This window comes from Genypterus blacodes, unplaced genomic scaffold (assembly GCF_046128005.1).
Source record: "Genypterus blacodes isolate CSIRO-AG114 ecotype Tasmania unplaced genomic scaffold, CSIRO-AGI_Gbla_v1 ptg000438l_1, whole genome shotgun sequence".
NCBI lineage: Eukaryota > Metazoa > Chordata > Actinopteri > Ophidiiformes > Ophidiidae > Genypterus > Genypterus blacodes.
In genome coordinates this window covers 5,956,604-6,027,719 of record NW_027467208.1, presented here as the reverse complement: position 1 = coordinate 6,027,719, position 71,116 = coordinate 5,956,604, and the positions used below count along the sequence as shown (strand labels likewise).

Sequence of the window (71,116 nt, the reverse complement as noted above, 5' to 3'; positions counted from 1 at the left end):
GTGTCAAACACACACCGCCAGGACCCATAGTGTGCGAACAAAAATACACCGGCGGCGGCACGTGACTTATCAGAAAACAAGTGAAAAGTGAAAGTGGAGGTGCGTCAGGCTGCAGTAAGAAGAAGACAGGGAAAACACTTGTGACTTGGGAGCAACCCTTCACTCACACATGTGACACTGATGACTAATGCTTTCATACTGCGTGGGTGTTAGAGAGCAAGACAGGAATTCCTATTTCCTGCACGACTTGCATAGAAAAAAAAAACTAAAAAGAAACACCCCGGTCTGTTTGGTTTAGATTAGACAAGAAAAATGAGATAGAAATGTTCGCTATACAGGGAAACAAAGGGTTAAAACACAGGCATGTACAGGAAACGTTAAGATGAAACGGTTAAGATGTACAAAGGACTTAGGTTTGTACATCTTAACCGTGTGCTCACATGAGAGGGAGAGAGACGTGAGAGGAGAGGAGGAGGATATGTAGAATACAAGTATCAGGAGGATGAAGAGAGGTAACTTGTCGCATGAATCCAAATAGCTACAACGCCAATTAGCTGAGCCAACAGTGGAAGTAAGGCCAGCCCCGACGCTTCACAGCCCATTGTTGCCATGGTGTCTGATGCTAAAACCAGGATTGTAATGTTGTTGGAGTGGAACAGTGAGGAGCGGCGAGCAGGCAGACTCCAGGATTCCATCCACCTTTTTCTTGCTTTTTATATGTTTGCCAGTCCCACTGAGCCTAGACAGGCTGGATCTCTCGGTGTGTGTGTGTGTGTGTGTGTGTGTGTGTGTGTGTGGCCAAGTGTGTTTGCTCCACACTAACTAAAAGGCCGGAACATTGCCATTATGTAAGATGAATTGTAAAAAAAAACAGGATTTGAAGTGTCGCGTTTTCAACATCCATCCGTTCGTCGGTCCATCCGTCCGTCTATCCATCCATCCGTCCAACCATCCATCTGTCCAACCATCCATCCAACCTCTAATGCAGCCTTTCCTTCATCCTCACCCCTCCCCTGCTCGTCCCATTGCTCGGGCGCAGCGCTGATGAACTTTTGCCCTCTGCCTCTGTGGTGACCTCCTTTGTAGAGTGCTGTGAGTCCTTCGCTGCCCCCTCCCCTCATCCTCATCCCTCGTCTCTCGGCGCGGCAGACTGCCGATGCCGCCCGGCTGCCCTCTTGCCGTCTCGTCAGAAGTGCGAAAATAAGAAGGCATTGGATCTATTAACACGTTGGGCTTGAGTGTTGCTGCTGGGGGGCCCCTAGTCGCTCGCTCTCTCTCTCTCCTAAGGTCCGCCGACCGCTACGCCGGCCTGCTCTGGCCTGGGGGCAAGGTGGAAGGGTGGGGGGGTTGGATTTGTAGGCAATTAGTGAGACGGGAGGGCCATAGGAGGGGGGCAACATAAAGGCAGCAGCAGCGGTGGAGCTCGTGTGCACTTGTGCGGGGCAAGTTGGTGCTTGTCCGCTGGTGTGAGAGCAGCAACCTGAAAATGTGAAGGCTGGAGTGCATCTGATGCAGTCCACTGGTGTGACATTATTTCATATTAAACTGGAAAAAAAACAAGCCGTGCAGCGTGTGTGTATGCGTGTGTGTATGCGCGCGTGTGTGTGTGTGTGTGTGTGTGTGTGTGTGTGTGTGTGTGTGTGTGTGTGTGTGTGTGTGTGTGTGTGTGTGTGTGTGTGTGTGTGTGTGTGTGTGTGCAGACATCTTTTACATGTGCATTTACACGCGTGTACGTACGTGCAGCACCGCAGGCGCATGTGCACAATTACCAAAAACCAGTGGGCATATTTTCTATTCATGAAGGTAAAACGTAAACTGCCGCACAAACTGCCACTTTCTCAGATAACCTTGTTCCAATGTTATGATGACTTTACATGTGCTCGCATCCGCAGGATTTCACTCCTGAACTTGTTGGCATGTGGAGATGTAATGTGTGTCTCTACCTCGGTGCGATTACACGCCCACAGATCCACCAGCTCCGTCACAACAGCAAGACGGGAAAAAAAAAAACAGAAAGAGGAAGAAGAAGAAAAAAAAAAGGAGGAAAAAAAAAACTCACAACTTTTTGTCACACTTCAATCACATAACATTAACTAACCACATGTTAGTAATTATTGGACAGTGTTTGCTGTTATTTATTAGACTTTTTCCTCTAAGCAAAATGATGAATGAGTAATCAGGCGCTACAAATGAAATTACTGATGACATCTTCCTCAAACACACTGTTTCAGCACATGTCCTCACGCTTTCTGTCTTTCACGCTGTGTGCAGGAAGACGAAGACACCAACAGAGTCGGTCTCATATATGTTCGTCTCCGTGTCACGTCTCTCCTGGGTAATTATCCGCATCTCTGTTCTGTTTCTCGTTCTGGCAGTGGAAAGGAAATTTCACCATAGTCCCTCTGCTGTACAGCATGTGGCCCTCCCTCAGAGGGGCTGGTTACCAAGCAGATTAAACAAGATATTTACAGGTGTGAAAAGATGCATTTTTCTAATACAGTGTGAAATTCTTCTGTTAAGTGTGCTCTTTCCAATAAGCCTGTTCACAATGGGATGAGAGAGAGAGAGAGAGAGAGAGAGAGAGAGAGAGAGAGAGAGAGAGAGAGAGAGAGAGAGAGAGAGAGAGAGAGAGAGAATCCAAGAAGCGAGTTGTGTTGTTTTTTGGCTCTGTATTTTAAAAGGAGCTGAGGCGTAGCTGAGCGCAAGTCTTAAGAAAAAGTGATAAAATATACAGTGAGAAAAGCTTTCAAAGTGTCGGGAAATTAAAGCGGAGTGCAGCAGCAGGGAGGGGGAGTGGGGGAGTTGCGGGGGGAGAGTTGGGGGGGGGGGGGGGGGGCGGGTGCGGCGGGTGAGGGTTGGGATTGGGGGGGAGGTTGTGTTGGTGAGGGGTGGGGGGGGGGTGGGGGGGTGAGCCAGCGTTCAAAAAGACGACTGCAATCTGCTTATCTGACTCCGGAGAGAGAGTTTGTCCTCAGGGGCCTCCGACTTGTTCCTGTTTTGGAGGCGGCGGTGACATCACACTGGCACCGCGTTAACTTTGCAGGGTTAACATAGCTGTTTGAGGACGGGTAAACACCGTGAGGGGGTGGGCTTGGGTAGGGGGGCGGGGGGGTGACGGCACTCTACGGCACCCTGCAAACCACGCGCCATCTTCTCGTCAAGAGCTGCTTCCCCCTTTTTTGTCACTTTCGTAGGTCTGACGTAAACGAGGTACACAAAATATGATTATGAAGAATGGAGGAAGAACAAGTTCAGATAAGGTGACATAAGACAGGAGATGCTGCTGCTGAACATCTGTAATAATTTCTTCGTAGATATCTATAAATCTGCACAACGCCGCCAAATTAATTAATTATTAGTTACTATTTTTGAGTCTTGCATCACACTGAGTCATTTTTACTGGGGCTCCATCCATTAATTCATGATTACCTCACCAGTATTCACCATGTTTGTGTACTTTCAAGTTGGATGATGCATTTGGTTATTATGATGATCCGCAAGTAATGTTGTGGCAAACCTGAATTAATAATGATGTAATAGTCGTAGTTTGATGCTTTGATTACTTGATGAGTAAAATAATAGACATGCACACAACACAAAATTGTACTCATAGACTGAAGTACAGAGAAAGAAATCACTATAATAATCATTTAATTTAACTTAATTGCCTTCTTTGTCATTAGCAACTTTTTTTAAACTATTCCTATATTCCTATATTGTGTTATTTTATACAATGATGTTAGGGTGGAAATTGACAGAAATATGAAAAGGCACAAGAAAAACATATCCTGTGCATACATTGTGGTGAAACATCAGGTAATAAGGATTTCGCGTCCTTTACTGTAAAGTGTTACAAAAGTGCGAGAAAAAAAAAACGTGAATTAAAAAAAGGAGGAGCTGATGTTCAGTCAGCAGAAAACAGCGGAAGAAGAAGAAGAATGGGCGGTTGGGAACGGTTTGGGGTCCCGGGTGAGGGTGGGCGGGTGGGTGGGTGGGTGAGGTGAGGTGAGGTGGGGGGTTAGGGGATGTGGGGTGTGAGCGTGGAGCACAGGAGTTGTTGTGACCACACGCCCTCACCCGTCGAGTGTGGCTCCGAGCCCAGAGCCTGACTACGCCGGGCCCTCCCTACACTCCCTGCCCACCCGCCCGCCCGCCGACCGCGGCAACGTGCACCGCCTGCACACGGGAGTCAGGAACAGCGATGCGAGGAGCAAAACGCTCCACCCTGTGACAAACAAACACCTTCACCTCACACTCCTCGCATTCGCATGAATGAGTCTGAAATCATGTTAATTTTAAGGCAAATTTACCTGACAGTCGCTATGATACAAGCATAAACTAAATAATAAATGTCTAAATTCTGTGTTTCAAGAAACCTACAGCTCAGATTTAATCATCTTTTATCTGGTCTAAAGAACATTTATCCGCATCTTCATCTTCATCTTCACCGCCACCAACATGTGTGAGATTGAGGTTTCTTTTGATGCCTGGCTAAATAAAACTCTGGCTCCTCTTTTATCCTTCTCTGCCAGTTGTATTAGCAGTTTGCCCGGCCGGCGGCCTCCCTTTTCTGCAGTCTTCTCCCACCATTTAAAGCGTTGACAAACGGCTGGGCCCGGCAGCGCAATGGGGCAAAGACACCCCCTAATTAATGGAGGCAATCTTGCAGCCCTCGACCAGCCTTACATTTCTTTTAATGAAAGGATTATCGCAGTGCATTAAGATGTATTTAACCTCCAGCACTAGCTCTGTTTCAATAAGTATTAAACAGGCCATTAAATGGAGCGGGGGGCTCAATTAAATCAGACAAAGGCCAATGTGCTGAATGTGGGCTGAGCGGAGGGGGGGGGGGGGGGATGGTGGTCCAGGGAGCCGGGATGGGTGGGGGGCGAGGGGTGGGGGTGGGGGGTTGAGGGAGGGGGGAGATGCTGCACACATTTAGCATCTGCCCAAATAGTTCACAGTGAGCTGGAAAAGAAAGGGAGCTGACTGGATGTAGCCTGCAGATGTACAGACAGACAGACACTCTGTTGACGGCTCATCCTGGACAATGAAGAGCAAAGAGATGTGATATAATAGTTACAATAAAAACAATCAACCTTTTCTAGAATTTTCCTCTTTGTTTTTTTAATATATTTTTTTGAGTTTTCACCATAGTTTGTTTCCAGAGTTCAACTTGCGTGGTAAGGTGACGCTGCTTTTAAAAAAGATGTATATAGTCTACCCACATTGCAAAACTGGGGCCAGAAATCTCAGAAATCTATTTTCTAGGTTGTTGATTTTACAAAACAATCAACCGCCACCATGCAGGCCGTGCCAGAGCCCCTGCTGAACACTGATGGTATTGTTCACTTGGAAAACAAAACTGGCGTGGGCTGCTGCATTTATCAATTTTCTCTTTTCTCTTTTCGCCCACCACTTGTTTGTCATGGCATGGCGAAGGCCCATTTTGGGCCCAGCAGGTTGTCCTGTGCGCATGGCATCGCCTAAAATTAGTTCAAGTCAGCGGTGGCCTTTTTGCAGCTTTACCACAGCGGATGTTTGCAGATCCAAAAAACGCTTTGTATCGCTCGCTTTCCATGTTTGAGATATTATTCCTCCAACTTGCTTTATTCTATCAGGAGAAAATTAAGTAAGACTTGCACAAATAATAACATAAATGCATAATTTATTTATGTAATGAACTACAAAACTTATATTTGAAATACATAAAACATTAAAGCCGTCAACATCTATATATATAGATGTATCAAATGCAAATTAAGTAATCTAAACATAACAGACATGACAGCCTTGTCATGCACTTAAGTGTTAATTAGTTTTCAGATTCACTGCTCGCTCCCCATCTATCCTTCCATCATGAGTGTATTGAGAATGACGTGGCTCGGCGGTTAAATACATTCCCCATCGTATGTCATTAGCCCCCTCCCTGTGCAGGATGTGGAGGAACAGCTTTTCTCGGGTTGTCTCCCATTCAGATGATTAGCCTGAAACTACATTTCCAAAGTGTTTGTCAGGGCGCGGAACATGCTACAGCGAATCAGGAACAGATGGATTTGCTCTTAGAGGGACAGAGTGAACACGGCGTGCCTGAAACCAGCACCACGAAGCCCTGGCACAAACCTTCAGCCCGTATTACCGTATCCCCTTTACAGCCTTCAGCGCTCACGTCAGCCTGCAGGCACATTATGGCCGTCTGTCCTCTTTTATCCAATCTGCTTTGACTTTCGTTAGTTTGGAAACCTAAAGTGATACTCCGCTGATTTTACAAAATGTAATGATTAATGGGGGTGTAAAATCTTTGGGTAAATTAGAGCATTTTTGGCAATGTTTGCCATTTAACTTCACTTTACGAAGGCCTTGTGGCTTTGAATTGACCTGGAAATGACTTTAGATTGCTAAAATTCATATGAGGGGAGGTTTTACCTAAATGATAAAAAGTCTGATTTCTTAAATTATTAGATCGCCCTAATAAGCACAAACTCCAACCCAAATAAAAACTATTATCTATTATCTTTAGTTGAATAACAATAAATATTTCCATCAATCAGCTAATGTCACATGTGAGTGATAGCTAAGAACTATGTAGCTTGCTGCCTTTGTTAATGTAGTTCATGCGACTGTCCACTGGGGGAGCCCTAGCACACACAAAGGCTGAATTGGTGTTAGCCGGTGACTCAGCATTGTGATCTTAGGTTACTTAGGTGATGTGGAATCGATAGTGTTGACGTCAGTCAAGTGTGTATATTGGATCGATGGGACTTTCTTGAACTGAAAAACGTTTTACAAACTTGGGCTGGTGTTGAACTGAGAGCTTTGTTTGTTGAATCAGTAGCCTGGGCTAGCATAAAAGACAAAAAAGTTTAGCTTAAAATAGCCAAATTAAGAGCTTTGGCTGCTGAATGTCGGAAAGGTCAGACAAGAAGCTAAGATGTGTGTGTGTGGTGTGTGTGAGAAGTCAATCCCTGAATCAGAACTGTCCAAGCTATTCCCCAATGCAACTCTGCAGGAATTGGGAGGAAAATATCTAACCCAAGCATCTTTTCACAACAACGCAAACTTTCCAGCAAACGGCTAAGTTGACGTCACGTTGGAAAGAACACAGGGACATGGTGTTCTTTAATATTTCAAATTGTCTGCCTGGACCTTAATGAGGTGTGTGTGGCCTTGAAGTCAGTGGAATCCTTGCAAGCAGCTAGTGTCGATGCTAAAAAAACATTACTGATCACCCATTAACATTAAATACCGTTGCTGCGTTTAAAACCTTTATAGGAGCCAGTAAGACGTGAGGACTTCAGAGGGAGGTTTTTCAAACGTGGCACATTCAGCCTTTGAGGAAAGCGGCTGGGGAAGTGCCAAGGCTGGTAAATACTCTCCTGCTGTGTTCTTTGCACCGCGGTCGCAGCTCTCAGAGGTATCCCCAGCCTGTTGAGCCTGCGAGGGAACCAGAGAGGACAGAGAGAGAGAGCAAGAGAGAGATAGAGAGAGAGAGAGAGAGCAAGAGAGAGCAAGAGAGAGAGAGAGAGAGAGAGAGGAGTGAGCATATGAGACGAGAGAGAGAGTGGGCGAGGGAGAAAAGTGCGTTGTGTGGGAGTAAAACAGAGATGAGTAGCAAGGGGAGACGCACCTCATGCCAAACTGTCACCAAGTCATATGATGAAGTGTAACAACCAAGAGACCTGGTGACCAGAGTGCCGACTGTGCACATGTGCAGAAGGCTCTTCTAGAGTCTGTTAGAGCTTCAGTCTTACCCAATCCGGTGTCTGAGTCGACCCAACACACACACCATAATGTTTGGAATCCAGACTCAATCATAGCCCAATGAATTTGTGTCTGCCTCGTCATTGTTCACCCTAGCAAATGATTTCCATACACTCTACTTCACTATTTGACTTTATGTATTGATCACTCATCATTTTGATCAGTTACTGTCACCTTCAGCCAGACAAGTTTAAAGTTACATGATGGCACCTGACTTTTTTAACTCTGTTTCCTGGTATATTACCCATTATGTGTCATCCTCAGTCTGAATGACCCTGTAATCACCACAGCTGCCCTCAATTCCCCTGATTATCCACTCAGCTGCATCCTCATCAAGCACATTACACGCCAATTATTGGTCTGTACAGTGATGAAGGCTTATAAATGGACAGAATTAATAAGCCCCAAATATACATTAAGCATTGCGTAATTGGAGTACGCATGCGGAGGTGTCTTACTTACGCATACGTGCCTGAATACATCCATTTATAATGACATCATCTAGGTCTGTTGTGTTATGTTTGCACTCTTGCCTTCATGCCTTTTGCAGTTTAAAACAAATCTATTTATTGCTGTAAACATACTCTCACATCCTTGGTGCTGCTAACTTCCCCGTCAGACATTTTTACCCGATGAGTTTTTTTGTCTCACCAGCCGGTTAACCTGTTAACCATTCGTTACTCATCAGCTTGCAGTCTGCTTTCTCCTTCTCTTCGCCATCTTCACCATGTGATCCTCCAGCTCGTATTCCCTTCATCCTGTGCCATCTGAACAGCTTCAACCAGCTCCTCTCAGCTGGATATGCTCTGTTAAATCTAATTCTTTAATCTGTGTCTTCTGTCTGCATTTATGGACTGATATGAAACAGTAAAATGAAAGAAAAGAGAAGAAAGATATAAATAGTTTACTGTTATTGTTTGGCACTTGCACCAAAGTAAATACACATTACATTTATTGTGCCAGTGAACTAATATGCTCTATTATTATATGTATTTATTTACTGTTTGATTGATTGTGGTCTCTCAAGATTTGTAGCTTTAAAACGCGACATTAGCATAACAAACGCGACATTAGCACATAAAACACAGTTGTTCTACTCTCACCCTTCAAGTTCATTATGATATATCTTGTGTATGTTTTTGTGTACATTCTCTGCCAATTCACCACTACTCAATGTGTTTTAACCAAGAATCAAAGCGCTCATTGTTAAAGAGGCCTTTGTGTCTTTTACAAGAAAGTCTCATGAACTCTGACAAAGCCGAGTGACTTCCTATTGTGTCACTGTGCTGAACTGTAACAAAGTTGAAACGGGCCGAGCCAAGAGTGGAGGCCTCAGCTGTGGCAGAGTGGAGCCAACGCGTGGTGAAGGCCTTTACTGGGGTGACGAGAGCAGGGAGCGCCGAGCCAGTGCATGTTAGCTAGCTAGAGCGTTTGGTAAAAGTGCAGACAGCTTGGGAGGTGCTAATGAATGCCGGGCATTGCTAACCGTACTGTACCCAGGCTCCGGGCGCAGCCTGGCAGCCTCCTGTCCCTCCTGCCCGTGCGAAATGTGAAAGATCAACCGGTTGGAGGGAGCAGAAGGGAGCAAACACACACACACTCGAGTGCACATACACTTGTTCTCGTGCGCACACAAAAGCGTGCGCATGTACAGAAGTACACACATTGCTACACGCACACATGTACATGTACACACACACACACACACACACACACACACACACACACACACACACACACACACACACACACACACACACACACACACACACACACACACACACACACAGACACACACAGACACTCGGGCCTGGCTCACTGTGGTATCACATCATGAGGGCTCCAGCCAGGCCAAGCCATGAGGCCTCAGCTGAGATGATTCAAGGCTCCCTGCTGGGTCCTCAGTCAATCAGCCAGGTGGAGCTCTGCACCAGAATGACAGCACAACTTCAACACGCCACACTCAAGCCCTAATGTGGAAGGGAAATAAAGTCTGGAGCAAATTACTTATTTATTTTTTCGAACTTGTTAGAATTACAAGACGGGTTAAAGTTTTAATTTATTTCGGTAAGAACTGACTTGCGAAATACAATCTACCAACAAATTCATTGTGCAGGGATAAAAAAATTGGGAAATTAAGGCAGGCTTGAGACATTTGCTACCTCAAATTATAATAATTGATGTATATTCTCTAACATATTGCAAAAATTCTAATTCTCCGATGAGTAGCAGGGACTAACTTTGTAAGGTTTCAATTTCTGATCTAATGTATCTAATATATATTGCAGTGTTTTAACAAACCCTCAGTTAATTTGACACACAGCTATCAGACTGCCAAAGAAGATTTCAAGAAATGTGTTTTAATTCCAGCAGGTTTACAGGCAGGACTCACATGGACGTCAGCGCCCTGTGCGGAGGAGATGGTGAACACCTCCAAATGCATCCTGAGATATGAGAATTGTTCTGAGGGGAATAGCCAAATGTGCTCGCAGCAGATGAAAAAGCCGAAAATAAAAATGGCTGGAAAGCTCTGCTGGCTGTATCACAGAGGAAACGGGCCTCCTGCGGTGACCCAGCTGTAAAGGGATCACTGTGAAAACTGTGAACTCCTATCAGGAATAGATTCTGATAATGGAGAGATCAGCGGCTCAAAATCTTGGTGAGTCTTTTCTTCTGTTGACAACCTGGCAGGAAGGCTCTGTGAATAATACCCAGCTGTATAAGATGAATCATATTTACCGTTTTTACTCATGAATATTCATCGTTTGGGTGTTTTGCATAAAGCTTATCAGAGATGGAAATGGATCGTGGAGGATTTCAGAATCAGCTATGATCCATGTCTAACCATCTGTAGTGTCCTTTCTTATTAATACCAGACATTGGGTTTACATAACATTTTTAAACTTTTGAACAGGAAATGGAGTGGCGATGAAAGGACGGAAGGGACGTTTTTGAACTGCAACACTGAAGATAACAACTAAAAATCACTGCATTGTCATAGTTCAAAGTCTAAACCTGTCTCACCTAATTTTTAAGAAAGCAAGAAGTAATGGCTCAGATTTTATCGCTCAGCTTTGTTCTCCTCAGAAACAGGCATTCTTGAGTAAGTTGAGTCTCATTAAACGCTCTTTGCGAGTTGTCTGGAGATGTATCTATTCATTAGCTTCAAAAGGGTGTCATGTGTATGAATTATGCTAACAGGATCTAATTAGCAGATGCAAATGAGGTTAGTCAAAATTGTACTGAAAAGATAGAAGAAAAGCTCCATGGGATAGTTGGAGCATGACAGCTCACCAACCGCCCCCACGCTGGGCACCAAATGTGATGGTTCGCCCCTGCTGCTGCTCTATACAGGAGGCAGGACTGAACCATAAACACAGACGTGGGGAGGACAGCTGTTCAGAGGAGTTCTTATCCTCATCGCTATTGCGTTTTACTTCGAAAACGCCTCTCAGAAGGTGAACCCACCTCAGAAATCGGCAAACATTAAATGCGCATTCGCCTAAAACCTCCACAACTGAGTGTCAAGGTCTGCCGACACCGTTTCAACTCTGGACCCAAACAACTTTTCTGCCCTCAACTCCTGACACCTTCTCCCCTCTGAACACACACATGGACATAGTCATGGACACACACACAGAAGCAGCAAACACAGGCATGCATCCCCCCCTTTTTCCCTGTCGCACAGAAAGAAGTTACACAACCAGCTGATGGAACTCCAGAATCCGGCGTGAAGAGGACTCACCAATAGCAGCCGCCTACAAGCTCCTGCCATTCTGACATCAGTGGCCCCAGACTGTGGCGAAGCTGGCAGGACTTAGGGAGCATGCCTTCTGGCCTCGGCAGGGCGGAAGGCCAGCTCGCTCTCTCTTTCTCTCTCTTTCCTTTACAGACACACGCACACATCGTACTACAGCAAGAGTTAAGGCTCACATGCATGTAGGGGTAGGAGAGGGTGGGGGCAGCAACCGGCGACCCTGTTTACGCACGGAGTCGGAGCAGTGAACGGAGCAGAATGTTGTTATTTGGCAGGCGCTGGATGATGCTTGTCTACCCTTGTGCTGACCCTCAAACCATGCACACGCTGGCAATTCCCTTTTCTCCGTCCTAACGTTCTGCCAAACCTGACAGAATGTAGGAGGGAGGAGAAGGGACCTGGGATGTGTTTCAAGTCAAGTTTACTAAACGACAATATGCCAAGTTCAGTGATATCACGTATCTGATTGCATCGAGTGGTAGGACAGACTTTCGACTAGGCGACAAATAAAACCCTCCGATTTTAGGCAGTCATATCTATATTTCTAAAATCAAATGTCTTTCTTTAGCTTTGCACTGAACTGAACTGAAGTAAACTGAGAACTAAAAATCAGGAGCCCGTAATCTCATTTCTTATCAAAATAGATCAAAATGTTCCTTAGATCACACATTTTAGGTGAATTTTAGAGTAATTTCTTTCAAATGCAGGATTGTGTTAGATTATTAAAGCCTTTTTGTTCCACTTTAAGGCAATGAAACGCTCTTTTGTGGCTCTGACAGTACTCAGGACAGTTCAGTACAGAACTTGGTGGGTTATCAGGACCCTGTCCCTGTATCATAATAACCAGTTTACCATCTTGCCAGCACAGAAACATGACTGCTGTAGCTATAATGGCAATAGAAGCTGGTATGTTGAACTGTCACCTCTGAAACACCCTCACAAGTGATTTGAAATTAGGCTCAGAAGGTAAGTGAAAGCATGATTAAAGACCACCCACTCACTTCCTTTGTAGCTCTTGGTGACTCACTGCCAACCACTGCTAACCACTCAGGTGAAGTAAACCACCGTCACGTGCCCAACGCCTACATGCACAATGAAACTCACACATGTTAAAATTCTCACAGACATCTACATTGATTTGTTGCCCTTCTTCTCAAAAATATGATAACATTTCACCCTTAAAATGCTTGTTGCTTTGCTTATTGATTTTTTTTTACCATAGTTGTGCATGTCAGGCCTCGATGCAAGTGACAAGCAATATTTCTTACATCAGACAATAACAAAAGTCAAATGTCAAAACCCCAAAAGGCAGAATTCAACATAATTAATTACATTGTCACCAGATAGAATAAGAAAGCAAAAGCAGTTTTCTTCTTTGTTCATTTTGACTGCAGCAGATCCCCTGTTTTCACACCTCCCACATGGATTTAACGTGTTGCATTGTCCCCCACACAGCTATACACATACACACACACACACACACACACACACACACACACACACACACACAGACACGCGGCGGCAGAAACACAGGCACACAAACACTCACACCCGCAGCATATATGGAGACCACATCAGCCTGGGGCTCCCCTTTTGTGTGCCTCTGCACCAAACGTGTGATCGCTGCATGTGCCGGTGAGGAGGTGGGGGACGTTCTCTAACCAGGGGTGGGAAGGTACTAGGCTGGTGAGTCCTCCTCACATTTTTAACAGAAGTTTGGCATCTTAGGGGATCCCCTCGACGCGTCCATCAGAGCTGTGAAGGACAGTTACCGTTTGCTCAAGTGGGTTCTACGAAGCACGCAGGTGGTTGAGGCGGCGGGGACACTTTCCACGTCCCCTCACTGTCACACATTTATCATCCTCGTATTTTTCTCTCTAGCGTCTTGACTTTGCTTAGTTTCTCAACTCCCTCAGATAATTGAGCTTGTATACAATGTGACCGCTCAGGAAAGAGAGAATGGCTAAAAGCGAAACATTTTGTAGTTGCTTGTGTTGCTTGTCATAAACCAGATTTTCTGAAATGGAGTCTGGACCCATTAGCACCACGTTTAAGTCCAGCCCGTCTCGGCTGTTCCATCAAGGTCTAAAACCATCAGATGAACCTCGAAACAAGTGCTCTCCCGTCAGACAGAATGTTTGGTCCATGTGTGTAGACCTCCACCATATCTGACCCGCCAGCACAGAAGGACACGCAAACACTCGACAGACGATCATAAGGAACAAATACAGGCAGGCTCCTTCCCTTCACCACGTGACTTGGATATGCATACTCACTGCTGTTCGTAATTTCTTATCATTGACACCCACCCCTCCACATCCACATATACACTTGTCAAATATGACACCTCTACCCACAAGAAGAGACCAGGTTCTCAACCCTGTTTCTGAGAAGCCTGAATAAACTGCCCCCCACTTCTTTACCATCATACATGTGCAGGCCTTCGCTCAGTGTAAACACAAAGTGCTTGGTTTGCTTTCAGCACTCAGACAAGGAGGTCTTTATCTGAGCCCTTTACATCCCTCGCCTGCTCTCCAGTCAGAGAAGACGACCAAACCATGGATCACTTCCATGCTATGTGGGAGTCCCTGCTGTTTCAATGGCTGCCAGGCAGGCAGCCTCTTCCCTCTCCCTTTGGAGCGTTTGGCTTCATAACCATGGGAGCCCATCTGATGTAGTCCCCCCATCTGACGAGCAGCTCTCTTCCCCAGGCCCAGACGGCTGGAGGGACAGAGCAGACGAAAGAGGCCGCAGATTGTTGTAGACCATTTACATGTAAATACAGAGCCCGGGCCTGGGTCTGGGTTCAATATTGAAGGGTCCGCTGCACTGAGGTCCCTGTGTGTGTGCATATATGAGGGTGTGTACATACATGCATGTGTGTGTGTGTGTTGGTGTGCATGTGAGTCTGTATGCGTGGGTGCAGTGGAGTGTATATGACCATGTGTAAGCACGCACGTGTGAGCACACGCATGTGTGCATGTGCACGTGTGTGTGTTTTCATGTATGTGCATGGCATGATCCAGTCCATCTAAATTATACAGCTGCCAAATTGCTGCAAATGTTTAATTACAAAAGCATTCTGTGGTCTGTAATTATATCTAATGGCTGCTGGATGCATTTCTCCAGGGAAGAAATAGGAGCGTTTTCAGTGAAGGGTTTAACAAGCAAAGGAAAAGAAAGAGTGATATTAATTTCACTTACCAACGATTATTATAATTAAGCTCTTAATGTGGGCAACAGTTTTGCACAATATGGCTTCTGAGGTCTTGGTGGCAGTGTGAATATGGTCCCCACTCCTCAGCGTGGAGTGGAGACGCCTGAGCAACATCCCTGTCTCACCGGGGGGTCGACCTGAAACCATTAATCATGTCCACATAACCTCCCTCCATCGAGCATATGCCTCTGGTTGGTAGACAGTAAGTCAGTCAGGGCTTTCCTCTGTGTCGCTCTGGAAGCTTTCATACCAGGAGAGAGAAGTGTTAAAATTCTACATTCTCACTTCTGACTCACTGATTTAACCACATTGAGGCAGGAGCAGCAGCAGAATACTCCTGTGGTGTAAATCTGTTGTGTTCCCTGTCCAAAAAAAAGCAAGAGAGAGAGAGAGAGAGAGAGAAAAAGAGAGAGAGGGAGAGAGAGAGAGAGAGAGAGAGAGAGAGAGAGAGAGAGAAAAAATAAAGGGTCCGACTGAAATGCAGTTTCTGAGTCAGGGTTAGCGATGTGATAAAAGCCCAGCTTGTTTGGCAGTAATAGTGCTCTGGGAAAGGACAGGGAAGCAGGGGCGAGCCGGGCTGGGCTGCTGTGTCTCCACGGTCTCGGCTGGTTGGTTGACGTGCTGCATCGCGGGGGCCGTCTCCCCCTTCCCCTCCTCTCCCCACCCCAAGCCCACCCGAGCTCGCTTCGGCCAAAGACAGCACGCTTGTAAGAGAGGAGGGTGTGTTATCTTCCAGGCTTAATGTCGAGTCGATACAACTCCCGCCACCTTCCCTTACACCTCACGTTCCAGGGAGCACATATATCCAGTCCATGCTGTCAAACTTTTAGCACCTGCTATTTTGCTTTGGGTCCCTCATGTCAAATCCTCTGGTGTTTCAGAAGGATGGGCCTGGAGAAGTGGGTCAACAAAGGTTGATGCTAAAATGGGGACGAAGGGTTGAGACCGGGGCCAAAGGACTGCCGGGCCACTTGCGGTGTCGTCAGCTTCATGATGACACTGTGAGTGAAAGCCAAAGCGTAGTTAGACTGCCGGATGTGTCAAAATCACTGACCTGCTCGCTTAGGCAAACAAACCGGAAAACCCTGACGCAAGTGCTTTCATGTTTTTAGAGAATAAGAAAACATCAAAAGCAGGTATTTCCGTTTTTTTAAAGATATGATTCAAGCCTTCATTTACTTGTATGAGGGGATTCAAAGTTAGAAAGAAGGAACACATCCACTCAGAGAGATCCTCCGCTCCATACCGTGTCCCTGCTCCTTCCCTCATGGGCCCTGGGTGACACTTCCTATAATGCAGTAATCCAAAAATCATGTTATCATGCCGTGGGGGATTCAAATACAGAGTGTGTATCTTCAATCCTATTTCACTGAATGCAGTCCGGACACCTTATTTTTCTGAGACTTATTTTAACACAGTGGATTATCGTTGCCCCTGAAAACCTCTGCATCGCAAAAGTATTGGGCTTACATATCCCAAGATACATCCCTGCAATAATCCATTCCTCCCTCCACGGGCTACAAAACAAGCAGACAAACCCACACACACACACGTATACGTATATATACTGTATGTACTTATATACACACACTGACATTGAGATTATCTGTTGATATGATGCAAAGTAACAACCCATCCTGCGTATTTTAATGTAGTTTGAGAGGGAGAAGATGCTGCATATATAGAGATAGAGAATTCCCGTGGGTCTCACTCTCTGACTGGTTACAGATGGGGGCAATATTCCCATTTCATGATAATTTGCTCCGCTGAAATGACATCTGAAAGAACCCACATCACATCAGACGCCAATGTGTTTTACATATTCTAATGTTCTTTGAGAGAAGAAATCTAAGGGGCGATTCTGTTTTATACCAAGACTTTTTCGTCAAAAGTTATTGGAATTCTTGCGGATAACCCGGCTCATCTCCTCTCATCTATGTCGGAATCACAGGGGAAAATAGCGGGAACAACTGTAGCAGGAAAGCAGGAAAAGAGAAAGCCATGAAAGTGATGAAAGCAATATGGACCCAAATGGAAATTCATGAAAGCTGTCACCTTGCTATCTTTGAAGACAGCAGCATGTCTGTAACATAAGCTTTACCTACATAAAGACTCCCGCTTTGATTACCCGTTCTCAATCCCCGCTCACTGGAAAATATACTGGGAGACATCTTTGATAAACTCCTGAAATAAATTCTTCCCAATAAAAATGTTCCCGAGGATGATGATTTGCGGAGGAACGCGGCGCTGGCATGGCGAGCGTTGCACTCCCTCCTTTTCCCAGCACCCCTCCCTCCAGGGGTCTCGGTGGCAAGGATCTCTAATGAGACTTGCGTTATTAATCCTTGCAATGGGGTTCATGAATTCACTCCTGAGCAAAGGCTTCAGCAGCCACCTAACACCATAAAACCTGGAATGTATTCCTTTCATGTGCTGTGTTGATGATCTACTCTGACAACAATATGGTAAGACTTCCCTTCCCCTGTCGTGCCGGTCCTGGCCCGGGGCCAAAGAGGGTCATCTCAGACACACTTGGACTTTTATAGGCGGTCAAGAAGCCTGCTGACAGGTCACAAGTGGGAGCTTCTTTATGAGTACGACCTAAACAGCCACCTCATTTGGAATAAGATTATTTATAGGTGCTCTGTAAATCAAATTTATTCTGTTTTCTGCTTTTTCAAATGGCAACCGAGGCTTTGGAGTCATTTTAGTAAACGCAATGTACTTCACACCGTAGCCTTTAAGGTGATACCCAGCGTTTTTATGATTTGTTTTATCAGGATCTTGAACTCATCTGTGAAACAAAAGCTGTAAAACTCCTCTGTGAAAGAAGGAAATTTACCCTCACTTATATTTCCACGCCATGCTGTAGGGTCACAGAGGCCGAACGCCGATCTTTCTTTATACCAACAGTTCCTCCCTGAGCGGTGAAGCAGTCAGCCAGGGGCTCACGGTGATTTGCTGATCATGCAACGGGGGCCGTTTGAATAAGCAAAGCAACATGGCGGGATTACACTAACGAGGTGCTGACGGCTGAGGCGTGAAATACTTGACTTTGGCTTTAATACGGAGACAGGGTCCTTTAAAGTATCAGGATTTACCTTCTATCTACAAAGGACACGAGGATCTGATCAGACTGAGAGCGAGAGAGAGAGCGAGAGAGAGAGCGAGAGAGAGAGAGAGACATTTGCATCCATATCACCACATTAAACTGAACATAGAGCTCAGAGCTGGAAAAGGAATTATCGACTTAACACACCCTGTATCAAGCCGGATCCTCTGGTTTGGTGCCATCGGGAAACTTCAGGAGACAAATGATTGAAATTATATTTAATTTTCTTTAAATAGATTGAGAATCAGTTGCGTTTGCGCTCAGGATTTGTTTCTTTCTGTTAAAGGAGATAGTTTATAATGTAAAACCTGGAGGTGAACTCATCCTCATTGTCAGGCGTTCCTCTGTTTACCATCTTTGTGCTTTCAGGGAAGTGTTTGGTCTTTGATTGACAGCTTGTGTTCTGTGCATGTAGCTCCCGGTCCCCCGATGGCCCAATAGCCGCAGCTTTACTGTTCCATTTATGACACGAGCCAATCTGCCTCCAGCCGAGATCCTCCCTCAGCTTTTCACAGATTTGTATCCCCATTTTCCCCAAATTCATCTCACCCCGACTCCCCCCCGCCCCCTCCAGCTTACTTTAAGACTCACACATGCAGAGACACACACAAACTGCCCACACACAGCCAGGCAGGACACACACACACACACACACACACGCGCGCGCGCGCGCAAGCTGAGTTTACTGCACTTGAGGATGATGTAAAGTGAGACACAAGTGGAAAGGGTGACTCTATACGTCGGTGAGGTTAATGGCTTGGCGTTGGAAATGTAACCAACCAATGTGAACCCGCTCAGGCGCTCACCGATGAGTTCGCCCAGCGGTCGCTAGAGGACGCTGTTCCCCGTCACCACTGAGAAACATGAATCCCAGTATTATTAGGCCGAGATGAATGAAAGCAAATGCAATTTTATTTCATCTCTCTCCCCCTCTCACTCTCTCTGTCTCTCTCTGTGTGTGTGTCTCTCTCTCTCTATGCATGTCTCTCTCTCTCTATGTGTGTGTCTCTCTCTCTGTCTCGCTTCACTTTTTCCTACTTTACGTTCCATTTTCTATCACGTAAACACAGTCTGATTTGGTTTATTTATCATCATAATAATTTTTAACACTTTTTCCCTCTCATCCACCATCATGTCTGTTTTGGTATCATATAATGTAGCCTATGTGTGAGTGTGTGTGTGTGTGTTTGAGTATGTGTGTGCAGTCCTTCCTCGCCGTTTTGGAACACCTGCCTGTAATTTTATTTTGAAATCTGCGCTATTTCCACCTCTTCTCACAAGCTGTCCTGTCATACTCATCACCACTTTTCTTCAACGTGGAAAAAAAAAAGAAACAAACATCGAACGCCACCTTTCCCTCTGCGTGGAGGGAGACAGTCAGATGGCAACCCTGGTGCTCCTTTCACACAGATGTAAAAACCGACCAAACATCGCAGAACAGCTGGTGAAAAGATGCATTTTTACATTTGTTTGTGTTTAATTCAACTAAAAAAAAGAGAGAGATCGATCTAATTTACTCAGAAGTGAAAATGTGTATCGATTTGTACAAAGGCGTAAGAAAGTTTTTATTTGACTATTTTATTGATTTTGTTTTTATTTATGAGAGGAAACAAAGGCCTTGATACAAACACTCACACACCAAAGCAATTGTGTGACGTCAAAAAATCCCGTAGATTTTAAAAACAAAATTAAAAGAGTGTGTGTGTGTGCGTGTGTGTTTACATTTAGGTAAAGAATATTTTCATCGTTTTGCGCGCGTGTGTGTGTGTGTGTTCAGTGCCAAGACTGAGTGACCGGTTGGAAAAGAAAGAGGCACAAACGGAAGCTAATTAGGACGTAAGACGCACGTGTTTGTGTGTGTGTGTGTCTGTTTGGCGTGCCTGCGATCGGTGTGTGCGAGAAAAAATATTATTAGTGTTTTGCACTTCCAGGATAGAATCTCCTGAGTGGGTGAGAGGAAGTAAATCAGACTGTCTGAGTGTGTTTGGAGGTGTTTTCGCTGCTGTTCTTTACTTGGGGGCGCAGAGGAGACACGACTGAGAGGGAAACTACATTTATTTATTTTTTAAATCAACCGTGGGGGGCAAATCGTTGTCAATAGAAACAACTTCTTTTTTTAAAAATTCCTCAACCAGACTTGTTTGCATAATGGGTTGTTTGGGGTTTTGATCGGGGTCTTTGATGTGAGAGCAAAATGACGCGATATTGAAACACATCCACATCTCTCTCTCCTCTTCTTGCTATCATCTCGACCGGACTTGTTGTAATTGAATTAAAGAGTTGTGCGGCCATTGGCTGCATGCGGCAGGAGGACCGGAGCCCCCGCACGGATCCACCACAAGGCTCCTCCCCACAACGCTTACAGCCGCTTGGGTGTGTGAAGGAGCGCGTCTTATAAGAGCTGGTTCACAACCATGTCCGGCCCATAGTCTGAGAGTCTGTGAAGCTGTAGGTGAGGTGAAGCTTGAACCTCCTTCCTTCCATCAGCCGTCAGGGAGGGAGGCGCACTGATAAGCAGAGAGAGAACCAGGGCGCCACTGCTGCTGCTGCTCCTCCTGCTCCTGCTCCTCCTGTTGCTGCTGCTGCTGCTGTGTCACCTCCTTTGGACTCTTGAAACTCTCTTTTATCCGTTGCAAGATCTAAACAATGCAGTTAGAGAACATCCTTCCCAGCGCCAGCATCAGTTTACCCAAGACCTTCTACAACCTCTCCACTTCGGACAGCGCCAACAACAGCCCGAGGCCGGCGTCGCAGATTGAGTATCAAGAAGTCGAGCGGTCGGAATCCGAGTCTAGCAGCGGCCCTAAGAAGTACCTGAGCGGGGTGGGCACCGGGATGCTGGGTGAGGGCGAAGGGGACACGTTCACGAAACCCGGGCCCGACGGGAGGAAGGGTTCCCCGGTGCTGGGCGAGGATGAGTTGTCGAGCGGGCGGCGGTACAACATAGACGATCTGGGCTCGGACAGATACTTCATCTCGTCCTCCCAGACGAGTACCGACATGGCGAGTCCGTGCTCCCTCTTTCCCTACGCGGGGCAGACCGGCTCGGTCTACACCGGGTCCAGCACCTCCAGGTACCCGGCGTCGCTTCATTACGGATCTGTCCTGCCGCCCACGGGCTTCTCCTCCACGTCCGTGTGCACCGGCCGGAGCCAGTTTAGCAGCGGAGGGTACCAGTTCAGCCAGGGTCCCGGGTGTTTGTACCCGTCCTATCCCGGGACGGGGACGGGCATCGGGTCCATGTCGCTGCCGGGGTCCGCGCCCGGCGCCAGAGCGCAGGTCTACCTGTGCAACCGGCCTCTGTGGCTGAAGTTCCACCGGCACCAGACCGAGATGATCATCACCAAGCAGGGCAGGTAAGCAGAGGCGCCGCGGTGGGTCTGAAGGCCCGAACGGAACATCTGACAAGCGCATGATAGAGATTCGATCCGTTTGACTATTTTTCGTTAACGATTTAAATTTTGTTATCCATTTTTTTCATACAACTTGATACATTCGTTTCACTCTTTTACGCATGAGACCTATTTTACGCACAGGGTTGTCGCTGTCATTTAGACAATTAAACGCGATGAAGTGCAAGTTTTCGTTTCCGGGAAAATAATGAATATTTTAAAAAAAAGATTCTCACATGAAATAATTAATTATGAATTAAAATAAATACTGGCAACGTGGAGACATTTTTTCTGTTTGACTTCTATAAGGTAAAAAATTAATTGTTACCTTTTATTTATTTTTTCTCCTTTTCCCAGGCGGATGTTCCCATTCCTCAGTTTCAACATCACCGGACTGAACCTCACGGCCCATTACAACGTGTTTGTAGAAGTCATTCTGGCTGACCCGAACCACTGGCGCTTCCAAGGGGGGAAGTGGGTGACCTGCGGGAAAGCAGACAACAATATGCAGGGTGAGTCTCACTGTTAGGGCAACTTGGTTTGGCTCAGTGAGAGTGTGTTTATTTTGAAATTGCATGTTAGAAAAATATAAATTGAGATTGGAGATGGGGCTAAATTAAGCATGACAGTTTGGATAACAAATTTATATTTAAAGGAAAAATATCTGTTGCTGCTTTGTTGGAGATTGAGTCCAAATTTTTCAAAAATGTTTTGCAAAAAAGTCTTTAATTTTTGACACGTTGCGAGTTGACCGTGTAATTTAACCTCTTCAGCATAATCATCAGGCTCAACTGCCAATGTATGAAAACATGACATGCACACAAGCACTCAAATTATTATTTTTGATTCATATTCCATAAAAATTACTATTATTGACATTTTAAAGGAAAGGATTTTATTAATATAAGAAGATAAATTAGAAGTTCCATCCAAAGCATAATTGAATTCAAATGTTTTTAGTCATCAGTTTAAAAAGAAATGTATTATATATTTATTTAATTTCACCCATATTTTAGTGGTTATTCTTAGTAAAACACCAGATGTGTACAATATCAAAAAGCAGGGTGTGGTTTTTTTGTGCAAGCTTAGAATGAAAAAACGTCTAGTAGAGATAAATGTGTGTGTATGTGTGTCATATTATTGACCACGTTATATATATCTTATTCAATTTTCAGGGAACAAAATGTATGTCCATCCTGAATCCCCAAACACCGGTGCTCACTGGATGAGGCAAGAAATCTCTTTTGGCAAACTGAAGCTGACCAACAATAAAGGAGCCAACAACAACAACACACAGGTTGGACACTGATCTTCTCTCATGAGTGTGTGTGAACATTATCCCCAGTTATTTTTGATGAATCTGTAAAGGATTTGGGTGGAAAAGCACAGTCAAGCTTGACTTTGAATCATTTATTCATCATCATAGCAATGGTTTTAATACAATAAAGCCCGTAGATTTGATCAGCTTGCGTTTCAGTAAGGGATTTGGGTTTAAGGCTGCGTGGTGCTTCCTCTTTGCAGATGATCGTCTTGCAGTCTCTTCATAAATACCAACCACGGCTGCACATCGTGGAGGTGACTGAAGACGGCGTGGAGGACATGAGCAACGAGGCCCGGACTCAGACCTTCACCTTCCCAGAGAACCAGTTCATTGCTGTCACTGCATACCAGAACACAGATGTAAGCACTTGAATTACTCTTCCCCCCCGTTCTTGAAATTGCCATCCGGTGCAAAATAAAAAATGATTTCTGGATTCTTCACACGAGTCAGACGAGTGTTCACACAGCCACACAAGTTGTTTTTGTTGTTGTCGCAAGGTGTGTACGGTTGATGGAGGATTTAGATGTGTCTTTTTTTTCAGATCACACAGCTGAAGATAGACCACAACCCATTTGCAAAAGGCTTCCGAGACAATTATGACTCGTACGTGTCTTGCATTTCAAGTAAAATGTGGTCAGTCTGTTGTTCCTGTGCACACACTTATGACTGCCGTCTAGTACCCTTGCAACATTTTCATGTTTGTTCTTCTTTCTCCGTTCCTTCCCGCTCCTGTCGAGCAGGATGTACACAGCCCCGGAGAGTGACCGGTTGACCCCGTCCCCGACAGACTCCCCTCGTTCCACCCAGATCGTACCCGGGGCCCGCTACGCCATGCAGCCGTTTTTCCAGGACCAGTTCGTCAACAACTTGCCCCAGAACCGCTTCTACACCGGTGAACGGGCCGTCCCCCAGACCAACAGCCTCCTGTCCCCACAGGGTGAGGACACCAGTGCTGCTGCCTCCGCCCAGCGCTGGTTTGTCCCACCAGTCCAGCAGGCGGGCACGAACAAGCTGGACCTGTCCTATGAGAATGACTATTCCACCAGTAGCCTGCTGTCGTATGGCATCAAGCCGCTGTCTCTGCAGACATCCCACGCCCTCAGCTACTACCCAGACTCTGCCTTTGCTTCCATGGCCGCAGGCTGGGGCACCCGAAGCTCTTACCAACGCAAGATGACCACAGGCCTGCCCTGGTCCCCCCGTCCCAGCCCCCCGGCCTTCCCGGAGGACCAGCTAGGGGCCACTAAAGACAAGCTGCCCGAGGAGAGCGCGCCGCCGCCTTCAACCTGGATCGAAACGTCCCACTCGCTTAAATCAGTGGACTCTACCGATTCCGGCGTGTACTCCATGGTGTGCAAGAGGCGCAGAATGTCCCCTGGGGGGTCAAGCACAGAGAACTCCCCGACCATCAAGTGTGAGGACTTGACTACAGACGAGTACAACAAGGACAACCCAAAAGGCATGGGTTATTATGCATTCTACACAAGCCCCTAAGACTGTATTTATTCAAACTAAATATGATTCTTTTGTTTGAGTGCACTCCATTCCTTGTTAATGTCTTTTTTCTCTTTTCTCTAAAGGTGCCAAAGCTTAGTGTTTCCCCAAGCAAGCTGCACAAGGTTATTTTCCCAGGCCAGCCCCTCTCACATACCTGAGCAGAAACATGCATAGTGATTGTTGTTTTTAAAAAAATAAATAAGCATGTCCCTTTTTATTCCTTTATTTTTACAGCTTCTTTTTTTTAAAAACCAATGTGACTTTTTTGCGTATTTAAGTCAGTTTTGTTGTACAGTATTCGTGCACTTTAGAATGTGATGTATCTTGTACAAATTGTCTTCATGGAGGTGTTATTAAATGGGTAATAAAGCAGCTTTTCATAAAGCATTGTCCAAATGTCTTTAACTGTATTATTTATATTATGGGAATCTGACACTGTAGCCAATTGGAAGGCCCGTAATTAGATGTAAATAACAAACAACAAATAAACCATTTTCAAATGTACAATTTGCTATCATAGAATCTGGAATTACGCTCTGAAACGTTTTCACTTCACTGGGAAATTTCAAGCTGTGAATGTGTGTGAGAAGGGAGACTTGGGGGGGTGTGTGTGTGTGTGTGTGTGTGTGTGTGTGTGTGTGTGTGTGTGTGTGTGTGTGTGTGTGTGTGTGTGTGTGTGTGTGTGTGTGATGGCCTGTTTGAAAGGCCATAAGCACGGGGGCCTCAACTCAGAGGCCTCTGCTGCCATCAACAAGTTAAAGTATGAAATCTTGTATACCGATGCATTTTTATTTTCAGATTTGTGTGCAGCAGGGCGTGGTTCATTTTAAAGGAACAGGACGTCTTAACTTCATCTGTTTTCTGTCTAATGCACAATTAATTGCAAGCAAGTTAAATCGGAAGTAGCATTAATATGCAAATCACTGTTTGATCATGGTCTTATCATTGACACCACGGCTGCACTTGATGCTTTTCTTCATGTTCTTCTTCTGGAAATAGAAAAATACTCCACCGATGGCATCTAATCACAAACGAGCTGAGCAATCATTTTCATGCGACAAATAAGTGTTGCAAGGTGAAACACTACAGCTGGCGATTCATGTAGTGAAGTGTGATTAAATATACCATTTACATGTTACATGACCTGAATCACAATACAGACCCAATTAGGAGGAAAGAACACAAAAGCACATAGTCCTCTTATTCCCCTCCGTTGTTGCCATGGTGTTTTCACACATTTTACAATTTAGTAATACAACTAATTTCTCTCCTACAAAGCACAGGAGAGCAAAATGAAGAAAATCATCCACCAAGCATCCAAATAAGGGCAATGCACAGCTCAACACCTCTATTTATACAACCATGGCCTTTCCAAAAATGGATTAGTGGAAAATCAGCAAAGATAAAAATCCATGAAAAGAGAAGTCATAATATTCACACAGACTTGGCTCATGCGCTCAGCACCTGTTTTCAACTGTAAAAATACTTTGAATCCTCGCCCATAAGGACCCCAATTTGAATTGATTTACATACTCGGATTCTAATTAATTCTGTTGTCAGACTCCTCGACAAAGTGAGGAGTCTGACTAACTCCAATTAACACCTCCTAACAAGGTAGAGTGCATGATTGCCCTGGCCTCTCAGGAAAGCTGTAAGAAAAGAGGCTCTCGGGGGAGGGGGGGGGAAAGGGGGGCGGGGGTTTGAAGCGGGGGAGAATAAAAATGTTTGCACGTGTGAATGTCAGCAAATTGTACCTCAGAGCATCTGAAGACGTTTGTTTGCTTGTGTTTATTCTCGTGACCTTCGCTCATCAGTGGCTTTGAGGTGTCGAATAACTGCCAAGGGTATGACTTGACAACTATAATGACACGACTGAAAGGAAAAGGAAGTTAAGAGAGATGTGCCACCAGCTGATACACAAGTTACTGGGTAGAAATCAAATCAGTGGGTGTTTAAAATTCATTTGAATGTACTGTACGTTTGAGTCTTTGAGTTCGTTCCAACAGAACGAAATCTACCCAATCCACCCAAGGTATCTCCACAATCATTCGCCCAACCAAATTAGTAATTAACATTTACATAAATTAACATTCGTCTACCCTTGTGTTTGTTTCTTCATTGCACAGACTTCTGCATTGCTTTAAAAGGCTGATAGGAGGCATCCATTCTCACCAGCTGTGCACCATCCTGCTTAAATACCTCAAAGGCAATTTCACATGTACGTATGTCTCTGTTCTTAGTTGGAATTAAACCAACAACCTTCACAAGATCACTAAGTCAACTTGAGCATCTTTGTACTGTTGTTTGTCTCTCCGCTGTGAGCTACGCATGCCGTTACCACAGTCAAACAAGACTTGCCAGGACACACTGACAAGTAACACAAAAAAATGAAGTATACACTACATCTGATGACACATGGTTAAGCATGACCTACTCCCTGATCCTTTCTTTGATTGCTAGCCCTTGACTTGATACAAAGTGATTGTTGTGAGCTCCGGGCAACTCCAAAATCCAGCAACAAGTCGATAGATTATGTCTCTCCCAACCACTCATGCAAGAAGTAGAGGAATCAATAGACACCTCTGCAGCATGCTTCCACAAACTCAGGCCGTGTTGACTTACAGGAGGTATGCGCATTGGGATACACCTGCAGAAAGGGAAGAATTGACTATGTGCTCCACTGCTGTTGTTAACATTACTAACTACAATGTTGCAGCAACTCATGGCCTCGGAGGACTGCATCAGGAGCAATGCACTCAATACTAACCTGGAATTAGAATGTACCAATATCACAAAAAATTAAGGTCTGCCGTGCGTGTGTGTGTCTGTGTTTGCAGTCTGGAGTGTGTACCCTTGCCTTAGGCTGCCTATCGGTGACCAGAGAGTTCATGTAGGAAAGGCCAAGGAGCCAACGGAGACATTGTACCAAGGAGGGCTGACATCCTAACACAGATGAAGGCCTGAGGGTGTTTCCTCACCTTCAAGTCACACACTATTACTGCTTTCGCTGACTAAATACAGCCACAGGCAGCCATGTGTCTGGGTCAAGATTCGGTAGACACCCCTTTTAAAACACACACACACACACACACACACACACACAGACACACACACACGGCGATTATGTTTCTTCTTTTCACACTATCTTAGATGTCTCCTTTGATGTGTTGATGAATGTCAAATCTGTTAAATGATTGGAGTTATTGATGCAAAAATGAATACAAAGCTGTTCTGCAGGGACAATCCAAGTGTTCTGTGTTTTTCTATGTATTCAGACATGATTTGGTTTAAATACTATATCTCTATTTGAAAGCAGTTGGGTTCTGATGTTATTGCATCACATTGAAACTGAAATGATGCACACATGGATTTTTGTCACAGTTTTCATTTCTTTTATGAGTCATCAACGTATGCACACTCAAGGCCACACACATGCCAGGGGCAAGGAGCAGCACTGTTTGAGGGGCATTTGAGATAGATTTTTAACCAAAAACAATAACAAGAAGAGCACAAATCCCTGCTGTGTGTTGTTGTTATTCCCCCAATATGACATGCACACATACATTCTCTGCATTATTAACGGCTTAACTGGAGGCCAATGGCAGTGGCATCCCTACTGTCTCTGTTTAGCTCATCTCTGTATTTATGTATCCAATTCAGTGTTTTATTTAACAGCATTAGCCCCACTGGAACTGATTTGTCAGCAGTAGATTGGGGTGGATGACTACGTTATGAGTGTAATGCTCACAGGTCTGTTGGAGTGAGATCCTGGTGTGAGATGAGTCTCAAGTTAGCAGGGCCGCAACTGTTTGGAGCACGGTGTTGAGTGTTGGCAGAGAACACAGAGGTGAGAGAAACCAGAGGCACAGAGGGGACTTGTGTTGGTGCCCTCAGACTGCGTGTGCAGGACCCTGAGTCAGTGGTGCGTGGTTAATGTTAGATAGAGTATCCCGCAGCTAAGCTCCACTTAACAGCACATTGATTTCAGACCCTTGTGTTCCCCCTGGAGGGCAGTGGGATGTGCCTCAACAAGCCGGACCCCCACCTCACTCCCTCTGCTTCTGACCACCATCACCATTTAGTATCTCCGCAATCTACCCCTCCCACTATCTATCCCGCCCTGTGTCGATTTAGGTACACCACGCTGGCCACTGGTCTCTGCTTCCCTTCCTCTCAGTGTCCCAGAGGAGCTGCACAGGATTCAGGAGCACAAAGGCTCCCACAAGACCGTGATTTTGAGAGCAATCTTTGGGATATGGGCATCCAGAGGCAGCCAGGTGGAAAGCTAATGTGGTCAAAATCAATGCATTGGCACTTTGGCACTCCAACAGATTTCAATTTCATATTCCCTTCCTCCTCTCCTGGCACCCGCCAAACAAAATAGTAAACCTTCAGGGAAAGAGGGACTGTTAATTTCTGCAGCTTCTGGCAAAGACACAGTCAATATTCATTTGGTGTCATGCACGAAACATGTGACAAACTCAAATCTGTTGCTTTTTGCTGCATGCTGCAAAGAAAAAATATCTATCTATCTCTGTAAAGATTCTACCTCATGTCTGTATGCAGCCAGGCCTTTGTCAGCCAGTGAACAATGTGCAGAACAACTCTATTCTTCATCTTGTTCTAACAGAGAAAACTTTCTTCTTCATGATTAGCACACCTTGCAGGCTGCATCTCAATATGTGACTCCCAGCACAGGTGGATGACAGTGTGGTGCTTCTTCCACTTGTCTTACTTCTGACTCATCTCCCGGCTGCATTGTGCGGATGCATGTTTCAGGAGTGGTACACAGCACACTTCTTTGTGCGTTAATGGGCTCTCAGCATCTTTAAGACTCAGGGTACAATTAAGAGGTGATAGTTTGATCTCCCACCTCACAGTTCTATTTCAGAGCTGCCGCGTGATTATGCCGGAGGTTGATGGGCGGGTGAGGAGCGAGCTCTATTTAAAGGAATACTCCCATGAACACTTCAAAGAACTGAAGAGTTTTGCTGAACGTGTCCTTAAATTCCCTCGATCTTTTAACACAATGCTCATATGAACAATTATTTTTGTACGTAAAGTCAAATCACTCACTCAGTATTCAGATACTACGTTACACTCAATAATCAACTACACATGCTTAACCTACCAGTTTCATGCATACACACGCAGGCACACACACACACAGTAATAAAATGAGACGTTAAGAAGTGTATTCGTTACGTTTCTCTGCTGTATTTTATAGCCAAAGAATTGTTTGATGCAGCATTGCCACCTGCTGGCCAACTTTGATCATCACATAGTGGTAGCTCGATTTTAGTAACACCAGTGCATGTAGACAGCAGTCGAATGAATACCTGATAATATACTGGCATAGGGTCAAACCTCATGATGTATTTCTTCAGTTTCAATTTCTTCCTTTTCAACTGACACCATTAGGCCCATAATTAAAATGTAAAAATATGCTCATAGCTATGCATACATCTTAGACATATTTATAAACGCTTATCTGTGGCCTTATGCTGACCCTCTTAATGTGACCCCTGGACCTCGATTACCCCTTAAAACTTTATTTAAAATCCTAAAAAATCCTACACTTGCTTGATTTTAATCTTCATTGAATATGTGTGATGGTTGGTGCACAATTTTTAATATTCAAACCCAGAATATGGTGTATTTTACGGCAGTAAAGTTACAAACTAGAACAAACGTGTAGCATTTTTTACTCACATTACCCCCATGACGTCACATATCACAACAGTTTCCAAAACTTTCTCACCTGTACAGCACTCTTAAACAAGGTTCGGTGGTGTTGATTACTGAATGGGACTTGAACGCTTGCTGTCAGAGGATCCAGTTGTGTGGCTGGGTCCCGGTGGGTCCCGGGGGGGTTACACGCGTTAAAAACGTGACACACAAAAAAAGCCCGCTTGGGACTTTGAGCAGATAAGGAAATGGCTACCAGTCCCCATTGTTGCGTTTTTGGATCTGATTGGCTGCAGATGCCGGGTACTGAAATCCTATTGGTGCAAAATCGCTGTCAATCACCTTGGAGGCGTGTCTTCCCTTCGTCATTTAAAAATCACTACCAGTCCTCACTAACAGAACCAGTGAGGTTCTTCTTCCCCTCAAGCTCTCTGTACAGCCAGCGTGAGTGTAATGGATGAACCGCATGAGCAAATGAGGCTCCTCTCCAGAACAGTGAGTACCCGCCAACACCGGTAGCCTCCGCCATTACGTTTTGTCCCGCTGCCTCCTTCTTTGCCAAGCAGCCCACAGAAGTACAAGGGATGCTCGGGAGTCGCATCCAGCCACCATCCGGCGGTTTGCTATTGTTAGCCGGCTTTCTACGTTTGGTTCGTGGCACGGCTACAAGTTGGCTTACACTCGCTTGTTAACACCCCCAAAGACCTTAAATGGCACTATTTGTTTGTATAATGTAGTTTTCCCGAGTGTTACTGTAGTATTTATACAGTTAATCTTATTTTGTTTCCAAATATTGCTAATGAGTTAGCCGGCACGAGCCCAGTCAAACCTCAATCACATCCAAATCTGAAGACGCGGAACAACAAACCAATTAAACATGGTTAGGCTGGATAAGAGTTTTAATGTAATGTTTTCATGTAGCTGCTGTGAAACTGAAAAGAAAGTGTTTTGACCGTAAGTAATTACACTGCTATATGGCATTTTCCCCTCACTTTTAAGTTATGCGCGTTCACCTGACGTGTCCCTCTACCGAGAAGACCTGCTGTCCCTGTTAGAGGACAGAAACCTGATGCTCATTTGTAGATGAAATATACCTAAAATAGTTCAGTCTTCCTTCTCTGGAACATTTCCAAGTCAGGTAGTCAATTGTTGCTACTTTTGCCCTTTGAAGCATGTGAATGAATGTGGAGGTGAAAGTGAAAATCATCTTACACTATATCAGATTGATTAATGGCCAGTTTCACTATAACTACCAAACTCAAAACTGTGTTGAGTTTCAGGTGAGGGTAGGAGCCACATCCTGTTTGTTAGGTGTAACTTTATAGTCACAGTGAGACACATTGCAGCCCGAACAAGCCCAAAAAAGAAACTAGAAGCTAAGTTTAACATGCACACTGACAGTCTGACATCACTGCCAGTTGTCCTCCACTGTGTGTGTGTGTGTGTGCGCCTGCACCTGCACATATATGAACACACATACATGAACATGTGCTTGCGACTGCGGAAACTTGACACCCGGCTTGTGGCTACTCAATGAAGGGGACTTTCTGGGTGCTTACGTATTTCCCATGCATGAAAATCACTGCCGTCACTATGACACAGGAACCCACAGACTGTAACTACTTAACTTAACTAAACTTAACTTCCTGTTGCCTAATGAAGTCTCATTAAGTGTTTATCCTTTATCATGCTGGAGATCATCTGTATGGACACATTGTAGCCTGTGCATGCACATACAAAAAAAACGCAATCTAGTTTCCAAGAAGCTACTGTTATCAGTCTTAGTGCTTGACCAATGCCAGAGTCTTTCAAAACGCTCCCTGAAGGGAAAAAAAGAACCGGCACTGCTGTCGTTGGGCTAAAAATAGGCTTAGACAGTGAGAATCGGCTCTAAACACTTGATAAACATAGTAAAAAATGCATTGCTGTTTATTCTGGATACAGCCTTTGTGCAAAACATTAGATTGTAGTGACTGTTATTTAAAACTTGGAGATTCTAACAGATAATCACCTAGCTTTCACTTGTTTGTCTTTATGTGCACAATCTGATTATATTTCTTAGCAGCTTTGTCCCGGCATACAGTGTGAAGTCACCCCATATATGGTCATATCTTTATAAAACTTTATACCCACAGAAACGCCCTCCATTTGGCTTTTCCTGTGCTGGTAAAGGAGGGAGAAACAGATGTTCTTGGATTGCCACACTACATGTGTATTTGTTTATCTTCAAGACCCAAAGCAGAACTTTTTTTTACGTGCAATCTCACAAACAGCAGTTTTCTTGTTCTTGTTGTAGCATTAATGTCTATTCACAAGAACTTCTCTAACTTTCTGCAGAATGGAACCGTTACAAGGCCTGAGCAAAATGAGGCTCACCTACATTCTTTTGCATATAAGCCTCTAGACAAAAAATGCTTAACGCTATGAAGGGAATTGTGGCTGTGAGGCTGAAAACTAAATCGCCAGGCGCCCTTTACCTGATTCCCTTTATATGTGACATATCTACTGTATATACGTGATGGATCCGTGTCGCTTATTGTGCGGCATACACACTGATCTCTGCAAGAGCTTTCATGACATTCTCCCTCTGAATGCCTGTCTGGAGGAGAGGGATTTGCACATCCTGCTGTCCCACTGCTGAAAGTAGTTTATTTGGACCCTTTGACACTGATTACGGCAGGCTCAGTGCTTCCTTCCAGGGTTAGTGAGTGTTTTATGATGCATAGTCACTGTATGACGGGGTTAATTACACCAAATGGGCCCATTTACAGGTCTGATGGTGCTCTGTTCTGCTCAGCTACTCCGGTATAATGACTTATTCATTCCTACTAGGCTAATTAGCATGCATAATAGAGTGTTTGTTTACATTGTATATAATCTACTTTGTGTCAGGATGACGTGTACTTTCAGCCAGAACGATGCAATTAAATGGCGCTAAATGCCATAAGCTTACCAGGCTTCCTGTTCTGTATGAATGTGTAATGATGCCATCACATGTGCTCGTGCCCTTTAGATTGTGTGCGTTGTAAATCAGAAAATTGCTTTGTTTATCTTGTGAATGTTTATCTGTTGTTTTTAGGTCATCAATTCTTGTTTACATTCAAACATTGCCATGCATTTACACTTTAAAGTTTCACATCTCATCTATTAGTTGTAGCCAGGTTGCTTAGCTACAAGATAACTTAAAGCGATAATAGTGGGATTTTTTTTTTAAGTTTCATGCATTTCAGGTTTAGATCTGAACTAGGTTGTGCGTTGTTGCAGTCTGGAGATACTTGGCGTTCACTTACAATGTCTGTAGGCCTTTTGAATGGCCACAGAATTGTACAGCTTACAAAAAATGTGACCTAGTTAAAATAACCATTTACTTTGTTCAGTGTATTTATGAGGCGGATTTACACAAGAGACCTATACATGTGTGGCATCAACATAACAAATGACAAAACTAGAATATTGAAATACATTATTTCATTCCACACTCATTTGCACATATTAAATCACTGTTGTAGTCATTAATCATGCAACCTTCTTCACTATGATAATAATCTATTGTACAGCACAGAACTAACATTGTTTGGGAAGGGTTGCAAATACATGGCCCATCATACATGCGATTGTGATTTCTGCCCACTCAGGGTCAGCGTTCACTGATTTAAACTTTTCCCCATTGCGTCAATCCAGCTGTCATGCCTGGCATTTACAATTCTTCACCCCTGGTAGAAGCTGCACCATCTCAATCGTGTCTGTTGTGTCTTCACCCAGAGAAGGTGTCTGGTTGTACAATGGGAGGCCATATAGAAGGTACAACATCATGCAAAGGAATTCAGTAACATCACAATCTACATTCTTACCATAGAGTCAAATCAATCTTAAGTATTATTAGACTTTATTAGTTTCGCAAATAACTGTTTTGCATTTCACGACATCATACAGAAGCAGCTTTTAATGCTCTTTCTAGCTTTGTATTTCCATGGTTTGGGAGTCATGAGATTGGTGTTTTTGGATTTTGACACTGGATTATATGTAATCCCAGATTGCTCCACTAACGCTGCACAGTAGCTGTAAGTAGGATATACTGAAGCTGTACTTGGCAAATTATGGTGTGAATGTGTTTACTTACTGAATATAACTGTAGCTGTCAGTCACATCTCACTGGATCACAGGGGATTTCTCACATTGTCTATATTTGTAACGCAGGATACACATGTAGTCTTGTTTTGGTTCTGTCTAGTTTCAACCATTAGGTGGCCCTCTTTCTATTTTGTCCCTCCACACCAATCTATGATTAACCTTGTTGATAAAGGATTTTACCGTTGTGGTTTTGTGATCATTTCTGTTGTAAGACCTGATTTCTGCACGTTATAGACCCACACAGTGTCTCTGGAATGGAGTCCACAGATCCCCTCAGTAAAGCAATAAAGCTGTCTCATTCTTAATATTTCAGTAAAATTGATTTTCAAGTTCAGCTTAGTTTGGTCAGAAAAAATGAGTCATAATCCCGGGGTAATTATAGGTTGTCGAAAGACATCCCATGAGCCTGTTACAAGGAATGTGAATGTCAAAGTATGTCAAAGGCACAGAGGCTTTTAGTCTCCTAATGAATACGGTTATCTGTTCTTTTTCAATGTATTGCACCCTCTGTGGAATGCCAAGCCAACACGTGTGCTTGTTTCTATTTATTTCATTTGTGACGGGGGTGGGTCTTCTTGGCGACCTGAATACCTCAGCGGTTGAGCACTTGTATGTCCTCCAAACGCGTGTGTATGTTCTCTCGCTGGGGGTGTGTGTGTGTGTGTGTGTGTTCTCAAGCTCTTGGCTCGGAGAATAAAATATTCATGGTGGCATGGTGGGATTGGCTGCTGAGTAAAGAGCGGGCTGACAGGGTAGAGCGGCGCGGTGTCTGTTCTGAAGCAACCTGCTCCCTCTCTCTGCCTGTATAAAGAGATAAGCTTGAGGAAGAGGGAACAGACTAGTGAGCTAGAGCCCCTGTTGGTTAGCTCTCACTCGCACGCACACATCCTACAGAGATAACCGTCCAAAAGAAGCGACTGGCTAACATCCCTGCAGCCTCTGCTTTGCGGATGTTTTAGTCTAAATGGACAAGCAGAGCGAAGGGGAGCATGTGCTTACGGTACGTTGGGCTTGTGTGTGTGTACGTGTGTTTGAGGTGTGCCCAATTCAGGTTTGCACAGGAGCCAGGGTCTCTGTATATGTCGTGTCACTTGTGTGATTACATTGGTTTGTCCTCTTGTGCACTCCTAAAGACCCGGGCAGGAGCTTGAACGCAGGCAGGCGCATTTGAACTGAATAGAAAAGGAAGAGGGGTAATAATGAGGAGGATTTCAAGCTTGAAGGACAATGAGGTGAAAAGGCGACAGACACCCTTGTACAATGAGTCTTGTCTGTAGAAATGGAACCATCTCTGTCCTTTGATCACAGCAAGTGGCAGTACAAATGAGAGGGCACATACTGAGAGAGTTATGGCTGCTTGAAGGAGCGGGACAAGGAGAACAGGGAAGGAGACGAGAGAGACAAGGGAGAGGAGGGGGAAAATGGGTCTTCTGAGGGAGCTGAAGCACAACAAGGTGCTTGCTGGCAAGATGTCTATTGAGTGAAGTGCAGGCTAATTTTTAATATACATATAATTAAATGTTTTTTTCTCATAATGGGTACAGCAATGAAGTCAAGAGAAACAGCATTGGGCAAAGAAGTGCAGTTTGACGCACGTACACTTGTATGGGTGTAGGGAAATGTGAGGTGAGGGAAGAGGGAACACGGATTCCATCTTTGTTTATGGAGGTGTGCGTAAAGTCTCTGTCTCCGGGTGTGTGTGTGACCACTGTGATCTGAATCTTGAGTGTGTGTGTGCGTGTTGTAAGTACGTCTTCTATCTTAAGTGCAATATCTCTCCAGGTCTTCAACCTAGAATATAAGGCTCATTACATAATATGAGGTTGGCCTCCCACTGAGCATGTTTTACCCCTGGTCAAGCTTTAGTGAATGCAATAACTGATTGACTTCTAATGTAAATGTATTGCAATAATAACAAACTGTAGATAAATTATGTAATACACATTTCTGCGTCAATGTTTTCCCAATTTGACCACATCGTCAATAATCCATGTGATATCTGTACCCATGAGCCATATGCCACAATAAGATCTCAGTTGTGCCTTTATTGTGTTTTTCCTTCTGTCCATAGACTAATTGGTTACATAATATAGCCGAACTGTAATTGGCAGTGAGGTTCTGTCAGTATTTTCATCCGCATAGTATAATTGTGCTTTTAGCAGTATGAGAGGGAAGGAATATGCAATAATCTCAAGGGAAAGGTCTCTCGCTGTAACACCTCTCTGCTGATTGAATGCGGGCCCAGTAAAGACATGTTGGCACAGACTTCAGAATAGAGGGAATAGAGCCATTTCATTCTCTTGTGGTTAAAAAAAAAACCCAACTCACTCGTACACAATAAAGAAATGATATGAATCCTGTGATTGAATCGTATTAATATGTAACAAAAGGGTTTTGACGCAATAACACAAACACCTGAACAACATGCTATGAAATTATCCATTACAATAGTGCTGCATTTATTACTGTCATTGTGAAGGTGAGGCTTCTTTTGTTTGTTTTTTGCTCAGACTGTCATAGACGTATCAGTTCAATGCATACATTTGAATAATCTGAAACATCACCGCAAACTATCACCCAGCCTTGAATTAATGCAATGGATGTCACATGGAGACATTAACAAGTCCTAATGAGGCTGAGGGGCTTCGGAATTTCCCACCATGTTCCCGGCTTTGTCACCGGCCCAGGCAGCAGAATGTGTCACATCCTTTGAGTGATGCATCTATTGTGTGGCAGCACCGTTTGCTCAGAGGACACCGACAGTTTAGGGAGCAGTGTGAGCACATTCATCTCCACGGAGGTTTTAGGATAAGAAAGCAGGCCAACTTTAGGGAAACCTGTTGCCATTCACCTTAAGAGGAACAACTCTATGTAGACGAACAAACAGAATGTTTAGAATCATTACGAATACCACTTTTAATTGGCGCTCTCACGACAGCACGTTGTGTCGTTTCACAATAGCATCTGTGCCCACTTGATTAAATCGCTATTTACGCTTCAAAGGATGTAATTTGTTTTAATATTCCTCTGATGCTAACGCGCCCTATAATGTTGCTACTGTGACCAATGTTGCAATCACAGTTTCATTGGTTTCTTGCTTGCAGCGCAGCTGATCTCTTGGGAGCAGCTCAGGTCACCTTGACTCACTTGACATAATTTATCCCTCCAAAATCATATTGGATTTCTGGATTAACACCTATTTGATTTTGAAAAATGGGTTTTTCCGCAGTGATAAAGTCGCTCTTCTTTTCTGTTTAGGATAGAAGCACAGCAAATTCACTTCACATAAGCAAGGAGGAGAAATCTATGATGCGTCAGGGCTGGATAATATATAACTATGATTGATACGCCTGAGGACTCTTTTAGGTTGTCGGGTTGCTGATGGTTGGTTGATATTCAGTGTCATTGCCACGCCCCCCCTTGAGCCAGGCTCCATGCATGCTCTCTGGACTTTCACTCCAGATGACGTAATGTTCCCTGGAGGAGCTGGGGGGCCTCTCATCACAGTTCTCCACCCGTCTAGTACCTCTTTTGTCAGTGGGTGAATTTCAGTAATGTTCCATCATGTGGTAGCACTCCTGCATGACAATGACTAGTGACCAAGTCAGACTGTTGGTGTTGCATCCATGGTTTTTCTGGATTTTCCGGATTTTCCGGATTTACCACATTCACAGGGAAATGATCACAAACGCCTCTGTTTAATGGGTACATAAGTAATTTTTAATTCCCCTTACTTGTAAAACATAGTAAGTAGCACATGTTTTCACTCAGTGTGCATTGTACCGCTGAAGCAACACTGAACATGAAGCACATTCAAGCATTGTAGAGTTTTCAAATTAGACCCATAATAAATGACTATGATCATTTTCCCACACAGGGAATTCTTTGGCAGTAGGTAATGATTACAGGTTATGGAAAGAGGGAATCAGATTCTCACTCTCCAACCCCTTCTCAGATAGTGGGTATGTTTCTTTGCACGAGAGCCAGTTTTTTGGATATGTGGTTGATTGTGGAGATTCCAGGCATGAAAGTGTTCAGCCATTCATGATTAAGATACACTCATATTTCCTTCAGGCCTTCACACTTCTTTCAGGCGCTTACTCGGCATTCGGCAAAACCTTTTAGTGATTGCAATCACAGCACATTTTCTTGAGGAAAGGCATTTCTAGTTGGAGGATAATTTACAGCTACACATGCACTCACATGCATTTCACCACCAGATGTGTTCTTGTGTGTTCTGCTGCTTATTACCTGGTTATATTATAGGGAAAACCTTCATACTAGCAAATGCTCTCATTTGGAGTTGAGTCCAGTTGCAACCACCACAGGGAGTTAGACACACATTGTCCGCTGCTCTTTACTGCAGAGATGCAGCCAAAGACATGAGATCCTTCTGTCATGAGCCCCCTACTGATGTCACTATGTACTGGTTGTCAACTCAGCTGACAATTCTTCTCATGCCCCCCCAAACACACACACACACCCCTCTGGCACAGCTACGCTCACCCAGTCACAGCTGTGCTTTGTCCGCATAATTGTCAATCACCCTCCTGGCCTACGAACTGTGAGTGACTCGGGGTTTATTTTGGACCAAGCTATGTGACCGTTTGCATCATGTTTTCCAGGCCACGCGGGTGAAAGGGCACAAGCAGCGTTAAACACGTGCATATAAATGGAATGCATGCAATAACATGCACAGAATTTGTGATAATGGCTGGTGTTATGTCACGGTGTTATAGAATTTAAAAAATAAACCTGAAGTGGTATTTTAAGAAGCTTAACAATAAGAGGATACTCATGAAACAGGAGCAGTTTCAGACCAGCTTTGTGCGCCCTGCTTGCAAACATTGGTTCACGTGATGCCTGCAGATTGGAAAACTAAAGCCAACAGCCAAAGACTCAGCCTGTCACTCTGGCCAGTCTTCCTCACCCTTGGTCTGCTGTGTGCGTGTTGGGACTTCAGATCTCAGAGGGAGACTCATTTCCTCCCTCTTCTCTGCCGCTGCAGCTGTATCATTACTGCTCCTCATCAGGGATACTGTCAGAGAGCAAAGCAGTTCATTAGTATGCAAATCCACCTGCAACACACACACACGCATTCAGAGACACACATATACGGACACAGACATATGCACACACAGCACAATCACCAATATGGTTCTTAGAATAGAAAGGCGGTGATGCAGCAGGTGTGTGCAGGTTATGTGTGCTCGGCATGACGGTGGCACGTCATTGTGGTCGGTGGAAGCGGCTGGCACGATCAGACCCTTATGTCAGCCAGAGAGCCTGTGTCCTGTCTCCATGTGGGTAACAGCATCATCCTGTTTCCACTCCCCTGCTTGGCAGCAACGCCTCTTTGTGATTGGTTGGAGGGGGTGAACGCAGCCTCCTATTGAGCCGGTTGCATCAAAATGCTTAAGCACGCAGCAGAATGGCAGCAGGTTTTTATTTATAGAAACACGGCAGCTCATTATATTATATGACACCCGAAACCAAATTTGACACCCTTTTGGTACGACAACGCATAGATTTATATGTTTAGAAGGATTTTTGGCTCAACCCAATTCAAATCAAAGTAGATTTCTTTTCTCCAACCTGCACAGACTCACTTCATAACAAATATGGCCCATTTTTATTAAAAAGCGTAGTCAAACTCTAGCCAACATTCACTCTGTGGTATTTCATGTCTGCTCTGAGCTATGTCGTCCTTCTCCGTGTCGTCTCTAGTGGAGCAGCTGGCAGTAGCAGAGCAATTAGAAATGATTTCTCACGAGTGTCAGTATGAGCTGTAGCATGTCACCGGTGTATTATGGAATTGTAGTGATGTGCTTTTTCTGCATCTATTAATATGTCGGTGGTTTGGGGGAATATGGCTCTCTCCTTATTTGTACACTGACCTCACATCCTTATCAGTTGCTGTATACTTGCGGAAACGCCACTGTGACTTTTCTCACACGCTGCAGTAATTGGAGACAGGTTACTTGTCAGCCCAAGGTCATGGTGTGCCTCTGGTGGGCAAGAAGTCAAGGGAGCACTAATTCAGATTGATAATTGAGCAATTGTGTGTGTGTGTGTGTGTGTGTGTGTGTGTGTGTGTGTGTGTGTGTGTGTGTGTGTGTGTGTGTGTGTGTGTGTGTGTGTGTGTGTGTGTGTGTGTGTGTGTGTGTGTGTGTGTGTGTGTGTGTGTGTGTGTGTGTGTGTGTGTGTGTGTGTGTGTGTGTGTGTGTGTGTGTGTGTGTGTGTGTGTGTGTGTGTGTTGGGTCACTGTTTAATTGGGTGTAAAGAGATACTTGCTTACTGCTTTGTTTAGATGTTGGTGTCCTCCTTTGACACATTGACATTTGACATATTGACATGATGGCAGTATCATGTCATCTACTTTTATTAAGGTCACAATCATTTTAAAATAGAGCGTAGCCGCCGCCTCGCTGTTGCTATGAAACGCGGTCTATATTACAGGGATCATAACAAACGCTTTACTTTCCAAAACAGCCCAATTAGTTTGTATGTACAGGGCTGCCTTCCTCTTCACCTTCCTGCAGGTGAAGATAATCTGACCTCTCCTGTAGTCGTAAAGTATAATAATTCTTTTCCTTTTTTTACTGTGATGTAAGTTGTTTTTGTTGTTGTTGGACTGTTAATTAACTGATGTGGAGATTCACAATAAGCTACATGCTGAAATGAAGTAAGCAAGAAGGACACAGCCACCAGACCATGTCTAATCACAGTCTGAACAATGTCTGCCAAGCTACTTTGCCTGGCACCAGCAGGGTCAGGGTCCATACCCCATTGCTGTTAGCTCCGCGTCCCATTCATCTAGGCTGCAACCCCACACGTACTTCCCTCCCCTAACTATTACACCCCCCCCTGTTGCCTGATAACTATTCATTATCAAGCAACAACTGATAGCTGGATTTAAATGTGCTTTTGTTAAAAATAGACCAACGTCCGACCCTAAAACAAACTGTTGTGTGTTGCATTGTGGTCTCAGCTCTTGCGTTGCCAGATCAGACACTTAAATGTACTCGGATTAGAAATGTGATGTCTGATCGTGTCTCTCTTCTCCTCAGGGTCTAGACGAGGAAGCAATAGTGGACTACGGGAAGTGCAGCTCCGCCATTCACACAGAATATGAGAAGGACGAGTTGGAAAGTAAGTCAGATCAACCCCCCCCCTCCTCGGACCTCAAGGTTATTTAGCAATTGAAGAGATTGGAGCCTACCCAGCGAATCACTACACCACACATTTGGTAATCAACATCGCAAATGATAAGATTTGCTCGTCTTATCTTTTTGATGGTAATGGGTATAATTGACCTTTTCTTATCCTATCAAGCAAAAAAATCTTGTCTGTTGTCTGTTTTAATCTATATTGTTAAAATGCTATGTGTTGGTTTCTCTCCTGAGTTGGATGCATCAGTGGTTTCACTTCTTCTCCTCCTGCCCTCATCGATCTCCCCCTCACCATGCTATATTTCCTCTTATGACACACTTTTATTTATCCCATTCTCTGCTTTTGTGGACCCCCCGGAGCCCTCTGCCTCTCTGTCCAGCTGAGCCGCCTTTTCCATTATCCTTTCATCATCTGTGTCTCCCTTTGCTTTCCTCCTCTCCCTCTTTCTCCTCCCCAACGGCTCGGCGCGTGTGCGAGTCGCTCGTCCCTCTCCCAGAGCGACGCATCTTGTTTTCATTCTTCTTCGGCTCCCTTTGAAAGCAAAGAGAGATGACTCATCGGTGAAAATGCACTCTTGGCTGCAAATGTTGTACAAAAGTAGGGCACGTACATCTTAGAACACAGAGACAATAATTATGGGATGTAAAAAGCACATCGGCCAAGCTGAGGGGCGAAAAAGTAAAATGTTAGATTTGACATTTATCCTGCTTTCCTTCATGTTGGTAAGTTGGTCTTTTATAGGAAACGGAGAGAAGTTGTTTTGCTTCTGCCTGGTATATTTGTGTGTCTGTCGTGTTCTGTTGTGTATTTGCTGCATTCGCCTGTCCACTGTCACCGTTCTTGCCTTAAAGTCACAAAGGTTTAGTGTGAAGGAGGCTGTTTAAGGATGTTTCTTCTCTGTTTCCTCAGGCCACAGGGCAGTGTACACTGGCGTCCATGTTCCTTTTGGAAGGGAGAGCAGGCGAAGGCATCGCCACCGCGGACACAAACACCACCGAAAGAAGAGAGAGAGAGACTGTGAGGAGGGGAGAGATAATGGCAGCGATTCCCCGACTTACGGTTGGAAACTGTTTCTATTTTAACACACCGCCCTCGATGTGTTAATGAATGCTCCCTGTTCCTCCTAACTACCACACTGTTCTTACTTTATTTCTTTATTTTACTTTTCTTTATCATTTGTTACATCCAGTGTCTGGTGATGACAGCCTTTAACTGTGTTTGTACATACTCTCCCCCTTGCTACCTCAGACATTAAACAGAAGCCGTTGCATTCCAGAATAGCTGGCTACCTCTGTAGATGTAAACATCCTCGTGTAGTCTCTACCCCTGGAGATAATGCTCCACTGTTTTCCAGGCAGTTTACCTGATTCTGTTATTATATATTTACAGCCATTGTCCTCTGATCTGAGCTCAAGACAGCACAGGAACGGTTCATACTAAGATGCTTGAACACTAGTGTGGGTGAAGGCAAAGGCCTCCCACAGCATTTTACTGGTGTCATCATTCTAAACGCTGTAAAAATTACCTCTGCCCAGACACGCCGTCCCAGCGGGTCCAATTCATCTTGGGAACAGAAGATGATGACGGCGAGCACGCCTCCCATGACCTCTTCACTGAGCTGCACGAGCTCTCCTTCAGAGATGGCAGCGCCACTGAGTGGAAGGAGACTGCCAGGTCAGAAAGAGACTCGAGGGGTGAAGCACCATAAAAACAGGAAGTCAAGCAATCCAGTAACCTATGGATCTTTTTGTGTTTGGTAAAAGAGTTTAGACTTTTTTAGAGTGGTTCTTTGGCAGTCATGCAACAGTCTGAGAATAATTTGATTTTGAGTGAACAGACTTGGAGTTTTACTATATGTACTTATTGTGATCTGAAGTATTAATCCCAACTGACTACTTTTGGCTGCACTGATGATACATGAGCACAGTCTTTAGGAATAAGTGGTATTATTAACAGAACCAATACATGCTTCATGATGGACGTACAATAGGTATTGTGAATGGGCCCCTGGTGATATTTTGCTTAGTCGCTCTGTGTCGTGCAGCCCTCCATGCTTTCCAATGGGGACCGCCTCACGGGAAAAGGAAAAGTTAAAAGTAAGATAGAATGTTTCAGAATTCCCTCCGATTGTATCATTTGTATTTGGGGGCTTGGATTGCAAAGAGTTTAGCAGTGATAAATAAACGGAGTGGTCTTGGATATCAGATTTATTTATCACTAAAAAGGGTGAACCTAATAGATTTCATACTACAAAAATGTACTATACGATGGAAACAGTTCTCATTTTTCAGGACAGTGTATTCTATGAATACCCTATGAGAAAATGAGGAAATACTGTAGCGACGTCTCTTTAAAGACAGACGCTAAATGAAATCAGATTTCCCTCAGTGACACATTAAATCTGCTTAATGTGTATCTGTGTGCTTTATATTATTATTATTATTATTATCCCCATTGTGTCTTACATTGGCTGACATTTTGCATCTGGAGGAGGTATTGAGTGTGAATTTGTAGGAATTCAGTGTATGCGCAGGAAAAACTAGGGCATGCAGGCACGCTTTCTTCCCCCTGCGCCCTTGAACTATAATGCAACTAATATTATGCAAACTCCAGGTTGTGCATTCAAGTAAAGCATATGTGTGTGTGTGTGTGTGTTGTCATGTTCAGATGGCTGAAGTTTGAGGAGGATGTGGAAGACGGTGGGGAGCGGTGGAGTAAACCCTACGTGGCTACGTTGTCACTACACAGTATATTTCAACTACGTAACTGGATCCTCAACGGCACAGTCATGCTGGATATGAGAGCCAGTAGTATAGAGGAAATTGCTGGTAAATTATGGAGTTCTTTAACTTTTTCCTTATCTCTCTCACCTCTTTTATGTTTGTGTACATTAAGCATATAGTGATTGCTGTTGTGTGTTTTTTTCTGATTCAGACATGGTGATAGACAGCATGGTGGCGTCGGGCCAGCTGAAGGAGGAGCTGTGCGAGAAGGTACGGGAAGCCATGCTAAAGAGGCACCACCACCAGAATGAGAGAAAGCTCAGCAATCGCATCCCTCTGGTGCGCTCCATTGCTGACATAGGCAAGAAACATTCCGATCCGCTCTTGCTTGACCGAAATGGTGAGATCCTACGATGCACTCGCATTTCTTTTTCCTTGGTATTTCGGGGGAAATACTGTCCTTGGGGAACTGTCTCTAAAAGAATCCCAATGTTCAAAATCCCTCAATGCCAGCGTAGAAGGTGGATGGTCAAAGTGAGTAGAAACTAGAGAATGAATCACGAATGAAGCAACCAGTCCCCCCCCCCCCCCCCCAGCGAAAGAGAAATCGGGGTGCTAGTCGTTGTTCTAATCTGTATGGCTTGCCTGGCTTAGGGTTTATAGTAATTGGTTGTTTTCACTCTTTAGGATGGCATTAAAAGAAGTCATGCTTTCCTGCCCTGCAACTGGATTTAGCATTATGTGTGCTTTTTTCCTCTTTTTTTTTTTCTCAACAGGGCATGGCTGCAGTGGTGTCTTGCAAAATGTGTGGTGTTCCTTTTCAGAGTGTCAGCCTTAGGGTTACAGAGTGAAAGACGTCTTGTTCTGGTTGGGCGTGCGATTCTATGTCAATAATCTTTGAAATGCAAATGTGATTTGTCTCAAATGATGTGTGTCATTTATGCGTAAGTGTTGAATCTAGTTTATGCCGTATGAAAGGTCTGTATGTCCTGTTTGCAATAGTAGCTGCAGTGTTTCTCCTAGAATTTCTTTCCTGGCCTGGTAAGCAGGTTAGACGTAAACAAAGATCAGAATGTAAGCAATATATTCTTCAAAAGCCACTTGAAACCAGCCAAAATATTGTCAACAATTAACTCTCTAGCCTCTATAGCGCCTCATCATTAACACAAACTTAATTAAATAGAATACCTTTATTTGTCATTTGTATAGATATAGTTGGAACTCAAAATTAACCCTAAACACAAAACTCAAAACCCTGACAAAGATGCTTTCATAATGTTATTAATACACCACATACTAATGGAGTAGACGGAGAGCCAGTTCACCGTCTACTTGTGTCCCGTGACGTCTTTGTCCCAGACACGAGCCGCAGCCATTCAGCGGACACCTGGGCCGTCATATTTCCATTATCCCCCATTTCCTTAAAATTTCTGGCCCCAGTGGACCACTTGTTGTCCTGGTGGCCCATCCATTAGTAGGGGAAACACTGAGTAATGTGTGTACGATTCCTGAGTGACGTGTTTGTTGTTGCATACGTTTGCTTTCAGTGAAGTGATGTTGCGCTAACTCATCCTCTCCTGCATGCAAGCATCTTTGAAGACAATTTCCGCCTTGTTTTTGTTTCCGGTTGATTGCGTGACTGGTTGGTTTGAAGTTGAATGAGGAAACTTGTTTGACCTTTGTGGACGTTTTGTGGACCCTCCCTTCATTCCCCACTAAACCACTCTTAGCCTCTCTTGCGCACAACTACGCTTTCCGCTTAGGTTTACGCAAGCATGTGTCTTTTGACCTGCAGCGCCGCCGTGCTGTCGCTGCTCATCCCTCCCGCCTGTGTCTCCTTCAGATACCATCTCCGTGATATACTACTACTTCATGTGTTTTTCCCTTCTGCTCAATCCCTCTTTTCTCCTCCTCCTCCTCCTACCCTCTCTTTTTTTTCCTCTCTTTACCATTGTCTCCTCTGTTAGGAGAGGGCCTATCCTCTTCCCGTCTCTCTCTCCAGAAGCCAGGGGCAGCCTCCTCTATCACCAACCTGTCCCAGAGGTGTGAGTCCAGAGTCTCCGTCCTGCTCAACCACCTCCTGCCCACTTCCTCCTCCAACGCTGGCTCTTCCTCAGGCCTCTCACCCCACACTACCCCTCAAAACACCCCCACGTCCTTCAGACGCTCCTCCCACCTCCCACACGGCAACAGCCCGGACCTTTGTCCACAAGGCATTCCCGAGGTGGTGGTATCGCCCCCCGAGGATGATGAACTGCCAGTCTCTGCGGACGAAGAGGCAGCAGGGCCACAGCTCAGCCGGCAAACCTCCTCTGGGTCCCGGGGCATCGAGCCGCTGCCCTCAGAAGGCAAATATCTGTGTAGCCTGCCAGTGTGAGTCACGGCTTGAACAGAGAACACTAGCACTAGCATGATGGGTCTGCTCCCCGTTAATTTCCCACACGCCAACCTCGCGGTCATCTCATCAATATTCCACAGCAAGGCTTAATTGCTAAGACGCTCTTCCCTCCTGTATTTACCCACACAGTTCTAAATGCCACACTCACATACTGTTTACCTCATAATTCTTGCTTCTCTGCACTTTTCTTCCTTCCTATCCACTCTGCTGGCTCACCCTGTCCTGCTCATATCCTTCTTCCTCACCGCCTACTCTACTCAAACTTATTGCTTTTGGCCCATCCAACCTCTCGTCTCCCCACACACATTTCCAGTGAGACCTTCCTGGGTATTTACGCCTTGCTTGGCCCCTGTCCATTGTTATACCTCCTTCAGTGTGGTCGCACGTTCTCCCTCACCCATAATGCATCCTGTGTCTCGTGTTTGTTTGTCCATTGTACCACGACTCCACCTCAAGTCACTTCAATCAAAGCATTCTGCATAAGCTATGTTACCCCAGTTGTCCCGATACCCATCCAAGTCCTTCATTACTGACCCCAAAGTAAGTCCACATGACACAAATTACAAATGTCTTAAATGTTTTAAAAAGTCACAGCTTCTGTTTTTTTGTAATAATGTGTCAATTTATTGTGGCACGATAGAGATTGTCCGTTAAAAAAACCTTAACCAACCCCGATATAGTTCTTGCAGACAGGTTTGGGACATCCGCACGCTTAGACATCGTCGTTTTCAATACTGTGTTTTAAAGATACACAGGCAAATCTGTTTCATCTGTGTGCGACTGTCCCATTTGTACAAGTGTACACAGATGGAAACACCGTGCAGCCTGTGTTCTTCCCATTGCATCTCTAGCTTTTGCATTGTTGTTCATCGTCTCCTACGTATGAACATTCTTTTACCCGATTAATATTCGAATGTGTAGCGTGTGCCAGGGGCGGGCCTAAGGATAAGCCTGAGAGAGGCAGAGTGGTGGTGACAGGTCATATTATGTTGGCAACTGCAGTGAATGTGTGTGTGTGTGTGTGTGTGTCCATCTTGGCGTGACTGCAAGGATGGGCCTTTACAATCAACAACAACAAACCAATGTGTTGCATTTGAAATGAAAAGGTTGCCGAGGTCTTTTTTTAGATGAGCAGCCTCTGTAGTTGTACCCATACTAGGGAGGACACAAGCCATTACCCAAGAGGCAAGACCCAAGAGTGTGTCTGCATCAGTGTGGGCTTCCACTCCCAAATAGTCACAAGGCGATGTATCATTTCTTTTTTACAGTTTTATTTTGTGTTCTGTTTTTAAAAGGCGGGTATGGGTAAGCATTCCAGGGCTTAGTCGGGGTGAAAGTTGTATAAGCAGATACAAGCTGAGATAATCCCTCCCCTGTTCCAAGAGGCTTTGTCGATCACGATATGCCAGTCACAGCTACCCACCGATGATCGGGGTTACTCAATGGCACCGGTCATCGGGCACACGGGTCACAGGCCGAGCGACACGCTGGCAGAAATTTAGACAATGTGCAGCAGTGTGTTTGGACTAATTGCAGATGAGAATATGGTGCAGCGCCTCCAAAATATATTTACAGATTTATTAATCTGTGTTATCTAATTTGGGGTGGATGAATGTATGAGAAACTGGTAAAAGAAGTTTACGTCAACTGCTTCATTTCATGTCTCGCTCCCATTGCCACCTCAAGTGCTAGCGTTTCCTGTAGTATGATTCAAAGGCCCTGATCTGACCTGGGCCTGAACCGAGGCGTGACTCTGTGAATGCAACATTTGTTTTCATAAGTGAAAATAATTCATTTACATTTTTTTTAAAGAGGCTGTAGTGCAACTTGAACAAAGGTAATTAGATACATTTTCTTGAACAAAATAAATTGATGAATTGACTGAACTGCAAGAACCTCTTCCACTGTGAGGGCTTCTTGGAGACGCAGTGTCAATCATAGATACCAACCTGGGCACGGCGTGACACTCCGACCTGTGGTTGGCTGCAGGCTACAGGCTGCCCAGTAACCTGCTGGACACTTCCTAATGATCATCTTGGTTGGTTGTCTGTTGAACCTCAGTTTCAGCTATTGGTTACTGGGGAACAGTGGTATCTAGCTGTGGCTCCCTACAGTTTAATTTTGTGTGATTAAAATTCCCTCCTGTATGATTATAGAGGCCTAGCTGAACTTGTTTGTTTTTGGTTATGTATATTTAAATCAATACGTGAGTAAAGTCACTTTGAATGGTGACTTTATTCCCAACCAGTCTCTTCCTCATACCTTTCCTTAAATACTCACAGAACTGACGGTCTCCATTGCTTTCTCCTCCTGTCTCTTTTCCTTTCCCTTCCAGGACCCCTGGTGTCTCCACACTCGCTGCCCAACAACCTAGGTGGTACCAAGTCAATGGAGAGGAGGCCGTCCAAAGCAGGGGTCAGTAGAGAAAGCAGCAGTTTTGACTTCAGCAAGGTAACCCAATCAAAGGACTGAGCATAGAAACATTGTCATGGTGGAGGGGCCTTTCAGTCCATTGGTATCACTATACAGGTGCCACCATCTCATCGCCATTGGCCCTTCTGAGCTCACCAAGTCATTGCTCCAATCTTGCTGAAGGAGACCTCAGTACTTTATAGTTTTTTTGTGTATTGACATTGACGTTTAGCAGCCTGCTGCCACCCCCAACATCCTGCTTTTTAATCTGGTTTGCATGGCTGTTTCTTTCAATCTTCTCTCTTCTTCTATAGTCTCTCGCTCAGTCGCAGCTTTTCTTTCTGTGTCATTTCCCCACTAACGCCTTTGTTTTCTACCGTCTCAGGTGGACATGAATTTTATGAAGAAGATCCCTCCTGGTGCCGAGGCTTCCAATGTGCTGGTGGGTGAAGTGGACTTCCTGGAGAAACCCATCATCGCCTTTGTACGACTCTCACCTGCAGTACTTATTACTGGGCTCACTGAGGTGCCTGTTCCCACAAGGTACAATATACATGACCTCTTCGTGTTTTGAAATGTAATATATTTGTATTTTTCCTGTTTAATGGAATGCAATATATTGAGTAAGTACCCATTGTATCTGTCATCTTGTAATATGTTTATTTGGTGTTGCTCATTTTCATGTTTGATGTCTTTGTGTCTTGTCTGAAGGTTTCTCTTCTTACTTTTGGGTCCAAATGGAAAAGGGCCTCAGTACCATGAGATTGGCAGATCCATGGCCACACTCATGACAGATGAGGTGAAAAATTGATAGAAATGCAATATTGTCGATAAACCATATACACATGTTTACATTTGTAACTTGGGAGAAATAAAATCACCTTTTCATTCTCTGATGCCCTTAAGATTTTCCATGATGTGGCATATAAGGCCAAAAACCGAACAGATCTACTCTCGGGGATTGATGAGTTTCTGGATCAGGTGACGGTCCTTCCTCCTGGAGAATGGGACTCAACTATCCGGATTGAGCCCCCGAAGAATGTCCCATCTCAGGTGACTGCTCCATAAACTGTGTTACAAGCTCTTAGTGTCTTTTTATGTATTTATTGGTTATGTAAGCCTTTGTATTTCGTACATGAAGTGTTACTATCAAATGATGTTCATGTTTCTCTTTGCTGTCCCTAACGTCATAATCACACTGAGAGTGCCCCCTGTTGGACAGTGAACACTATGACAGTGTGATGAAGGAAACGCACCAACATGTTTACTACATTTGAATGTCCAATGTCCTGCAGCTGAAGAGGAAGATACCGTCCCAGCCTAATGGCTCGGCCCCATCTGGAGTATTGGAAAAGGAGGACGACGAACATTCGGGACCTGAGCTGCAGAGGACTGGGAGGTGAGAACACAGTGGTACCTCACATTCACACTGTAGGAGTTCACAATGTGTATTATGTTATTAGCAGCTAATAAGCAGAATGTTCAGTTTCATGGCCCTGCTGACATAGAGCTAGATACATATTTGCTCTCTTCTACACCGTGGCAAAGCGCTTTGGAGATTACGCTTTGAATCCATGTGTTATCAAGTGGTATTATATGAATATACTGCAATGTGCATACATCAATACTCCTAACTCCTTAATACCTCATGTTAACAGGGTTTTTATTTGTATTGTGATCGACAAGTATGATGACTTTAAAATACTTGATCATCAAAGTGTGTCCTAATTTAATTAACAACCAGTGTTTATCCGTCATGTATCATATCACCACCTTTCAAACACAAAGGCAATTCAAAGGGCTTGACTAGAAATATAAAAAAATAAAGTGAGAGGGAAAATGGAAAAACTTGGAACAGAACAAAGGGAAATATAATAAGTTTAACAGGCAGCACAAGTGTATCTTGTTTGCAGAAGCAGACAGGCCGAGCACACATTCTGTAAAATTAACACTCAACTCTGCTCCTAACTTGTGTTTATGCAGATACATCCCGACTTTACTCTGAACCACAGGTGCTGACATTTATGGTCCGGTCATGCTGGCTCCCTAGAGTCTGGGCCACGCTGCATGTAGAACGTGTTTATCTGACGTCTCAGACAGTCAAACAAAAGGGCTCAGTCACACATATCCTGCACACACACACACACACACATCAGGCTCTGTATTATTTACAGTATTCAATCTGCTTTCCACCACGTCTATAAAAAGGCACAAGCTGCCCGGATGCTCACAGGTGACACGAGTGCAAGAATGTATGAGGACCAAATGGATGGCGCGCCATAGCACAAAAAGGGATTGAATAAAAGAGGCAGTAGGGTTGTGAGAGGGGTTGTGGAGGCAGACTATGATGAAAGACACAGTGGCAGAGCAGTATGATGTATACTGGAGCAAAGCAGAGGGAAATGTACAAGCCCAGACTTGGATTTCAGAAAGTAGAATGATGTAAAAGGGAGACAAAAGTGAGGCTGTGACAATAAGGCAGGCAGGGGCAGGAAGGTGTGATTGATCCAGCCCGTCCTGGTTTGGAGTTTAACAGCGTGAAAAAAGACCACAAAATGCTTTCGCGTCATGTTCTCTTCTTCAGACAAGCGCGAACACCTTCTTATGGCTGAGTTTATGTGATTTTAGTCTTTGGCTCTACATAAGGGAGGTACATTAGTACAGACTCCCTCATCACTCTCCAACTGTAGTATTGCAACACTGAATTACACCTTTTTCCTCTTCCAGGATATTTGGAGGCCTGGTCATGGACATCAAGCGCAAGGCCCCATTTTACTGGAGTGACATCAGAGACTCCTTTAACCTGCAGTGTCTAGCGTCCGTCCTCTTCCTCTACTGCGCCTGCATGTCACCTGTCATCACCTTCGGCGGTCTGCTTGGAGAGGAGACCAAAGGCAACATAGTGAGTGGAACACATTGATACTTCAGTTAATGCTGGGGCTTTTGATGACCTCAGTGGAAATCAAATCCCTAAACCTGTCAGTGTTCATTCCCCAAAATAGGATGCAGTGATTATTCAGCCTCCCATGCTCTAATGTGTTATCACACACACTATTCTAATGTACTTAGTCTCTGTCTGTCTCTCTCTCTCTCTCTTTTGCCAGAAACTGACTAGACAGTGTGTGTGCTGGTGTGTGTAATGTGTTTGGGTAAGCTCAGCGGACACAAAGATGTGACTTCAACTGGATGGAAAAATCAGAGCGGTTGATGTAGTCGCTTCCGTGCTGCACTAGAATGTGCAATCCAAACTCTCAGTCTTCTCCTTCATCCTTTTTTTTCTCCTTCAGCCTTTCCCTCTCTAGCATCCTTGGCACGTCTTTACCTCCCTGTCATCCCTCCTCACTCCTTCCCTCTCCTCTCTGTCTGCAGAGTGCCATTGAGTCTCTGTTTGGGGCGTCCCTGACAGGAATGGCATACTCCCTATTTGCAGGCCAGCCACTGACTATACTCGGCAGCACAGGGCCCGTTTTAGTCTTTGAGAAGATCCTCTTCAAGTTCTGCACGTGAGCATAACATAGACGTTTAAACTGTTTGTAATTGGATTTTTTTTCTGATGGTTTCCAGGAGTAAATTGGGCCGTAGTCAGATTGTATCCATGTACTGTACTGTTTGCCTCTCACGTCTCCTCTTTTTCACCTTTTCTCCTCTCCAGTGACTACGGCCTTTCCTACCTGTCGCTGCGAACCAGCATTGGCCTGTGGACGGCGTTCCTCTGCTTGGTCCTGGTGGCGACAGACGCGAGCTCCCTGGTCTGCTACATCACCCGCTTCACAGAGGAGGCCTTCGCAGCGCTCATTTGCATCATCTTCATCTACGAGGCTCTAGAGAAGCTCTTCCACCTGGGGAGACATTTCCCAGTTAACATGCATAACAGCGTGGACAACCTCACCATGTACTCGTACGTAATGAGACTCCACCGCAGTTTATTACTTGTCCATTAGCTAATCCTGATCTTAATGAGAAGATAGATTCCCAATAAATAAAATGAAGCCACCATCTCGTATCATGTGTGTCCTTTGCCCTCAGGTGTCAGTGCACTCCACCGGCCAACGCCTCATCTCAGCTCGTCGGGTTGTGGAACAGGACGGGCTACAGCTCAGACTCCATCCCATGGAGCAACCTCAACGTTTCGGTAAGTGCCGGCACAAATGAAGAGTGCAAAACAACTCCCTCGACGTTGCGAGCCATAATATTCAGTGCGATCCTTCATTCAAGCTTCTAATGAGTCACTGAGTACTCATATTCTCTCATCTCTCTTTTTCTCTAGACTTGCAACTTGCTTCACGGGGAGTTTGTGGGTCCAGCCTGTGGGCATCACGGGCCCTACATCCCAGACGTCCTCTTCTGGTCCATTATTCTCTTCTTCACCACCTTCTTCCTGTCCTCTTTCCTTAAGCAGTTCAAGACGGAGAGATACTTCCCCACCAAGGTGAGATGTTTGTGTGTCTCATCCGTTGAAAACATAAAGAGTAGCTTTGAACAACACACAGCAACGTTTCATATTTCAAATGCCTAGACACAAATGGTTGTGTACACTTAAATATCTCTCATTGGCACTAACAAGCACTCGTGTTCACCAAAACAAAAGATCTTCTCACTTCCTCCACACAGTACCGTCCAGTTTGTTGCCACTCGGTGTTGTGTGTAGGCATGCGTTGGTGTTGGCTGAGTTGCTACACCTTCGCTTTGGACGTAAATGAAATGATTTTTAAGGAGATACAGTGTGAAGTCAAAGACGGGATGGAATTTGATAGAGTGAAGGTAGAAAAGGGTCTCAGCTGAGATTCCTCTAGAAACGATGCTCATTGTGCCTATTTGTTTGTGATTGTGTGTGTCACAGGTGCGTTCCACCATCAGTGATTTTGCTGTGTTCCTCACCATAATGATCATGGTTCTGGTGGACTATTTGATGGGGATCCCCTCCCCTAAACTCAGTGTTCCTGACACCTTTGAGGTAAGCGTCTCTTTCAGCGCCTTAACCTTCATGAATCTGTGGTCAGACGATGACACGAGGACCCAAACATCAAATTGTAAGCGTCTGTACCAAGTGTCGCACTTCTCTTCTTTCCACTTCAGCCAACTTCAAAGAACAGAGGCTGGCTGATGGACCCGTTAGGAGAAAATCCCTGGTGGACGCTGCTGGTGGCAGCACTTCCTGCCCTGCTCTGTACCATCCTCATCTTCATGGACCAGCAGATCACCGCTGTCATCATCAACCGCAAGGAACACAAGCTCAAGGTCAGTCAGTTCGCTGGAAAAGGACAGATGAAGGCTAAACTTCAGCTGAGACTAGTATTCTCCCTCTTCTCTTCTTTCATTTTGAATGAGTGTGTATGATCTCGGGGACACAAACCAAAGTCTTCATTGTAAATCTCTTCCTCTGTGGCTCCGCCGCTCACTCACTGGCCTTGTCTCCCCGTGTTCCCTGCAGAAAGGGTGTGGCTACCACCTGGACTTGCTTATAGTGTCGATAATGCTGGGCGTGTGTTCCATCATGGGCCTGCCGTGGTTTGTGGCGGCGACCGTCCTCTCCATCTCCCACGTCAACAGCCTGAAGGTGGAGTCTGGCTGCTCCGCGCCGGGAGAGCAACCCAAGTTCCTGGGCATCCGGGAGCAGCGGGTCACTGGGTTCCTGATCTTCGTCCTCATGGGCTGCTCTGTATTCATGACCTCAATGCTCAAGGTGGGTGGATGAGAATTGTGAAACACAAACTCTCGGGCCAAGTGAGCATGTGGGTGGTAATGAGCTGTGCGTGATGAAGAAAAACCTGAAACAGAATCCTCATCATTATTCCTCATGTCTCTCTGTGTCGCTCCTCTTTCCTCTTCACAGTTTATTCCCATGCCGGTCCTATATGGGGTCTTTCTCTACATGGGTGTTTCCTCGCTAAAAGGAATTCAAGTAAGTCTCTGCTCCCTTGATCTTGGAGGATAATCCACCCGTTTTAGCCTCAACAAAAGTTGCGAGGTGTTCTGTAATGAAAAACTTTTTTGATCGTAACTTGGCGGCGTCTGTTAAATGTTTCCAGGTGAATAATGTAAAGAATCTCAGTCCTATTCATGTGCATATGTTGAATCTCTGTGTGTAGTTCTTTGACCGTATCAAGCTGTTCGGCATGCCGGCCAAGCACCAGCCCGACCTGATCTACCTGCGCTACGTTCCTCTGTGGAAAGTCCACGTCTTCACTCTGGTGCAGCTCACCTGCCTGGTGCTGCTCTGGGTCATCAAGGCCTCCGCAGCAGCTGTGGTGTTCCCAATGATGGTAAAGGCTCTGAAACCCAAGAGTTAAACCTCTAGAAACGTATGCGACAGTGTCTGAGTAAACGTCTTCCTCTGTCCGCTCAGGTGTTGGCGCTGGTCTTTATCCGAAAGCTTCTGGACTTCTTCTTCACCAAGAGAGAGCTGAGCTGGTTGGATGACTTGATGCCCGAGAACAAGAAGAAGAAAGAGGACGATAAGAAAAAGAAAGCACGTGAAAAACTGGTAAAGGAGACAAACATCATTTTCGACGTAACGTGATGTCATAGTCAGAAGAATCGCATAAGGAAGATGACATTCACCTTATGTTGCCGTTGTTGTCCCGCAGGAAGCACAGTCGAGATTGCACGAGGAAGGGGAGGGACTAAAGGTCAGCGCGGACCTGCTCAACAGCCCAATCACCATCTCAGGGAGGTGAGTGGATAAAAAAGCAGTACTTCACTGCAAATGCCAATGTTACCCACCCAGAAAGTAGAAGATTTCAAAGTGCTGTGTCGTTGTTATGTCTGTCCTGAACAGATCATACTCTATAGGACTAGTGGCCCACAGCCTCTCAGTGGATGAACAGGTACCAGATAACACCTGAACCACTCGGCTGCTTTCTAACCGCGCTCGTTAATTATTAAGGCGGTCGGCGCATGGCCCAAACTGTTCCATCTTGTGTCCTGTTGTGTTGGTGGACTTTTTAGACTCACCATAGTGTTCTGTTTATTTTGTAACAATCTCCTACGTTCGCCCAAGTGGAAACTCATCAGCTGATTTGTGGTTTGTGTGTGTGTTTGCAGTTTAGCATGTAGTTCTGAACGTCAGCCCTTGCTTTGAGTTATCCCCGAAGCGATTGTTTGCAAAGCAGGCACGGCTAAGCAAAGAACATCTAACTTTGACTAAAAAGTGTAAAGACAGCTCGGTGTCCTCTTTAAAGCATTAACTGGCTGCTTGGAGGTGATTCACACACGTGACTGAAACACTGCTGCGGAAGGCTGGACATCAAAGTCTTGAGTGGAGTTAACTGGCTCAAATATTCAAGTTGAGGAAGTTGAGTCACAAGCCAGAAGATACAAATAAATCCTCACCTACTCCACAATAGTAACACTTTGACATAATCTAGTTGTCCCCACTTGTATAAAAGCTCATTAATAATAATAATAATAATAACAATAAGAAGAACTTAAGATAACTTCTTCATGATATTGTCAAATTTAGCTTAGGATTGTTCAGAAGCGGGCTGTATAATGGAACAGCCCTCTGCTTAAGTGTTAGACTCATGTTCTTCAGCATCGTGAATTCAGCACCATCACATTTCTACCAGGCACATTCTGCTCCCCTCCACCCTTTTCCCCACCATGAGTCAGAAACCATCAGCACTCACCCCCCCTCCGCCTCTTCCCCCATCCACGTCTCTGTGTCACAGCCAGGAGAAGGTGGCTTGCGTTAGAGTCGACATCAGTCCGGACGCCCCGGGAGCTGGCTCCTCTGCCGAGACCTTCCTGTGATGAAGGAGAAGCTGGCCCCCACCCGCTCCCTCCTGTTACGTGTTACCCCCTCCTCTGATGGGCACGGAGCAGCACCACCTGCCCGCCATGCTCTCTTCTCGAGGACAACAAGTGAGCCCCCCCACCCCTTCCTGCCCCCTCCCCTCCCAGTGTTGAGGTCTTGGTTACATGCACAGATGACTGCCATGCAGTGGAGTGCACATCCCTGTGAGATATGAATGCTGTCATCGCTCCCACGCAATCTCAATGTTTTGGAATCTAATTTGCAGATGCCAAAGGAAGGAGCCTCACCTGGGGGGAGTTTGGACTGTGGTGAATTGAATATACTCTTGCAAGTATATTTGAATTTGCGTTTTCTTCCCCCCTCCCCTCCCCCCTTTATTGTTTTAGCTGGTGGTCGTACTCCACGTGTTTGGGTCCCGTGCGGCTCACAAGCTGTAAGTTGCCCTTTGCTGTCTGTCTGCCGGTCTGATCTGTAATCTGAGGGCAGACGAAAGAACTTTGCACATAACTACACCAGCTTCTCAACTCATTCGGTCTCCAGGTACATGTCGGCGGATTTCCACATCCAAATACTCCCGGTACATAACTGACCAACCAAAAAGGAGTCACGTACATTCAGAGATATCTCACCTCCTACTACTCCTACCATGACTACGACTACTTCATGTGTGTTTAGGCCTTGCGTAATAATCGTTTCTCCCGTTCGCAGAGGGAAAGCTATATTGATATTGCTGCTGAAAACGTCGGTGGGTTGATTTCACAGTAGAGCTCACCGTTCATGTGTGCTGTAATGGAAACGTGACCGTGTGTTCTTTCCACTCTTAACATTGTAGAGAATCTATTTCTATGTCGGAGGCCATACACAAAAGTCTTTGTACAGTACAGTCAGCACTTTGCGTTGGCCGGTAGAGTTTCTTACCTACGACGGCTTCTGGTGTATTACATTTTGGACAAAGGCCTACCGATCTTCTCGTACTCTAAGAGCTGATGTTCAAACGTCACGTCAAAGAACTCAGGAATCTAATAGGAGTTCTTAATTATGGTCACTTCAATATATTTTTCACAGCGTAAAACAGTAATAACCGCCATGCGTGTTTTTGTCATGATTGCTATTATAGCCGTTAACATACGACACTGTAGTAGAGAACAGTATAAGATGATAAAGTATTCATGACTCCAGTGAGGTACGTTTTGTTTTTACACTATCACTGTGTTTGTTATAGTGCGTGGTGTAAAAATAAATTGCTATGTTAAAAGTGTTACACGTCATTTTATGCAAGATATTTCTACAGTATATGTAAAAACTATATATTCTATGGAGTTGTTCTTATTTTGCTATGTGCAGTGTCATGTTTTAGCAATAAGTATTCCGTACCATGCGATGTATGGATGTATGAACCTATCTAATGCAGTTTATCAGGCCGTGTTCACGTCTGTCGTCGGTGTGCGTAGCTGCCGTGCGTGTGTGTATAAACGCTTGCGTGCCTTGTGGAAGCTCTTTTCCGTGTTGATGTAAGTGTTCAAAGCAGATGCACAGGCACACATGGCACATCAATGCCAAAGACAAACACGACCAGTGCCACACTACAACACACCATGACAATGATTCAGATAAACCCCGACAACTCTCACTGCCCTGAAAAACACGTTGGATCCGGTATAACACACACCGATGCAACGACACTGCCACCGCCGCCGCTTTCGATCACCTGTGATCCTAATATCCTGATCGCTCCATCCGCTGATCTCTGCCACTTCCTGAAGATGTTTGTTTTTCCTTCTGTTTGTCACACAGGAAACGGTTATAGTATGATAGACTGAGGAATATTTACTTTACTGCTGTCTCTGGTGTGAGTGTGAACGGTTCAAATGATTGAATTCAGTTTAACCTGTTCATAATTATAGCAATATCTGCAATTTTACACTTTATCACCATTTTTGGGCCATTTTCATTATTACACTAAACTCCCTTCAATTAAATGGCCGCCATCAACCAAATATGTACGATTCCTTTAAAAAGGCATCTATTTTCACGTGACCTCAGTCTTGTTCATTTGTGTGCGTGCGTTTGCGAGTGTGTTTGCGCGAGTGTGTTCCCTTAAAAGTGCAGTAAACTTATCAGTAAGAAAAAGGTAGCATTTGACCCTCCTCTTCATCACTTTATCAATACTGTACAGTATATGGTTCTGGTTTAGCACAGCTACATCAGTGAAACACACACACACCCCCACCCTCCTGTTGTTAGCTTGAATAGGGACTTTTCTGTCATTGGTGCAAAGCAATAAAATTCTATAAATGTTGACTTCCCGTGTCTCTTCATTCAAATCACAAAACACACCGAACTGCTGCTAACGTGGACCTGATGTTTACGTGAAATACCATCTACCATCTGACTCAAGATCTGGATACATCAATCAGAATTAGTTTGATTTCGTTGACTTTTTGGATTAAGGTGACGTTTATTAAAATTAATTATTTGAATGCAACCACAAATAAAAAAAATGGTTTATATTCAAATGATTCTACTTCAATCAATCTTGTAGTTTTCTTTACAAAGAACTCCGATTCAGGTCTCAGGACAGAAGTGGAGCTGTAATCATGTTCATTATCACAAAGGTTCCCTCCCTCTGTCCCTGTGTAATAAATTACTAACAATAATCAGTCGATAATAAACACAAATGTGTTACTCTACGATGACGGAGACGATTATTCAGACTAAGACAAGGCGTAAAAAAAAAAAAAACCCATCCTTGTTTATATCGGTGACACTAACGTTAAAGTCACGTAGACGAGAGACGTTCAAATGTCTGTGACGTCTCGCAGGTCCCAAACAAGACGGAGCTGCGGACGCATTCATCCACCTCTAACACCTCTTGGCTCAAAAGTCTGGGACGTGGACCTCTGGGGAAACGTCGGCGTCCCCTCGCGTCAGAATCAGTTCCTCCCCTCCCCCACATGGGTGGGCGAGTCGTCGTCGTCCTCAAAAAACCGAACGACCCCGTGTCCCTGTGGACAGGTCTGCTGCTCGGTGCGGTTCAGTTAGCAGCGTTGGCCGGGCCCTCCGGTATCAGAGACATGAAGAAGGTGATGATGAAGGACCAGGTGGAGGACAGGAAGCCTGCGTTGGGGAGACTGTTGGGATCTTCTGGCCCTTCCTCTCCGCTTTCCCCGTCGTCGTCTGAACCTTCGTCCATCGCTCCTTCCTAGACATTTAAGAGCAAAAGCGAATGAGACACACATACTTCACACTACGGTGCACAAATCTACTAAACTACAATAACATGCTATACCATTTCTTGTGCGTCAGGGTTTTGCTGTTCGCCCTCCATCTCTTCCTGATTGGCCGGATCTCCAGGAAGTTGGAGATCATTTTCCAGGTTGAAGGGAAACAAGCCGGCCTGGTGCCTGTGAACACAAACGCCAAAAAATTCAATAATTGGATAAACCCTCCAATTTAATATCAAATTAGAAACATTTGAAGACAGCAGAGTGATTGGAGGAAGCACTCACAGGTAGAGCACCAGCATGGCCACCATCACCATGACGAAGCGGCTGAAGGAGGAGTAGAAGTAGACGATACTGAGCAAGATGGCGGCGCGCGAAAACGTGTACACCCAGTCCAGCCAGTCGTGGTTCAGCTCGTCCTCGTTCAGGATCTCTCCGCCCTGAGCGTTCATCTGCACATTCTCTGCGTTGCCGTGGCGCTCCGCTTGCCGCTGCTGGTTCAGGGGGTCAGGCTGGCGAGGAGGAGCCAGCGGTGGCGTCTGGGTAGCAGGCTGGTCCGGACGTGGCTGCTGAGCGGCGTTGGCGGCCATCAGCTGACTGGAGGGGAAAGACGGCGCAGGGACGTGAGCAGAGATGGACGGTCGGTGGACAGCAGACACAGAAACATGAGGGGAACTTACTAATGCAGGTAGTACTGGCGCGTGTACAGCTGGTGCCACCACATCAGAGTCATGGGGCTGTAATAACCCACCGCGTTTGTGGGAGGAGCCGGCTGTGGAGCATACTGGTTCCATGCCGCGCTGGGAGAAGAAGAGAAGAACAAAACAAGTTCATACTGCATTCTTTAATGGAGCTTAAGCTTCTTATATCACATGCTTTGCTCACTGTTGCATGAACCCTGGGTACATCTGCTGATGAGGGACCTGTCCAGCTCGCTGTCTGAGTCCGGCGCTGCTCTCTCCAGCAGCAGACTGGCCGTCATGACCGGGGGGGGAAGAGTTAGAGCTCTGAAGCGCCTGAAATAAGAAGAGAAACATCTGGATATTAGTTACCGGGATGCTTCATTCATCATGTTTTTAATCTCTGCGTGAGGCGGCTGATGAAAAGCGTGCGGCGGTGATGAAACATGCGTGATGGACCCACCGTGGGAGCGGCGGCGCCCTCCTGAGACCTGTTGCCATGGCTGCTGTGGGGCTTCGGGGAGCTGGGAGGCGTCCGGGAGGCGCAGACCAGATGGAGCATGTGGTACTCGTCGTGCTGCGGGAAGCACATGGCCGCGTTAGTAAAGTGTTGGAAAGATTAACGCCAGGAATTCATTTATTTAAGTATCATGGCAACCTAGTCTGACTTGAGGTCAACAGCGGGAGATTTTTAAGTACAGTAGTAATCAAAACACACTCAAATGACTCAACACCGGACCTGCATACCTTTCTGAGCACATCTTTCAAGGTGAAGTGATCCAAAAGCAGCTTCCCGGAATACACCAGCCTCTGATCTTTGGAGCTCTATGCAGCACACACAGTGAAAACGGGAGAGGACGACGACATTAGGTACAATGTAGGAAATGTAGTTTACTGAATGGGGCTGATTAAGAGCAGCGGTAACAAAGGACTACAGGAAGTGGGACAGGAAGGTGACAGCATTGCAGAGCAGAGTTGTGACCTTAATATGGTTAAGTGGGTCTTAACTGTGGCTTAAAGCGAGAGCAGATAAGGGTCAAAGTGTGTGTCATCACCGGGCCGGCGTGATGAGTAGAAACATTACGGAGAGAAAGTCCGTGCCGACCTTCCTGGCGTTTATTTTAAGGCTTTACAAGGCTGCAAGTTTGTCTTGTGTTTGCAGTGCAGCGATGGCGTCAGAACAAAATCTGCAGCCTGATTGGCAGCATAATGCAGTTTAGTTGGCCGCTGTGACGTCGACCTTTTCACTCGCCGGGCCTTTCGCTCCAGAGGCCAGCGTGTCAAGGTGAAGCAACTGTGTCAATTTGAAACGCAAACGTTTCAATGATTCAACAGTGTTGTGAGTCAGAGAGAAGCAGGAAGAGAGCGAAGGAACAGGGAAACTATTTACTGAATTCTAATCCGTCTCTGGCTGCCTGTCGCTATGTAATCACAGCTCAGACTCTAACACTTCACACGGTTTACACATATTTACAGGACTTTAAACATTTTCCTCTCTGCCTTTGTTTGCCCTCCTTCCATCATCTCACCTCAGGTGGAGTATCTGCTCGGTGAAAGTATCAAGCGTAGTGTCTTTATCTATTCATCATTCAGATAAATGGGGAGCAACTTGCATCATTTCCTTCAATTTAAGTCTCATAGTTTTGGTATCTGTGACATCACGTCTTACACACACACACACACACACTACTATCAGTCTGCACAACAGGACACACACACACACACTACTACCAGTCTGCACAACATGGACACGGACACACACACACACACACACACACTACTACCAGTCTGCACAACATGACACACACACAGTCTACTACCAGTCTGCACAACATCACACGCACCCTACTACCAGTCTGTACAACATGACACACACGCACTCTACTACCAGTCTGCACAACATCACACACACACACCCTACTACCAGTCTGTACAACATGACACACACGCACACTACTACTACCAGTCTGCACAACATCACACACCCACACTACTACTACCTGTCTGAACAACATGACACACACACACACACACACACACACACACACACACACACTTCTCCTTCTTGATCTATAGATTATGAGGATCAACATCATTTTACACACTCTCCCCCACACACACACACACACACACACACACACACACACACACACACACACACACACACACACACACACACACACACACACACACACACACACACACACACACACACACACACACACACACACACACACACACAGCACCAGTCGATCAGCTGGCTCGGATGTCCCTGTATTACGCAATAAACTGCCTTAGACTGTAGTACTCACCGGTTTACTCGGGTACACTTCCGCCAGGTGGGCCTTGAGTCTCTCCACAGTCCAGTCCTGGTCACAGTTGATGGTCTGGTCACCGTACTTTTGGTTGGGGGCTCTGATTACCAAGGTAACGGGACCGTCCACGCCTCCCTGATCCATGGCTCAGCACCATTTGTGTTGAGTAGGGGTTCAATAATCCGATCCTCCTCCCCCCCACCCTCCCCTGCGTGGGTACGAGCGGCCAAAAAGTAGACGTAAACAAAGTCCGGACGCGTATTCCGTAATTCTGTACCGGAAGCTAGGAATAGAAAGGAAAACAAGTAAGTAAACAACTAACTGGGGGCAGAAAACGACACTAGCTGATAAAGTAGCGTTACTATCGTTACATTTGGACCCGCTGATACACAAAACAACATGTTACGTGTACTTTATACTAAATGTCGTGCTGTTATGACGGAAGGAGTTACTTTTACGTCAAATTAAGGATTCGCTACCGCCCACCTTAGCTAACGTTAGCTCAAGCCTAAATAGCTGAATAACTGTATACCACAGTAAAAAGATGTTACTTGCGTGGTTGTCGAGCTTAATTAAAGCAATCCAGCGCAACACAGGCCCCTCTGGCGTCTATATTTGGTTTACATACCTCGATTAGCCGCAGGGAGACAGATGTAGCCCGATTTGTAGCAGCCAACCCTCGGTCATTAGCTTAACATACGATGATGTCTTCTTCGTCAGTTTTCAAGCAGTTGGCGTTCAACGTCAACGGCGCTTTATCGCCACCGAGCGGACATGAACGTCATTACAAAACCAGGTGTAGAAGAGACCCTGAATGACGCCAAACGTGAACACACAAGACGTGAAATAAAGATTCGAGAGAAAACGTGATAATGTAAAATAAATAAAAAAGTTGTTAGTTAATATTATAAATTGTTCTTAAATCGCAGTTCTGCCAATTACATGCCAACGTCACATTTTTCAACTACAGCCAAATGTATCTGTTACTACTTATTTATTTAACATATTTTCTTAATCTTAATATCGATTCATACCATTACTTGATGATTGATTTATGACGGTCAGTAACAAGCTAAATATAGAAATATTCAAATCTATTCCATGCAACGCTGCACTAAAAAAGTTGCAGCGTCAAGTTCATCCTTGTTGGAAATGGGTGACCTTTGACCTTGTTGTGCCAGTGGTCCTCTGAGCTGTGATGACTACTTTTAGTTTTCAGGTGCTTTATCGCCACACTCTCTCCGGTTACGGATGTTCACCAGCGTTGACGACAGTTCCCCCTCCTGCCTTTTGTCAGATGTTTCAATAACACCTTTTTGTTACCTTTTTGAGGAGAATCTCAAGACAAACATAATGTGTTGATTGTTGTCTGAAAATGAGTTTGGCCCATTTTGATTTGTATGGAGCTCCAGACTGAATTATGAAATCAGCCTCAGTATCTGTGTCATGCCGGCTGCTTTGTGTTCATGTGTTTTATTACAGCCTGTTGACGTTTGCTGTGAGTGAGTACATATGAGACAAACAGGTCCATTCCCATAGGATTTGCAGCAATTAGTTTGATTCAATGTGTGCGTGCATGTGTGTTGCTATGGCAATTACTTTTAATTCCACTCTGAGAGGAATAAGACAAGTATTTAGTCCCTCTCTATAGCATGGCACCCATGGAGACAGTCTTACATACGGTATACTCCTCGCTCCACACCCATCATCCACCCTTATCTATCTCACATGCTCACGTCTGTCCTACTTCACTTAATCACATTGTTGACTCACATCTTTCTCTTCTCACGTTCCTCTCACCACTCATCATGTTTGTCCTAAATACTATCTGTTAGCTGGAAGATCTGCTGTCACACACATACAACACCATCGTATCACTTCATCACAGACCTGCGTCTGCATGTTCATGCCCCATATGTTCAGTTCCATACGTCTCTGATGCACAGTTTGCTCATGTGTGCTTCTCACAGCAACTTAAACAGATGGACCTTGACGCACAGTTCGATGATTCACAAATGAATAAGCAAACATATAAGTAGCAATATAGTAGCATGTACACAAAGATCATATGAACGGGATAACTTCAACATCAGGGATTGCACAAATATGATTCTATAAGTAATAACAGGAATATCATAACTCCCTCACAGTATGTTTTGTGACATTACGATAATTTTGGCAGACGCTTTTATCCAAAGCGACTTACATTACATTACCACCCTTCGCAGAGGGGGAAGCAAGTGAGGATTCGTTGCCTTGCTCAGGGGCACCTCGGCAGGGGCTCGAACCGGCGACCTTCCGGTTCCCAAGCGGAAGCTCTACCCACTGAGCTACTGCCTCCCTATTGCATGCATGACGATTGCATTGCTCATTTGCTGATTCGCACGTCCTTGAAATATGCCTTTGCAAATGTGTCTCTTGCAACCTTTAAGACTGAATTCTCTTAAAGCCATTTCCCACCATTTCAGAGAATCATGACACATTGCAGATCATTAGGATGCTGGAGTTTTTCTTCCGAAGCCAAATAAGGAGTTCCTGCAGTGTAACAGGTGACTTCTCCCTTCCGGCTCTAGCTGAAAGCGCCTTGTCACGTCTGTCAGGTCTCACTCAGTATGGTGAAAATCTATGCCGTACGTTGCCATGGTGAATGCTCGCAGAGAATAAAAAGGCAGAGGTCACGATTTGCCCTTTGAAGTTGGTAAATGAAAGACAGCCGCCGTTTATTGGTCAGTGCTGTTAGCGAGCGTCTGCACTGGTTTTTGTTCTGATCACATTCTCTGATCTCATGCTCCCTTTGTGCGCCTACATCGGTGAGTCACTTGTGCAGAACAAAGTCAGCGGCCGTGAAAGAGGAGGTTTCACCGCATGCCTCTGCAAACCACAATGATATGTTTGTTTAACACCCAAATGTGTCAAGATTGGCCCAAATATTAAAGAATCTGATCAATGACTCATGACAGTTAACAAACACTTCATGCCTCCGTCTTTACATATACATCCCAATGCTTTGTAAAACCTTCATTAGTGGGTTTAAAAAAGAATAAAGACACATGAATAGCCATTGTAATCAACTCTTATCTACAAAAACATAACAATTCTATGGAATATCTGAATTCACAGACATCATTTTTGAATTTTGCTTTTGTCTACTTAGAGATTTTTGTAGTACTAAAAGGAGGGATTGTCTGACAGTTGGACTCAGACCCATGTTTACAGGCCTGTTGCTTCCACTAGGTGGCAGTGTGCATTCAGTTTTACTCCAAAGCCAAGAGGGAGAAAAAGCCAGTGAGGAGCTTTACTCTATATTGTGCATGAAATTATATGGTAAAGCATAGTTTTGTACATTGCACCATGACAAGTATCTCTGAGCCAGAGGAGATCTATTGCACATGAGTGTATTTAATAGTACATAAATGCTGAAAGTTGTGAATTTGAGTAACGTTCATGTGCACGTGCAACACTGTGGCATCAGGACGAGAAGAGAACGATTGACAGGCTCTTGTTTCCGTCTTCCCCGTGCCCCTTGATCCGCTCTGACACACCTCCACTCCAACAATGTGCCGATGCATTGAATGGGAATGACGGGAGAGTTATGGATCGCCTTCGAGCAATTCACCTTGCGTCGATAGCTAAGTGGATCAGAGTGCAATCTTGTTTTTTTATCTTTTGGATCTGCATGACAGTCTTACGCACAAACGTCTAGCCAGACATCAGTCCCCATGGAAACAGGCTTCCTATCTGCAGGAGCTCCATAAACAGATTTCCTGTGCAAGAGAGTGAGAGAGAGGGAGGGAGGAAGAAAGAGAGAGAGGGAGGGAGGGAGGGAGCGAGAGAGAGAGAGAGAGAGAGAGAGAGAGAGAAGGAAAGTTCTATCACTTTCACCTGGGAGCACCGAGTCACTCTCTCTCCCACTGTGACTCACCAGGTAACTTGACGCAATTCAGGTATTTTCCGTCTCAGTACTCACAATGAGTTTCACCGTTTCCATGCGAACCAGTGTCAACCTACTGGGACAGTGATGGGACAGAGCGGACAGCTGAAAGCACAATAACACACAATAACACATGACTCAACCGTTCCTCTATACATCAATTCTTTGACGAAACAGGAAGCGAAGGTTGAAGAGAGACGAAGCGAGTTACGTCCAAAACCCTCCCACCGGTGTTACAAATGGGATGTGATGAATGAGGGTTAAGTGACCCGTGGAGCCTCATTGAGAGGTATTTGTCACTGTAACATGTCCCGGTGGGTTGTTAGGTCATGTCCCAGGCTAAGAGGGCCTTGTGCTCGCCTGTACAATGGTTCCACTATCAACGCAGCAACGAGCCACCTGTGAGTCTGTGAAGCAGCGCCTTGTATCAGCCTTATTTCTGGCAAGCTCCAAATGGTCCCATACATGCTGTGAATAGCGTGCTGAGCAGGCAGTGGGCATGCAGTGTTCGGGGAAGGAACGTCTTGGCAGAGGCATTGTGACCGAAAATGTCTCCCCATGTGCTTAAGTTAATAGCTGCCCAAACTAAAAATACTTCCTGTAGACGATCCCCCAGCCATTAAAGATAATTACTATACTGTAATACCACCGGCTCATCGTCTACACCAGTATTTATAGAGCACTAAATATCAGAAATAGAACCGACTCAGACTTGGAGTGGCGCATTTGGAAAATTGGCTGTCAATAGTTCTTATCAAATATGGAGTAATTGCTTTTTGTACTTTTTGGACTTTTGTGGAGGAGGTTTAAGAGGAAGGATGAAGTTTTAGTTTTGTCCTTTAAAATATAAAAAAGAAGCTAAAGTAAATGTTTCTACAAGTTAGGTCCCAAAAACAGGACAGTTTGGGATGTAGCTGCATCTAATTGTCAATTAAGCATGAACCTATTGAGGTTTCTTGCAGTTTTGTTAAGTAATGTTGTTATTAATCAAAGTTTGCATAGTTTATAAAAGGTGACAGACTTTTCAGCTCTGCTATCGAAAACTTTGCATGACTTTTTATGTTTGTTTGATTCACATTCCTTCTTCAGCAAACAGGACTCCGGTTGAGGAGCTACAATATTTGCTACACTGTTGAGTCAAACTTGTTGAGTCACTTTGTCATGTCAGTCATCGTGTCCTCCACCCACAAATGTTTTGACTGGAATATACTACACAAATAAATGTACCCATCCCACCTGAAGGCAAAAATATAAGTTTGCGTTAGTAAGAGACATGAAGCTGTAGCTGCTTCCACGCACCAGGGGAAAAATGAATGAATGGGAGTAGGGAGGTGCAGACTCAGACCTGTCAGCGCTGTCAATGGCGCTGGCTCCACATTCAGAAAACCAGCTGTGTCTCCACATCGGAGAAATTTGACTATGTTCCTGTCATTTAGTTGCCAATCAGCAGTGGGATAATGGGTGCAAGGCCTCAGCAAATAAGCGAGCCAAGCGGAAAGCTGCACTTAAGCCAAAGTGCTGTGCAATCCTCAATTTGTTGTATTGAACAAGTTAGGATTGAAGGGATAGTTTCCATAGCTACCGCTTTATCAGAATGGCGGACACGTAAAGTCAAACTCCACTTGAGATATGAGGGGGGGAGGTTAGTAGGTAGAATTGATGCTCTTTGCCGAGTCACAAATGGTGCCATTAAGATCAATTAGCTGACATCCACTCAGGGACTTGAGGACGATGTTTGGATATTTACTTAATCTATATTCATGATGTCGGATGTCTTTAAAACCACAGAGGTGCAAAGTCTGTTCATATCTGTCAACAAACTATCAAATGATATATTTAATAAACCTGTAACTCCTTTTATCATGAGATGACACGTCGGGGAGGAGAGACGCATGCAAAGAAAAGGTGCCAGACAAAGAGATACATTAAGAGGAGAGTGGTAGGCCCTGTATGCGTTTTGCAGGTAGTTTGCACCGTTATTCAAACATAATGAAATAACCCTCCTGCGTATGAAGGTAAAAGGACTCATTGAGGTGAGGCATTGTGTTACTCTGAGTCAAAAAGTGGTAGAATTGAAGCCAACAATGAGAAAATAACACAAAATACCCCCCATTACCCCTATAGGTCTAAGTACTGTGTTCAAAATGATACATAATGCCTCTTGCAAAGTGTGATAGGTCAAATAAAAGTCAAAATCTGTCACTTTGCACAATATCAAATTGGACACATGTCAGATTATTATTATTATTATTCTGGTGATAGACAGTGCAGACCTGAAAGAATCAATGACTTGCATCTGCATCTGCATCTGCGTTGCTCATGGAAGCGTGAAGCAAGATCATTGACCATTGATCGCGAGAGTGTCAAATTGGACCATCAGGAGGTTTGAATGCTTTCCCTTTACCTTCAAAAAAGGTTTTGGCAAGAGATGTGATCACTTTATGGTCTAATCTAAAGAAATAGTCTGCAAATGCCATTTTCCATTTAAAAGTAGTTGAGTGTGCTGCTGTTCCACTGCAGCAGAGAACTCAGTGTAACTTTTTGAAACTTTTGATGTCTTTGGACGAGATGTTCTGAACAGACTGGCAGGGTCAGAACCTGCCAGCGCAGCATTTTAGCAGAGGAGCGGGAGTTCGGATGCTTATTTTCTCTCTATTGTCCCGAGGAAAACCTGTTCTGATCTTTGCCAGTCGCTTGATCTCGACACTGACCTTTAACCTCTGCCTCTAAGGCAACGTTCCACCGTGCCCTGCTGCTCCATTAGTCCCCTCGGGTCCGGCAGGGGGAGCGGGGCCGCCTGACAGCAGCCGCAAGTCCTTGTCAGAATCACAGCGATGTATTCAGCTCCATTTTCTCATCTCCTCTCAAGGGCAGCCAACTTCCTGTTGCTGGGTTACAATAATTGTCGCATTAGTATTCTGTACCAAACTGTTGCCGGAAGCTGAGGCTCCACCAGACACTGATGGCCAGTGTAAGTCATTGTAATTACACCACCTTAGAGACACTCTATGTCCGTGCATCTCACACACTGGTGCAGCTTCCGGTTAGAAAGTCTTCCTTCACCTCCTGCACCATTTATCCTGACCTTCCATATTATGGAGTACGCCACTTCCTTTCCTGCTTCCCACTTTACAACGTGCGTGTACGTATTAGCTGTACCGTCTGATGCAGGCGTTAAGTATTGATCTCGTAATATTGATGTCATCACAGCGTCGTCAACCAAGGAAATGATCAGTTAAGCTTCAATGTGAGTCAGGTTCTTGACGAGCTACAGTGTGTGCAGCCAAATGATGAAAGAAGCCAAAATGCAACTTCCTATCATATCCTAACTGTGCTCTTAGGTGTGGACGGGCAGGTTTGCATGGCCACATCAGAAAGCTGTGTGCAGTGGCATTCCGTGTCTTCTCTTACAGTTACTATGCTTTCACGTTTCACACTTTTTCGAGCAGATTTTGTCACCACAGCAACACGGGCATCACCAGCCTGGGGACCTGCGTACGTGTGAGTCAGTCAGTTCCCCAGAGCTCCATGAAGAAGAAACAATCAGTAAACTTTTATATGGAATCTTTCCCACTCTCTCTCGCTCTCTCCCTCTCTCTTTCTCTCAAAACTGTAACGGAAAAAAGACTTTGCCAATTAGTGGTAGCGTAAGACATGACTCTGTGGGACCTGCACAGTCCCAGGACGTGACATATTTTCAGGGGTCTAAAAATATTGCACAACTTCATCAAATGTTGTGCAGGACATAGGGAAAGTTTACGTGCGTGTGTGAGGAGAAGACAAACGTTTCTTATCAGACAGCTCCTTAAGACAGCTGGTACAGAATGGAATGGAAACACAGTTATACCGTACGTCTTTGGGAGTCTGCAGTGTGCAGAGGTGTGGGTGGTCATGCAAGAGAGCACAGCTTCTGGCTCTCAATGACGCAGAGCATCTTCCCAGCGTGCTTTAATCTCTGACCTCGCCAACGGCAAAGTGCAGATTGCCATGGTGTTTATCAGGCAGCAACATCCCCTTTTGTTTGGTGCGGCAATTTCCTTGCATCTCCCCCATCGCGGCGCTACATATGGAGGCTTTGAGTGTGTCCCAGTGTGTTGCAGGACAGCCCTGGAAATGATTATGAAATTATGATTGCCCCTTTGGGAATGAAAGCCTGAGGATGCCTCAAAGGAGACGCTGTTAACCTGCTCTTCTGTCTGACGGAGCTTGCAGCTTTCTTCGTCGCGGCCGTGCGTCATTAGACCTGCATGAGGCTTATTTCCCTGCAGTAACAGCTTTTCCTTCTTTCACATAGTCACCACATCTCAGCACTGTGCTCTCGCATCCTAATATCGAGCAGTCGAGCCATCGCAGGGCTGAACCTTGACACACACACACTTCTCACTGATATTTTTGCTTGTGTGGTTCGTGTCACAAAAGAGAATGTTTGGATGTTTGGACAGCTGCAGACAAATTAATATGTAGAGATAAGAATTAAATACAGGTTTTAAAGGTGTTGGGGAGGGCCTGTTCAGCTTGGCTTGTCCGCTAGTCTTCTTGCCCAGAGTGTTTTTGTACACAACTGAGAGCAAGGTGATTTATGTAAAACAGAATTCAGGCTGTCAAAGTTTCTCTCAAGAAGACCATGT

General features: G+C 45.0%; 3 protein-coding genes across 7 annotated transcripts; 2 read left to right on the top strand and 1 right to left on the bottom strand.

The window, feature by feature from the left end:
* The first annotated feature begins 20,281 nt into the window (after window positions 1-20,281).
* Window positions 20,282-24,522, top strand: eomesa (eomesodermin homolog a). 3 transcript variants are annotated; one of them, XM_076139098.1, is made up of 7 exons: window positions 20,282-21,203; window positions 21,597-21,751; window positions 22,415-22,536; window positions 22,761-22,919; window positions 23,102-23,193; window positions 23,301-24,019; window positions 24,141-24,522. In XM_076139098.1, the coding sequence occupies exons 1-7, from the start codon at window positions 20,494-20,496 to the stop codon at window positions 24,152-24,154; spliced, it is 1,971 nt and encodes a 656-aa protein (XP_075995213.1). In that variant the 5' UTR covers window positions 20,282-20,493; the 3' UTR covers window positions 24,155-24,522. The 3 variants fall into 3 exon arrangements, with proteins under 3 accessions (XP_075995213.1, XP_075995214.1, XP_075995212.1); XM_076139099.1 differs by having other exon boundaries at window positions 23,102-23,163; window positions 23,301-24,522; XM_076139097.1 differs by having other exon boundaries at window positions 23,301-24,522.
* A 5,600-nt stretch (window positions 24,523-30,122) lies between these two features.
* Window positions 30,123-58,639, top strand: LOC142989555 (sodium bicarbonate cotransporter 3-like). Of its 3 annotated transcripts, XM_076139096.1 has the most exons (25): window positions 30,123-30,240; window positions 40,947-41,028; window positions 41,959-42,108; window positions 42,585-42,723; window positions 43,717-43,877; window positions 43,984-44,172; window positions 45,740-46,120; window positions 48,506-48,621; window positions 48,968-49,125; window positions 49,294-49,381; window positions 49,489-49,635; window positions 49,878-49,981; window positions 51,310-51,484; window positions 51,952-52,085; window positions 52,235-52,480; window positions 52,609-52,714; window positions 52,850-53,011; window positions 53,423-53,536; window positions 53,659-53,820; window positions 54,014-54,265; window positions 54,416-54,484; window positions 54,672-54,845; window positions 54,929-55,066; window positions 55,170-55,255; window positions 56,253-58,639. In XM_076139096.1, exons 1-25 carry the CDS (start codon window positions 30,199-30,201, stop codon window positions 56,332-56,334), a joined length of 3,657 nt encoding a protein of 1,218 aa, XP_075995211.1. In that variant the 5' UTR covers window positions 30,123-30,198; the 3' UTR covers window positions 56,335-58,639. The 3 variants fall into 3 exon arrangements, with proteins under 3 accessions (XP_075995211.1, XP_075995210.1, XP_075995209.1); XM_076139095.1 differs by lacking the exon at window positions 45,740-46,120 and having other exon boundaries at window positions 48,506-48,585; XM_076139094.1 differs by lacking the exon at window positions 45,740-46,120.
* A 150-nt stretch (window positions 58,640-58,789) lies between these two features.
* On the bottom strand, window positions 58,790-63,278 carry LOC142989557 (homocysteine-responsive endoplasmic reticulum-resident ubiquitin-like domain member 2 protein). Its single transcript, XM_076139100.1, has 9 exons — window positions 63,186-63,278; window positions 62,555-62,840; window positions 60,990-61,067; window positions 60,706-60,819; window positions 60,448-60,578; window positions 60,243-60,362; window positions 59,848-60,159; window positions 59,628-59,742; window positions 58,790-59,540 (listed from the first exon to the last, which is right to left on the bottom strand). Exons 2-9 carry the CDS (start codon window positions 62,699-62,701, stop codon window positions 59,373-59,375), a joined length of 1,185 nt encoding a protein of 394 aa, XP_075995215.1. The 5' UTR covers window positions 62,702-62,840; window positions 63,186-63,278; the 3' UTR covers window positions 58,790-59,372.
* Between the last annotated feature and the right edge of the window lie 7,838 nt (window positions 63,279-71,116).

Coding starts and splice junctions, on each gene's coding strand:
- eomesa (XM_076139097.1), top strand. CDS start 20,494: ATGCAGTTAGAGAACATCCTTCCCAGCGCCAGCATCAGTTTACCCAAG. Junction 21,204..21,596: donor ATCATCACCAAGCAGGGCAG/GTAAGCAGAGGC, acceptor TCCTTTTCCCAG/GCGGATGTTCCCATTCCTCA. Junction 22,920..23,101: donor CTGCATACCAGAACACAGAT/GTAAGCACTTGA, acceptor CTTTTTTTTCAG/ATCACACAGCTGAAGATAGA.
- LOC142989555 (XM_076139096.1), top strand. CDS start 30,199: ATGGATGAACCGCATGAGCAAATGAGGCTCCTCTCCAGAACA. Junction 30,241..40,946: donor TGAGGCTCCTCTCCAGAACA/GTGAGTACCCGC, acceptor TCTTCTCCTCAG/GGTCTAGACGAGGAAGCAAT. Junction 52,715..52,849: donor GGAGCAACCTCAACGTTTCG/GTAAGTGCCGGC, acceptor CTTTTTCTCTAG/ACTTGCAACTTGCTTCACGG.
- LOC142989557 (XM_076139100.1), bottom strand. CDS start 62,701: ATGGATCAGGGAGGCGTGGACGGTCCCGTTACCTTGGTAATCAGAGCC. Junction 60,160..60,242: donor CGCCAGTACTACCTGCATTA/GTAAGTTCCCCT, acceptor TTTCCCCTCCAG/TCAGCTGATGGCCGCCAACG. Junction 59,743..59,847: donor GCCATGCTGGTGCTCTACCT/GTGAGTGCTTCC, acceptor TTGTGTTCACAG/GCACCAGGCCGGCTTGTTTC.